Here is a 72089-nt window from a genome sequence, read left to right as displayed (position 1 = left end):
AAGATTGTATAGCAGATCTTTTTTATTTCCTCGATTTTTACAATAGAAAGAGGCGAAGAAATATATATATATATAAATTTCTTGTATTTGATATTAAAACCTGACAAATTACAAGACATTTTAGTTGCTTTTGCCCTGTGAGAGTGAACTTATCTTTTAGTTGCCATGGCTAATATAATTATTGATTGTCTCAATCTCTAATTTATTTTTAATTATTGTTTCCTATCTACCAACAACGCCACCGTGTTGATACATAGTTTTCTGTGTTATGTTTTTTTTCTCGGCAATTTCAAAAATTGTGTCAAAACAAAATACGAGCAACCTCAAAGATGTTTACGTGTCGATATTTTGGTTATTTGCATGGATATAATAAAAAAAAAAAAAAAAAAAAAAAAAAGAAAAAAATTGCTTCTATATATAATTATTTACTTTTTACAATTGCTAAAACCAATAATGCTGCAGACAACTTTTTTAGAAGACAAAATAAAGAAAATCCGTATCTTTAATAGTTAAAAATAACACCTCCATTGCCATGCATCCCTGGATTTAAATATCTATATTATATTTACTTGCAATTTCACTTTAGTTTATCAGAGACATTTTTTACCCTCCAAAAGTTGTAGAAAAATATTTGAAAAAAAAAAAAAAAAAAAAAAAAAGACTTTGTGTACAGTTAATGATCTTCAATCCCTTCCCTTAAATAAATCTTGAGCTTGACTGCGAGCACAAGTGAAACAGATCATCTACGCGATTTATAAATAATACATAATTATTATACACGTGACTGATTCTGCTGAAGGTGCGATGTATCCATAGTAAAACTTAGTTCAACAAATTTAAATCAAATATTTGAGCGGCTAAAACATTGTAACTTGTAAAATATACCCTTTAAAACTGTCTTAATATTACTAAAAACATCAATTTTTTTTTGTTTTTTATTTTTTTAAAAAGACAGAGAGTAGGTAATAAAAGATATACCAACAATGAAAAGTATTATTACATTAAGTAACTTACCTCTAGACCCACCCCTTGGATGTTCCGTTACTGATGATGTCAGAACTGTTGCTCAAAGATTTAAGAAACTAAAAGTTCATTGTTTGTTGGTTTATTCTCAAAATAAAGTTCTAGTTGGTGTTATTACCACCAAAGATTTAGCATTTCGTTCTAATTTAAATAGCAACGTTAAAATTAAAGATATCTACACAAGAAACCCATTGATTATAGATGATCACACGGAACTCATAACGGCTTTAAGGATCATGTGTCAGAAGAAAATTAGACATTTGATTATCAAAAATAATAAAGCTAATAATCACGAAGATATTGTAGGTATATTTGATATTACTAAAAATTTAAAAAAAGTAATCCCCAGTTTAGATAGATTTGATTATAATTATTCACTAAAAATGGTCCTTCAAGATGGTCATTATTTCACTAAGCCAGTGATTATAGGTCTAGATTCCACCATATCTGAGGCATTGGCTTTAATGCGAAAATATAATACCACTGCTATTTTGGTGAAGGATGTTGTCAATAATACCAATGCTGAATATGCTCACCAACTTTTAGATTTTAATATTATTGGTATTTTAACCAGCAAAGATATTGTTTATAGAGTGCTAGTTGACCCAGATATTGAGCCTAGTATAAGTAAAATCACGAGGGTTATGACCATTAGACCAAATTTTGCTTACAGTTCAAATTTAGTATCGGAAGCATTGCAAATGATGTTTAAGGGTAATTTTCTAAACTTGCCCGTTATTGACGAAAACGAACAGGATAAATTGATAGGAATGGTATCTGTTTTACAACTAACACATGCAGAAATAATTGCTAGAGAAAAGGAAGAAAATGATCTTTATTGGGAAACTTTCAAAAACGCCCTACAATATCCTGTTTTTTTAGTTTTCAAGATTTTTAATTGCGACGAAACAAGCGAACACAAAAGGAGTTTGAAGATAGAAAACAGAATTAAAACTATTCGAATTATGTATGATGAGAAAGAAAATATATTTGCCCAGCTAAATACTCAGTTGAAAAGTTGCAACATCACAACGGATAACATGTATTTTTATATTTCCGAAACAAAAAGTGTTAAAATATCGAGCGATAGGGATTTGAAACAATGTCTACTGGAAAAACAAACGTCGTTTGCTTTATATAGGCATAATCTAATAATAGAGTTATTGATTGTGGGAAATGGAAATAAAGTAAAAGATCAACCTAATAATCAACCACCCCCATTTACCACCAAGGATCACAAAGAATCAGCAAAAGACAGTAAACAAGAGACAAAAAATAAACCTGTAGCATTGAAAATGGTGACTAATTTTTTTAAAAAAATTAAAAGTAATCATAATCACAATGGTAGTAATTATTTATTTATAAACTACACCATGTTTTTCTTTCTTGGCTTTTTCGTTGGTAGAAAATTAAAAATATAAATATTTATATTGGTGTATTATGAGTGTTTTGGTCGTATACACATCTAATTTATAGCCTTTCTAATGCTACTTTTTCTGTAGAATTCAAAGTATAATCTATGTCTGGCCATTTGAATACACCCTCATCCTTTAACACTTCCATCAACTTCTTAAATACGGTAATTTTTTCATACATCCATGGATTAGGGTAGGACGCCCAAACTTTGTATCTATTACCATAGAAATTATCTAAGAAATTTAACAAAAACTTGAAATTTGCAACATATTTTTTTTTTTCCACTTCATGGCCAATGGTATATTTATAAATTCTCAAAAAGGCAAGAATAAAGTGAGACTCCATTTCCTGAAACAAAGTCCAAGTTTTAAATTTCTTCATTAAACATAGGATTTCCAATTTTTTTATGTCATATTCCATTATATAACTGGTCCCTGGTATATGAGAAGATAAATAGGATAATGTGTCGTAATAAGCTGAATGAATTAAATAAATGAAAAATGCGTTATCACCTAGATTGGCACATTTTGTTAAATCTCTCATACAGTTAGGTAAGCCGTCTAAAAAGGCTTCCACCATTTCTCGCACTTCCTGCATATGTTGTACAGACGGATATGTACAGAAATTTTGATTAGAAAACCATGAAGAAGAAAGTTTGTCGAAATAATATTGTGATAAGGGGCCAGCACCATCTGTGTCCAAAATATATTTGACCAAATCATCCTTGATGTCACAAAAGTTAGTGTTTTGTGACGATAATGGAGATGAATTTTTTTCTGCTGAGTTTACCAACTCAAGCAGTGCTAGCTTACCTTCCGGTTCAAATTTAACAGTGGTGGTATAGTCTAAAATCATACAAGGTCTACAAAATTTGCGGGCAATAAGTTTGTCTGCAAAGCAGCAAAACCACCATATTCTTTTTTTTTTCGCCTTCATTCTTGTATTTTTGGTAGCATTTAAAAATAATTCAGAATGTAAACCAAAATCTTGTGCAATTCTAATTGCTGTTGACAACATTAGTGTTCTAGATAGTTCGACGCCTATTAATGGTAATGATATAATCAAGCATAGTATGCCTTGGACAGAATACAATCCGTCAGGGAACATGCTAATACTTTGATAATACAATAAAGAATTATTGAAGAAAATATCTTCATATTTCCTCAACCAAACTAAATCTTTCAAGGAAGCGTGGTATACTTTTAATCTATGTTGTTCATCTTTAGTAGAGACCTGTGTCTCGTGTTGTAACAATCTACATGTTATGGCGGATAAAATATTTAGAATCAACAAATGTGAATTATTTAAAGATGCGAAGCCATCTTTTTTCCATTTCTGTAAAATACCAATAACATCATAATCTTCTAAGGGGAATATTAATTGCAATTTATAATAAGACACCAAAACGCTAGCTATTTCTTCCATTAAAGCAAAATATGGTAATTCTTGGAGACTTGGGGTTTCAATCATTTCGCATACAATTTTTTGTTGAGTACGATTTTCGTACATACATGAAATATCAATGGAATCAAAAACAGGTAGTAAATCACTGTGTATATGTTGTCTAATCGTTTCTTTAAGCTCAGCTGTCTGTAAGGAAGAACAGATCTCCACTCGTGAATTATTAGCAGCCTCAGTACCACTTTCATGGTCAAGATCTGCATTACTAACAACGTCTGCTAAAATCCCTAAAGAACCGTCAACATTTTTTTTCCGTTCTTTTGTATTTTGATGTTGTTTTTTGTCATTTTCCAAGTTTGAAACTTGTTTGACAAGCACGTCTTGGCCTTGTTTATGAGACAAATTCTTTTGCTTTTTGTTTACTAAAGAAGACGCCATAATTTGTTTGTCGCCTGGTCTTTTCAAACTTTTTGTATCGGCTACATGATTGTTATTTTCATCGTCATTATGCTTTTTATTTGCTGTATCAGTAAAAAAAGGAACAAAAGATTTAACATTTGGATTTAAATTTTCTTTTTCAGTTTTCGTATTGATTAAATAATCAACTTTTTTCTCCAAGACAGATATATAATCCAATATATCTTCAAATTCATGCTTCTTTAAGTCTTTACTGCGTTTTTTTGTTTGATAATTTTTGGCGTGATTTTGTTTATTGTTAAGCCTTGTATCTTTTTTTGTACTATTATTATTGCCATCGTTTGTATCGATATTATTATTTTGATCTTCTTCCTCCTCTTCTTCCTCTTCTTCTCCCTCTTCTTGTTTATCCTGGCTCACTTTTATCTCTTCTTCTACAATCATAATTAATATAATAATTTTGCTATTAATATGTTTAATGTCATCATCGTCCACTACTAAGCTGTAAAATACGTGGCTGAAATGGGGGAGGATTTCCTTTTATTATGCTAAGGTTACTTTCTAAAGACGTTTTTTTTTTTTTTTCTTATTTATAGAAATAAAAAATAAACATTTGTTATTAGTCCGAGTGTCCGATAAAGACAAATATTTTTGTATCTTGTATCAGAGTTGTATTCCACGTCTTTTTTTTTTTTTTTTTTTTTGAACGTTTTCTTATTACAAAAATGTTCCATACAAATCAGTAATAAATGAAAGTTGATATGACAATCAACTGTGAACATTCTTTCGTTCAACTTTAATAAAATCTTTAATTTTATACGATGGAACAACTTGTTCAATAATTTCATTCATTATTTATAAACAAAAATAAAGTCTATTACACTAATTATTAAATAAAACACTTGTTCGTACCAAACGATACTAAATGACAGCTTTTTTCTATAACATTTTATTACTGAAAAGTTACCACGTGATTAATGCATCTGCAGCAATGATAAGTCAGGGTAAGCTGGCAACAAAATAAATAAATTAATATTTTTCATTGTTTTATTTAAAAGATGAAAAATTAGCAAATTGATAATATATATCGTACTTTTTTTTTTTTTTCCTTCTTCTTCTTCTTCTTTTTCTCTCTTGTTTTTTTTCTTTTTTTTTTTTCTTTTTACCTTTTCAGTGTATGAAAACTTTTACAAGAAACAACATCAAAAATCCAACAGCTAGTATTTCAAACTAAAACTGATACTATTATCCCAAAATACTCAAGCTATTACTATAGACCTCCCCTCCAATTCTTCTTTTGAAGTTCTGTTGTATCTGTTTTTAAATTAATAAATAGGAATTATTTCTTATTTATTTCTCTATTTTCCTTTTCAATTTTTTTTTTCTCCCTCTTTCTTCTTTCGGCTCATTATTTTTAGTGACATTATTCACAATCACACTATGTCAGCCTTACCAGAAGATATCAATACCACACTAATTAGCATTTTACAAGGCTTTGCTTCTCCAGATAATACCATCCGTGCACAGGCAGAACTTGCTTTGCAAAATACATGGATCACACCAGAAAATATTGAGGTTTTATTAATTTTTTTATCAGAACAAGCATCTTTTTCATCAGATGCTACCACCAGTGCATTATCTGCTGTTTTATTTAGAAAATTAGCCCTAAGAGCACCTCCTTCTTCTAAAACAGTTATTATTGCCAAAAACATCACGAGTATTAGTAATGCTGCTTTGCAACAAATAAGGGCTACTTTATTGAAAGGTTTTTTCACTCAACAAAATGTATCCATTAGGCATAAATTATCAGATGCCATTGCAGTTTGTGCTTTGGATGATATGGATAAATGGACACAATTATTGGAATGTGTATTCCAAGCTATGAAATCAGATGATCCAACTTACAGAGAATCGAGTTTTAGAATTCTAACAACCGTCCCGTACTTAATAAACAATGTGGATAGTAACCTAGTTCTATCTGTATTTGAAGCAGGGTTTACTGATGCTAATGATGATGTAAAAGTGTCTGCTGTTTCTGCATTTGTGGGTTATTTTAGACAGTTGCCCAAATCGAATTGGGCAAAATTGGGTGTTCTATTGCCTAGTTTACTGAATAGCTTGCCTAAATTTTTAGAAGATGCAAAAGATTACGCATTGTCTGCTGCTTTTGAACCATTAATCGAATTGATAGAATTGGCTCCCAAATTGTTTAAAGACATGTTTAATCAAATTATTCAATTCGTTGATATAGTGATTAAAACAAAAGATTTGGATGCTTCCACAAGAACCAGCGCACTAGAACTTTTAACTGTTTTCAGTGAAAATGCCCCCCAAATGTGTAAAAGTAATCCCAACTATGGTAATACCGTTGTTATGGACACGTTGATGATGATGACAGAAGTCTCTGAAGATGACGACAATGCTATTGAATGGCAAAATTCAGATGATACCGATGACAACGAAGAAGAAGTAACTTATGATCACGCTCGTCAAGCTTTGGATAGAGTCGCCTTAAAATTAAACGGCAAGTATTTGGCGCCATTTTTATTTCAATATTTAGAACCAATGATGCAATCAAGTGAATGGAGGGAAAGATTTGCTGCATTGATGGCTTTATCGTCTGCAGCCGAAGGTTGTCGTGATGTTTTAATTAGCAAGATTGGTAAAATATTAGATATGGTTATCCCTCTTGTTAACGATCCTCACCCTAGGGTTCAGTATGGAGCATGTAATGCATTGGGTCAAATTTCTACTGATTTTGCACCATTGATTCAAAGGGTTTCCCATGAGCGTATTGTTCCAGCTTTAATTAGTAGATTGAGCAACGACTGTTGTTCTCGTGTTCAAACACATGGGGCAGCAGCTTTGGTTAATTTTTCGGAGGAAGCTTCACAGAGCATTTTAGAACCTTATTTGGACAGTTTATTGTCTAATTTGTTAACCCTGTTGCAAAGTGACAAAACCTATGTACAGGAGCAAGCTTTGACTACTATAGCATTTATTGCAGAGGCAGCCGAGAAAAAGTTTATTAAATATTATGATACGCTAATGCCACAGCTAATACATGTTTTAAAAACTGACACTGGCGACGAAAATAGGGTATTAAAGGGGAAGTGTATGGAATGTTCGACATTAATCGCTTTGGCGGTAGGAAGAGAAAAATTCGGTGCCTATTCACAGGAATTGTTGGAATGTTTTGTTCACTACCAAAAGCAGGATATTAAGGATGACGATCCAATAAAATCTTATTTAGAATATGGTTGGAGTAGAATTTGCAGAATTATGCGTGAAGAGTTTGTTCCATTTTTACCACTTGTTTTACCACCATTATTACTGACGGCCAAGGCAACACAAGATGTTAGTCTAATTGAGGAAGAGGAAGCGGAAAGTTTTCAACAGTATAACGAATGGGACGTTGTTCAAATTCAAGGTAAACATATAGCTATACACACATCTATTTTAGACGACAAAGTAACTGCTATGGATTTGATTAATGTTTATGCAAGCATTTTGAAATCTTCGTTTGTGTATTATGCTAATGAAATTTTATTGGAAATCGCTATTCCTTCCATTGATTTCTACTTGCATGATGGTGTTAGGGCTACTGGTGCTAAGTTGATCTCCGTTTTATTAGGCTGTTTAATATCTGCAAATGGCGTTGACGACAAAGTCTTTGCGCTATGGAAACTTGCTTGTGACAAGTTATTGGTGGGTATGAACTCCGAGCCAATGCCTGAAATACTTCAAATATATCACAAAGTGTTTGTGGATTGTTTAGATATCACGGAAGTTGATTGTTTATCTGAGGAACAAGTGGGAGAATATACAAAGGCTACATTTGTTAATTTAACCGATGTTTATACAAGAGTCAAAACACGCCATGGCGAAGATGATGAGTACAATGAAGATGTTGATGATGAAGCAGATGATTACACAGACGAGGATTTATTGGATGAAATCAACAAATCTTTAGCATCGATTTTTAAGTTGAAGACTACTGCATTCTTGCCACACTTTGAAAGTCTATGGAATTTAATAACCACTTCCTATTTGCAACAAGACTCTGAAATTATATTGTCTTTGTTTGCGTTGGTTGCAATTGCTGATATGGTTCAATATTGCGGTGAAAGCACTGCGCCATTGAAGGTCAGCTTTGGTTCCAAAGTTCAGGAATATTTAACTTCTCCGGAGCCATCTATTCGCCAAGCTGCAGCTTATGTGGTGGGGAGCTGTGCCATTTATGCTCCTCAGTCATATTCTGATTTGTGTAACAGTAGTTTGCCAATATTAGTTAAAGTTATTGTTATCCCCGATGCTAGATCAGATGAAAATATCACCTCCACTGAGAATGCTAATGCAGCCATAGCTAAGATCTTGCATACATTTGGGCCAAGTATACCCCAGTTTAACGATTACGTATCTTTGTGGTTAAAATCTTTTCCTGTTATTCAAGATGAGGAGGCCGCTAATTACAGTTATAAATTTTTAGGTGAACTAATAAATAGTAATAATCCAGCAGTTCAAGGTTTAGACAATATTTCAAACATTGTAAAATATGTTGTGGAGGCTTTATATCAAAAGTCGTTATCTTCAAGTGCTTCAGAATCTATAATTGCATCGACTAAGTCATTATTGGACACAGTGCCTCAAGATCAAGTGATGTCTTTGTTTGGTAATTACCCTGAACCTGTAATGAACGAAATTAAAAAATGGTTCTCATAGCTTGAAATGTAACTATTGGGTGTTATATATCTATGTGTATGTATGTTTGTATAAAAACCTAAAGAAAGTGAATAAATAGCACATTAATTTTTTTTTTTTTATTGTAGGATTGAGCTTTTTTTTTTTAGTTTGTTGGTTTCGGTATGATATAATTTGTATATTGTTATTGTAATGTGGACACATTCGTGGTGCTGTGATATTATGAAAACTGTTATCCGAATCCACGCATCGATTGCTCGGATTTATTGAATGGAAATTATTATAGCATAAAAGGAAAAAAAAAAAAAAAAAAAAAAAAAAAAGAAAAGAAAAAAAAAATAACATTTCTTTTTTTTTTTTTTTCATATATTTTTCTTTTCTTTTTTTTTTTCGGTGAAGATGAAGTCGAAATTAAACATTTCTTGTAATAGGTTTTCGTAAAATATTAACGCACGTCTCAAATTTTTAACTAAAATATAGACATGCTTTGATAAGCTGTAAATGTTAGCTATTTAAGGTCAATAAAAGAGTTTTGAAAACACATCACTAATAGTATTAAGAAAAAAAAATCATAAGAGGAAAATGGGTCTATCAGAAAATAAATCAAAACAAAAATTTGGTTGGGATCCAAGAAATAATACGTGGTCTAATGATACTTCAAGATTTGGTCACAAACATTTAGAAAAACTAGGTTGGAAGCCCGGTGATGGGTTGGGTATGGATTCAAATTCATTGACTACGCATATTAAAGTTACTGTTAAAGGTGATAATATGGGACTGGGTGCCAAACTAGTTAAAAGAAATAAAAAAGATGAATTTGATAGTGGAGAATGCATGGGGTTAGATGCATTTCAAAGAATCTTGGGCAGATTAAATGGTAAAGAGGATAAAATATCTACAGAACTGGAAAAACAAAGAAAGGAAAGGATTATAAATGGCAAATGGGGGATTGACTTTGTTAAGGGTGATGTATTAGCTAGCACATGGGATGCTAAAACAAAGAAATTAATGAGTTATAGCAGTTATGAAAATAATTCAAAAAAAAGATCATTGGATGAAAACATTGCAACCAGCCAAGAAAAGAAAAAGTTAAAACTAGACAGAAAAATTAAGAAGAGGGAAAAGAAGGAGAAAAAGGAAAAGAAGGAGAAAAAGGAAAAGAAGGAGAAAAAGGAAAAGAAAGAAAAGAAGAAGGAAAAGAAGGAAAAGAAGGAAAAGAAGGAGAAAAAGGAAAAGAAAGAAAAGAAGAAGGAAAAGAAGGAAAAGAAAAATAACAATACTAAACAACCAAAAGAAAAAGTTACCACTTCTCCTCATAACAGTGATGCTGTGACAAAAGAATCAATGCTGAAACCCACAACATCAGCTAAGGACTTAGAGAATGCTGGTATATCGGCAAGATTGGCTGTCAGGTCTAAATGGATTAGGCAGAAAAAGGCCGCCGTAATGGACTCTAAAGCGTTAAATGAAATATTTATGGTTGCCAATTGAGAATCATACTACCACACAGCATATATATATATCATTGTGAATACTAGTTAAGAATTTGCAGTATAACGAAACAAAAAAAAGTAAATTAAAACGTACAATCAAATAAAAACCTTAATAAAAAAATAAATTATAAACTTACATTTTACATATAAACCATGTAATAATTTCTTTTTTCTAAAAAAAAATAAACTTTTAAAATCACTCCTTAAGCCAAAACAAATCCAACACCGGCAACAGCAGCCAAGGTAACAATAGAACTCAAAATAACCTGGAACAAGTTAACCTTGACAGATGCAGAAGCAGCACTCTTACTCTTAGAAGTTGATGTAGAAGAGCTGGATGAACCAGATGAACTAGATGAGTCAGATGAACCAGATTTGGCGCTGGATTTGGAGCTAGCTTTAGAGCTAGATTGAGAACCAGAACTGGAATCGGAGGCTGAAGCAGAAGCTGAAGCTGACCCAGAAGCTGAACCAGAAGCTGAATCTAATGAGACAGCCTTCAACATAGAGGAACAAGTACTAGCAGTAGTAGCGCTTTGCAAAGTAGCAGAACCACTAAAGTCACAGTCGGAAGAGGAACCATACTTCTTGTAATACACGTTCATAACATAGGACAATTTTTCAGCTGGGGAACAGAAAGAGTAAGAACCATACTTACCAGTGGTACCGTTGGCAATGATATCTGCACAATCAATTTCAGCACAAATATAACTAAATAGTTCATCATATGCATCACCTGTATCGTCAGAAGTGTCATTAACATAAACACATGATAATGAAGCTTCCATACAAGAACACAAATCACTGTTTGGAGTTGGTGGCAACTTGGTGTTAGCTTCCCAGTAGACTCCGGTAGCTGGGCAAGACAAACTAGTGGAGGAAGCAGTGTAAGAAGCATTATTGACAGAAGAAGGAGAGATACTGTGCAATTCACTGGACAAATAGTTAAAGTCTGACAAAGTGGAAACAGAACTGCTAACAATAGACACCAAACCATAATCATTTTCTTCTTGGAAGTACATGTAAACAATACCACCAGACCAAACACTTGTCATGTTGGAACCGTACAAAGCTTGAACTTCAGTGAACTTTCTTGGTTGGACTGAATTACAACCATATTCAGAAAAGAATAGTGGAATACTCAAGTTGGCAAATTCAGCAGTTCTGTCTTTGTAACCAGACGTAGCATAAGTACTGGGACCACACCATTCATACATATTAATACCATAGAAATCAGCTTTGTCATCATCATCACCACAGGCAAAATAGTCGGCCATGGCAACTCTGGTATCAGCATCATCGTTGGAGGAGTAACCAACTGGAATACTTCTGTAACCTTGCTTCTTGATATAAGCCTTGGAATCTCTGACAGCAGCCTTAACAAAAGTTGAGGCATCTGTATTGGTACTGTTGTTAGTAACTTCGTTACCAGCAAAAAACCCTAAAACGTTTGTGTAGTTAGCAAATTCGTCAATAACGGATGTGTAACGATCGTATAGGTCAACGGTCCAAGCAGGACTTTCTCTGTTAATGGCATATGTTGGATCAGACAAATCAGCAATAACATAAATACCAGCATCATTTAGGGCACTCATACATTTGGAGTGGTCCAATGATGTGTTGACAGCATAAACACGAATAACATTTGTGGTTAACTTTTCTAAGTATGGGATATCTCTTGAACAAGAATCATAATCAGCCAAAGGATCAACAATGGTTTCACCAGCGGTTGCGTTAGCACTATTGGCTTGGTAAGCAACACCCTTTATATAAAATTGGGAACCGTTGTTACTGTAAAAAAACTTGTTACCTTCTATTTCAATGGATGGAAGATCGTTACCAGCAGTGACGTAACCAGCAAACAAGGATGCTAAACCAAATGCAATTTTTGTATTGAAAAACATAGTGAACGTAATACAAAAAAGAAATATGTCTTTACTTTTTTTGTAATTTTTTTTTGTCCTTTTTTGAAGTTTTAAATCTAATGACAATATCAAAAAAGAAAAGAGCAAACGGTGAAAGGGATATAAGTAAAACAGATAAATAAAGAGGAAAAAAAAAAAAAAAAAGAAATCGGTGAACTTTTAAAGTGTGAGTGTATATATATAGATTATGCCAAACAGAGATAGAAAAAGAAAAAAAAAAAATAAAATAAAATAAAAGGTTTTATCGATTAAACTAAATTTTGAAATATACCAAGAAAATAAGTTGGAGTTAAACAAAAAAAAGCTTTGATCGAAAGAAAGAGAAAAAAAAATAAAAATGTAAAACGAAGCCACGAAAAATCTCAGATTTTTAATTTACTTATATATGATGAATCGGGTGATTAATTAAAACCTTTTTTTTCTTTTTTGTTCCTTTTATTATGAAATTTCTCCTCCTTTTTTTTTTTATATTTTGTCAGAAACATTCCAAATCTGTCGAGAAATGTAAACAAATTCTTGTTTGTACGTACATTTCTCAGCAATAAGATCTAGCCACAATTACGGGAAAAAAAAAAGTATTTCTAAATTTATTTTTTTCGCAGAATATCTTTAACGTTTTTCCTTGTGTGTGATTTCTTAGCCAAAAAAAAAATAATTTTTTTGAATTGGATAGTGCAATACTTAAAAGCCATCCTCATCAACGATAAAGTACACACCTAAATTAATGTTTTTTTTTTTTTTTAATAAGTCCTGCTTATAGTTTTTGAGGAACAAGGCTTTATTTAATTTTATTTTCCAAGAAAAAAAAAAAAGAAAAAAAAGTATATGTATATATCACATATATCTTTGAAATCAAACATATGGCTAATATGGGGAAATCTCCAATATCTTAGCACTAATATTAACTTGAACTGGTTAAGTAGTTTTACCCGCATTGTAAAATGAAATGTTCAACTTGACAAAAAAAAAAAATATTTTTTCTTTTTTTTTTAACAGTGGTCTAGAAACCCAAATGTTTAAAAATAGATTAATTTTATATTATCATTAGCATTAGTATCATGTTTTTACTGAATAATAATAAATCGAGGGGAGAAGGGGTCAACTACAAGTAGTTTTAAAAAGGAAGCAAAAATTATATTTAAAACAAAAAAAAATTATTTAGTTTTCTAAATTCTTCCCAATAAAATAAATCTCTTGTTTTATTATGCATCACCCTAACTAACCGTATTATGTACCTCCACTCTAATAATACTTCCTAATTAGGAAGTATGGACAAGAATAGTGGCAAAAAAATAATCAGTGAATGTAACGATGCAAATAAAAAAAAAAATATGAATTAAAAGTTTAAAAAAAAAAAAAAAAAGAAAAAAAAAACTATCTCACTGTTTTGATAATAGGGCCTGGTTCTGGTGCTTTTAATAAGAACGTTTTGGGTGCGTTCTCACCAGTATCATTATTGTGTTGCATTTTAGGCTGTATTAATCCTTCAAAAGTTGTTTTGCTTAACGTTCCGCTTATATCAGGAATGTATTTTGCCGTAAAAATCGGTAAAACCAAAAATGTCAACAAAGATGTTAAAATAACAAAATAAATAAAGATATATCTTCTGACAATTTTTTTTCTTCTTATCAATTGTTTTTTTGTGTAGATAAACTTTTGAGTGTTTAAAATATTGGGTTTTAACCAAAATAAAATCATGGAATGGCAGCGATCAAAAAATGGAATAAATACAAACGGTACTTGAAGCGACAAAAGTAAATGGCTACACAAAAAATCAGCAGTGAAATAACTGCTTTCCATTATCTGTATAGTGTATTCTCTCATAGGCTGAGTTATAGTGGCCCATCCCATACCCGTTCTATACCAATTCCCGGACCACCAAGCAATACTGGACTTGTTATTTTTAAACTCCCTGGTCAACATAAATATAGTGATAAACTTAAAAATTACATCATGTAAATTTATGATAACAATCAACAGTAGCAAAGTTCTGGTAAAATCCCAACCTTCCAAAAACCAGATAACTTGGAAATCTAGCAAATAAATAAAAACAGACACTGTATGTGAAATTCCAGCCATTAGATCACCAGTTTTATTACAAAAACATGAAGTAGTTGGTCCAGTAAACAAAGCCACCGCGAATAAAAACGCCAACACAATTTGATTTACCAAGATTGGCATTAAACCAACAATTACCAATCTCAAAACTGAGTTAGTTGGTTGCACCATCCTCACACCCGTTTGCGCATTGATAAATGTGTAAGCAGTGAAAGAAAATATAAAAGTAAATACAGGTTTCAAAAACTCAGCCACAAATAAATTTTTAAAATATGGTTTTTTAATATCCGGCAAGTTTTTTTCTGATTCGTCACTTATCATTTTCTTTTTGAACCCTGTGTACCTTGCCCTTGACACTTTGGTGTAGCTGGTCCAGCTATTGGGTGAATATGCGCCGTATCCATGAGAAAACCAGCGCAACAACTCTCTGTAATCAACAAAAAAATCAACAAATGAAAATTGATGGGGATTAAATATAAAGGGGGCCAAGCACATGGAAATCAAGGTTATGCAAAACCACAAGAGGGCTGGTTGCCACATGGAGACCATGGAAAACAACAACATTAAAAATAATTTGCATCCTGAATAGATGGAAGTTGTGCTAAATCTGGTGTATAATTGGTAAAATTCAATTCTTGTGACAGCAAAACCACGCCCCGTTGAAATGTATCTGGCACCACCAAACGTTACATCGGACATCAAAGAATTTGAATAAATTTGGCAAACAAAAACCTCAAAAAATGGGGCCATGGATAAAATGTGATGGAAAAACCTGGATATTGATTTCCAAATTCCTCTTTCTAATAGTTCCTGGATCAACAACGGTGCAAAAGAAATGAAGAAAACGATAAATATAGATAAAACAAAGATTGTTACCCAATGTAAAACAGGTTCTAGATTGTAGCAACCAATAGGTTTTTCCACATCAGTAATCGGAATATCTTTGTTGTACACACATTTTATCAACTCATGATTCATAGACCCTATGTTTAATAACAATAAGAAAAATAGTTGTACCGACATGGTAATGAATAAATTATTTAAATGGAACCCAGGATGCGCGTAAAAAAAAGATAAAAACCTATCAATTGGCATTTGAGTCCCAATATAATAATATTCTCTGGAAAGCAATTGCTCACCCATGCCAGCACCAATTTTAGTGGTGAAATTTAAAATCTGACAGAATCCTAAGTCTCTGCCTTTGCCACATTGATAATAATCACTGTGTTTAATTCTTCCTCCCCTACAAATGGCCGTCATCCCAGCGTATATGTCCTCATTCAAATGTAATCCTTTCTGTGATTTTGATAGTCCGCCTCTAGTAGTCATAAAGATCGCGTTAATAAAATCAGGGTGCCCGTAATGCAATTTGGCACCTATTTCAGCTAATGTTCTTGCAAACAATGTGCCAAAAGTTTGCTCTTTACCAGCAGCTATATCTCCCAACACGCCTATGTTTTCGGAAAATATATACTCTCTGGCTCCAACTATGGCCACTGGAGCCTTGTCATAATGATACTCGACACCAGGAATATATGGCAAAGTGTTATCCATCTCTAGTTCTTCAAACTCACTTAAAACAGACCTAATTTTTAAACATTCTTCTAAATAATTGTCTTGGTTTGCGTCAATAACCTGAATATACTCGCCACGATAAAAAATAATTGCGTGGTTTTGGTTGTCAGATTTTCCGTCGCCCAATATCGGGTTGCCAGATAACCTCACTCTATACATTGGAATCCTTTTACCTGTTTCTGCATCAATATCGCAGAAGCCATCAATCAAACATGAATATATATGTGAGTCCTGTTTATTTTCTTCCAAGTAAGCTATTCTCAAATGTGGATATGCTCTTAGAAGAAAATTAGTGGCCTCTAGTTCATTCGGCGTAAACTTTTCCAAACGTTGCATGGAAACAACCATTTTAAACTTTCTATTTGCCATGCCTTCCAATTCTAAATCTAGTCCTTCCTGATCTTCCCCATAAACTTGGACCATTGACGGGTTTTCTATCCTATATAACAACTTTATGGCTTTAGCATAATTCATAAAGCCAGAAATGGTCCTGTAAAGAGTTTGGGTCCTCAAAGAAGCCCATATACGCGTTCTCAATGTAAACTCAGCATTAGAAGAATTAAAGCCGACGCTGTAAAATGGCAAATCATTGATTCTATTTTGAATAAAGTCGTAGTCATTATCGTTGTTCGTTAGATTTGGACTGTTGTTCGCATGGCTATCGTCTTCTTTTTCTTCTTGATCAAGATTTCCCCTTTTGGCTTTGTCTGAAGATATGTAACCACTTTCAAAGGCCAATAGCTTAGTATCTCTTACAAAACACTCCCATTCATGCGGATATAACTGTTTCAAATATTCTAGCAAAGTGATTTTCGTGTTGGCATTTTCTTCCTTAATAATCTCTCTTAAACTAAGAACAATTTTTTCTGAATAGTGAGGGATTAATACAGTGAAACTCGGCATGCATTCAACAGGGATCGGCTCAGTGATCGGAGTTGATAGAGATTGAGCAAAGAAAGAGACTCTTCTTTGTGCTTCGGAATTCTCTTGGAAGTATTCGGTCGACTTAAACGTTGAATCATCTTCTGCCACAAAAAAAGTGGGTGATTTCAAAGTTTTTTTCCCCGGCATCACAGAATCCACCTGTTGGTAAAGTAATCTCCTGACATGATCAATACTCAACAAGTGTTCTCGATACATGGAAATTACAACAGCATTCCATACCTGTGATATTAATAGTTTCGGTTTATATTGAACATCCATTTCCGAAGTGGCCAATATCTTTGAGTATATCCTTTTGGGCAATCTGGAATATATGTTTTTCCAAGGGGTCAATATCGAAGTGCCTAGCGAAATCGATAGTATGATAGAAAAAACACAATTACAAACAATATACCATAAATAGGTGTCTAAAAAAAAAGCACCAAGTCAGCTATTAGCATGATGAAAAGCGTAATTTTAGGCTGCAGTTTACAAAGTAGCGTATTTAAATATTTATCCCCTTTGCACCTACTCATGTCTAATATTGATAAAACTCTTATTGGATCTCTCAACGACAACGTCAAAAAAAAGTAGGATTCGATAAACTTGCAAAAAAAAACAGAAACCCATAGTCCATGGGAAAACCATTTGCTTCTACCAGTTAATCTCGCAAATGAAGCTGTAAAAGTTTGAGATGATATGTATCTTCTTCTTGTTTTCCCTTTATTTAAATAAGAGGTAAACAATCCACCTAAAGGTCTTATAGAAAAAAATACAATGGTAATCATTGCGATCACAAGCTGTCCAATTGAAATAATATACGCAGATTGTGAATGGACGTCCAAATCAAACATTCCCAAAGTGTATATAGAGGGAACAAAATTAATTAAGAAGCAGAAAAGTAGTCCCAGCATTCTTTTCAATAAGTGTTGCGCACCCGGCCATTCCCTAGGAACAAAGGTCCATTCGGCCATGGTAGCAAAAATTTGCACCATGCAGGCAATGGTACCAGAAAACGCTACAACTGAGAACCTAGCCTGAGGTGTAGGAGGATTGTTTAATAACTGGATATAGTTTTTCGTATAGAGTGTAGGAGTATTGAACGAAGTGAAAAACCAAAAAGTGCTGAAATGAATAATCCAAATACGGTTGAAATTAGTGGCACAGTGCAACCAAGTTCTTTTTTCTCTATAGGTCTTGTAGAATACCTTGGACCAGTTAACATCCCTTAAATACAAATATCTTTCGTGTAGAGGTTTGTCAACCAATCTATCTCCGTTATGCAAAACGATTCTTTCAATTCCCTCCGGATACCAAAACAATTGATTTGCGTCATCATAACCAATAATATCTTTGTGGTCCCTTTCCCTTTTATTGTACTTATCACCAACCTTTTCGTAAACTTGGTCCCTCAAAAAATTGTAAATAGGCGTAATAACATTATCCAAATAGTCAAACTCTTCCATTGGGTTATCCATAAGTTTTTTGTTTTCATCTGGAGATAAATTATGAAAATCATAATCCAAGGCACATTTAAATATAAAGCACAAACATTCTGGAGTAAACCTCACTTGGTTTGCTTCACCCCAACATAAAAGATATAAGGCTAGTTGTCTAGCCATCTCTTCTGAAGTTAATTGCTTCATTCTCAATGTCCATTTATAATCCAAGTTTTGATATTTCAATTTCCCATATTTCCCCTTTTTTCTTTTTTTTTTATTTTTTTTACAATTTTCTTCATCGAGCTCAAAAACATCATTGGTAATTGTGTCAATACCGTTTCCGTTTTTATTATTTGCCAAAGAATTATTAGAAACGTTGTTAAATATCGAATTACCATTTGTTCTTGAAATATCGGGAATAAATATTTGTGTATGGTTATTATTCAAGAACTCTTGTTCTTTTTGTTCCAATATTTCCATTTGTTCTTTGATATTAACGCCCCTTTTTTTGGCTAAAGCTTTATTCCTTTGATTTGATTTTCCATGAAGTGTAATATTATTGAATCCAATTTCTTCATCCAAGTCCAACTGGCAGGCAAAAAACCATTTTTTATAATTTGCATTATTTCCTCCTATATATGAAGAATGTAAAGATACTAATGCCATATTTGCCGTGGTTCTGCTAGCTCTTGAATCTAATTGTGCTAATAAATGGTGGAACATATTGTCTCTATTACTTTTTTGAAAACCAAACTTATTGGTTAAATCATCAAAAATAGCAGACAACTTTTCAAGTGAAACCGGTATTTTATCATCTTTACACCATGCTGGAAACTCAGTACTCAACATAGATAAAGAAGAAGAAGCCGCTGACACAGAAGCAGAGCTTGGTTCATTCAAATCTGATCGCATCTTTATTCTGTTACTTTTTCCTTTTTTTTTTTCTTATTGATAATTCTGCATTAATGATATGTTTAAGAAGAACTTTAGTAAAAAGAAAAAAAAGAAAAAAAAAAAAAAAAATTCTGTAAAGTTTATGGAATACATATATAATAGCTGTTAATTTTAGCCGCCCATCTTAGTGTTACTATTAAAAGCCACCAAAAGGCATATGTCACAAAAATAAACTTTTATCGCACACCTATAACGTTAAGGGCGTCAATAACAATCTTTTCCTCCCACTTATTAATTTTTTTTTTTTTTTTTTTTTAATATTTTTTTTAATATTTTTTTATGATCAAGAAAATATGTGGTTTTCAGATACAGGGAACAAAGGATGCGGGGATTGGGGAAATAGGCGGTATTTTCCACGCGGACATTCTATATGTGATCGGGCCAGTTGTAAAACGGCAAATATAAAATCACGTGCACTTTAAATTACTACAGTACACCAATTTACCGTGTAGAATGTCCCTTTGAATTAGAAATAACACACACTTCATATCTCAAATTTTATGTACCTTGATTAAGGATATTTAGAAGTATTAGGAGACAAAGGTGAAACTCTATCAACAAAGTTAACGAGTGCATAATAAGTAAAATAAATATAGGCACAATTTATAGAGACAAACGTTTCATAGCAAAATACATGAACCTTATAAGGTTGTCGCCTTCAAAAACTACCAAAGGTTTGCATCTATTGTAATCACTGTTATTAATTGTTGTTTTTTTTTTTCCACCCCCTAATTTAAGTTCGAAATTGTTTGTAAATCTACTTTGGAAAGCGCAACTGAACTTAGATAATCCGCAAATGTTGTACTTCTAATTTATTTGCATCTAAAAGTTGGATAGTTTGAATAAAGTATGAATGAAAGTCACTGTGTATAACGGCTTCATTATAGGCGTTTTCTGTGCCCCCTCCCCAAAAAAAAATAAGATATTCTTCATTAAGTGCTCTCAAAGCACAAATCATAGTTGTTTTTATTTTTTTTCTAACATGTTTATTCACTGCTTTGTGAGTAATATGTCGCTTTTAATAAATAATAAAGTCGCTTGAATAATCGGTTGCATCAGTACTAATAATGTAGCTTTCTTTTATTGCAAAGAATGTTATCAATTATTGGGTAGTTAATAATAGTTACACCAACAAGAGAAAATGTAAACTTTTAATACAAATAAAAAAGTTTGAAGAAGTAAGTCAGCATTATCTTTGAAAAGGTTGTAGTAAAAAACAAATGTTCAATTTTTTTTATTTTTTTAGTTGGCTTCTCGGTAAAAAAGGTTATCTATACTGCACGTGCTTTTTATATTTGTTGTTATACAACTAGTCCGACCCTATATAGAATGTCCGTGTTGAAAATACCGCCTATTTTATTCTTTTTGGCTTCCTGTGTCTCTAACATTTCTATCTGTTTTTTTTTTAACCGTGATTGAATAGCACGTTAGTTTCTAAGTTCACTCAATCTTACTACCGCGCTTATTAGGGAAGTCAAATTTGCTATTTCACAAATTATTATTTTTCTTTAGGATGAATGAAAAAAAAAAAAAAAAAAAAAAATTAACTAGCTCAGTAATTGTATATTATTTTAATACGTATTAATTTTTATTATGTCTGTATTAAAAAGCACAAGTTATGTAAACATAAATAATGATGGTTGTACGATGTTTTCCCTGTTTGTTGTCGTGGATCACAAGCCGGATATTTATTAATGTGGGTAAAATGAATGGAAAATATGTATTCTATATGATATGTTCTACGCACAATAGCAGCAATTGGGAATAATAGTAATTATCTTTAATTAATCTATTTCCCTGAGCTCTTGATTATCATTAAAATATAATACAACTTATAGAGCATAAATAAAACTCGTATAAAGAAATTATTTCAATTTATATCTAATGAGAAATTCACTTCATTGCTCTTTGTTTGCATTTTAGTAGCTTTTTTAACTTTTCTTTTTTATATTCATTAATTAATTTAATCATTTGTTTGTTTGTTTATTTGTTTGTTTGTTGTTTGTTTGTTTGTTTGTTTGTTTGTTTGTTTGTTTATTTGTTTGTTTTTTTTTTCTTTTTTTTTTTTTATTAATCTTTTAAATCTCAAAGATTAATTATTTTTTTAATTTTTTATTTTTTTTTTTTTTAATAAAATTTGCTCCTATATACATATATATATATATATATAATCATTTGAGCGGACCTTGTCTATTCATATTCACATAATTATTAAAGTCATTTTCCCTTCCAATATCTCCATTTTTCATCTTCTTGAATCTTTTTTTATTGAAACCAGTTACTCTTGATTAAAAAAAAAAAAAAAAAAAACCAAGACCAAACTAACTTCCATTCGCTCTTTCTAATTTTTTTTTAATTTAAAATAATTTACTCTTAAATCCACTCGTTAAATACTCAATTTAGAAAAAAAAAATAAAAAATGAAATTCTCCGCTGTTTTATTAACTTCCGCTGTTTTAGCTTCCACTGCTTTAGCTGGTTCCAGTACTCCATTGGGTATCACTTACTCTCCATACAATGCTGATGGTACTTGTAAGAGCACTTCTGAAGTCGCATCTGATGTAGCTCAACTGACTGATTATCCAATGATCAGATTATATGGCGTTGATTGTAGCCAAGTCGAAAATGTTTTGCAAGCCAAGGCTTCTGGCCAAAAGTTGTTCTTAGGAATTTACTACGTTGATGATATCTCTGGCGGTGTTGAAACCATTAGTTCTGCTATTGAAACTTATGGTTCTTGGGATGATGTTTACACTGTCTCTATTGGTAACGAATTGGTTAACGGCAATGAAGCTACTGTTGAACAAGTTGGTGAATATATTTCCACTGGTAGATCTGCTTTGACTTCTGCTGGTTACACTGGTCCAGTTGTTTCTGTTGAAACTTTTACTGCTGTTCTAAACAATCCAGGTTTGTGTGAATATTCTGATTATATGGCTGTTAATGCTCACGCCTATTTCGACTATAACACTGCCGCTGAAGATGCTGGTCCATGGTTGATGAACCAAATTGAAAGAGTTTGGGGTGCTTGTAATGGTGCCAAGAAGGTTACCATTACTGAATCTGGTTGGCCATCAGAAGGTCAAACTTATGGTAAGGCTGTTCCATCCAAGTCTAACCAAGAAGCTGCCATTAGCTCCATTTTGGATACCTGTGGTGATGACACAATCCTTTTCACTGCTTTCAATGATTATTGGAAGGCTGATGGTGCTTGGGGTGTTGAAAAATACTTTGGTATTTTATCCAGTTAAAAAATATTAGCTAAAATTAGGGGAAAAAGGTTTTTTTTTTTTTATTTGCTTTTGATTTTTTTTTTTTTTTTTTTTTTTTAAAAAAAATTATTATTATTACATGCTGTTTTAGTTCAAAGCAATAATAAAAATAGAGGATTATTTTTATTACGTTATATTTTAATATCTATATGATACCTTTTATATATATATATATATAAATATATATATATTATTATTATTATTATTATTATTGTAATTGTTGTCAGATTTATCCTGAATAATAATATTTATTTATTTTTTTTTTTCTATTTTATTTTATTCCTATCACCATCCTTTTTATATGGCAAAGTGTCTGACACTTGAATATTTTTTTTTATTTTACAACCGTTGTCTAATGTAATTCTTGTCATTTACAAGAAATTAAATAATAGGATTGTTTTTTTCTTTTTTATTTAATTTAAATAAATAATAGAAATATAATCCTATTCTGTTGTATCAAGTACGGTTCTTCAAGGAATTTGGAAGAATGCCCATTATTTTAAATAAACCATAGAGTTAATTTTACCTTAAAAATTAAACTTTTAATTGTTAAAAAAAAACTGGTAAATTGAACATGAAACATCTACGTAATACGCCTCCAAATTCATTTCTATTTTTAAAAAAAAAAAAAAAAAAAAAAAAAAAAAAGTGTTTCAAATATTAATAATAAATTCTGAGCCGTCTTCCGGTAAAAAGTACAATAAATTTATATTTTTTTTTGTTATTACACAGTCTACATACTAAGATATGGCGTATTTTATATATATAACTAAATACAATTTGCAATTCCTTATATCACGTTAGGGATGGCCTGAATATCTTGACGAGTGTTTGTTTGCCGATATTCTCCTTTCTGGTGATAAAGATCTCCTTCTTCTTCCTCTTCTCCTTCTTTCTCTATTAGCTTCAACAAATTCATTTTTATGATCAAAACCACCCTCAATTTCTTTTTTGTTTTGTTCCAATTTTAATAATTTTTCTCTCATTGGTTCAGTAAGAATCCCTAATTTAATGGCAGTAAAATAATTAATAGAAAATCTAATTTTTTCAGGATCCGTATCGTCTTTAGGAAACATATTACTTATGTAAGGTTGAATGTAAGGTTCTTCCAACATTTCTTTTAACTCCTTAACGCCCAAGTCTGCCACTAGTTCTTGGAATATAAACTTGATATAAACTCTTCCAGCGGGGGTCGTTTCCTCCTGATTCATATGTATGCACTGGAAAACCTCAAAACCAACATAATCCGTGGCTAGCAAATGACCCCAAAATTTACCAATATTTCTTAGTTGATTAGGTTCATAATCGTTACAATTATTGTAATTCTCAATAAATATCTCTTTAAAAGCTTTCTGCCATGAACTATGAGTATTGCATAGCTTTTCCGCGAGTATGCCGTAAAACTTGGAATATGTCGTTTCCTGCGATGAAGATTTTATAATAACATCTACAGCTAAAGGTTTTTGAAAATCTGGAAGCCTTAATTTAAGTAGTTTGTGTGCAGCTTCGTCACCAGACAAGGATCCTTTTATTATTAAATATATTTTCTTTTTAAACTCAATGGTCTCAGTGTTACTCATATCAGTAACTTTGATTAAAGTAGTATTCTCATCATTCTTTTTTTCGTTAATGTCAGGATCTATTTGTTCAAAAAAGGGTATTATTTTCTCTCGATACAGTTTTTGGTAATCCAGTTCTAGTTGATCAAAATTTTCATCATATTGAAATTCTGTTAAAAACTTAAAAGAAGTTAAAGTGTCTAGAGTTATTACATGTTGGGTCATCGAATATTTCCATTCGTATTTTTGCAATCGTAAATGTTTGTAATCCACCTTTGCCTCGTCTAGCAAAGAAATGATTAGTTCATTCGTCTTTGTATCTATATTTTCATTTAAAATGGAATTCAATTTATTTATTAGAAGGTCGTGGATACTCTTATTTGAATCGAAAATATGATCCCCACATAATAGTAATACTTTTGAAACAAAGTAATAGTTATTTTCCGCTAAGAACTCTTGAATAATTTCTAATAAAATGACTTCGTCCATTATTTTTAATCTAACCAAAGCACATATATACCTTAAAAATATATCAGTTGAGGTACTTGTATCTTTATTTTTTAAATTATCATAAAATTCTTTTAAAATGCCGGTAGCTATTGATGCACCAAGTTCTTCGATTAAAGTATTGATGTAACAAATCAAGTCCAATAAGTTTTGATATCCAAATGAACTTTGTTGTTTCATATAAGTTATGAGGTAATTACAAACCAGATGTTTTCCTCGTACTATATTAACTTTAAATAACTTCAAATAAGGTAAGGGTGATTCTATTTTTGTATCTGAGGTAGCGAGTGATGAAATATTGTCTTTAATATAGTCAGACAATTCCTTCCAGTTTACTTTCTGTTCATCCCTTGATTTTAACGGCATTCCTCTGTTGTCACTTTTTTTTTTTTCCTTAAATATTGATTTTGTTATTTTGTTTGTTTCTATATATATATATATATGTGTGTATAGCGTTTAAGGAATTTATTTTAAAATGTATACCAAATCGATTTGTATTAATGCTGGTTAATAATTAGTAAAACCTTTTTTTTTTAATCCGATATTACTTAAAAATACCGAACTTTATTTTTTCCTAAAAATATCCTTTCGGACAATATAGGTTCACGGTTTATTGAATTTTGATCATCAATATTTTTATACATATTTATTACTCATAATTTTATTATTATTAATAATATTTACATATATTAATATTATCTTATTTTGAATTATACATATAATTATTCTCTGATATATTAATTAATAAATAATCTAAAATAAAAGCAATTAAACACACTTTCTAATGCCTAGGGTATTACTGTTTGTCAATACTGTTAACACAACAGATCTAAAATCATCCTTTTTTCCAAAACTTTATGAAAATTGTTTTCAATTTGCCAACGTTAATTATTTAACTATCGCCGTATTGCCTCGGATTACCGACGCAATGCATTTGGATGACATTTTAGGTCTTATATATAGTAAAGCTCGTGAAATATTACTTAGCTCTGGTAATTTTGAAATCAAAGTTGATGTTTTGTTCAATAAACCAAAAGATTTTTACACAACTCAAACTTGGGATTGTGTTTTTATTCCAAAGGATTTAGAGCATTCTTTTAAGGAAAAGTTTCTCAGGGTGGAATTTTATTCATTTTCTGGTACTGAACAAATAGAAACCTTCTCAAAAGATGAACCAAAATATACTGAAAATTTTTACAAAGTTAGTGCTTTGGGGGGCACATTTGACCATATACACGATGGCCATAAAATTCTACTTAGTGTTGCTGCATTTTTGACAAGCAAAAAGCTTATAATAGGTATAACACATGATAAATTATTGGTGAATAAAAAGTACAAAGAATTTCTTCAGCCAATCGAAGTTAGAGAATCCAATGTAAAGAATTTTTTGAACTTAATAAAACCAGGTCTAAAAATCGAACTTGTTCGTATAAAGGATGTCTGTGGTCCAACAGGTACAGCACCGGATATTGAAGCTTTAGTGGTAAGTAGAGAAACAGTCAAGGGGGGTGAAACAGTTAACAACACAAGGCAAGCGCATGGATTGTGTCCTTTAAAAATATTTGTCGTTAACGTATTGGGTGGCAGAGAAGAAGATGGTTGGAAAGAAAAAGTTAGCAGTACACACTTGCGCGAATTAGAACAACTAAAGCAAGATCACTGCAACAAAATATTACATCCCAAATAATAAATACAATTATTCAAAATATACATAGTAATAGATTTTTTTTTTTTTTTTTTTTTTTTTTTTTCTGATATATAAAAATTATAATAACAATATTTAACCATACAATATTAATTCTTAATCATAATTGGTCTATCAAATGTAGACTGCTGTCTCGAACGATCAGGATGATCCAAACAAATATAATCAAATGGTTCCATGATATCATAAGGCGTAATTTGATCTATCTCATCATCTGGTTTATCACTTAAATCAATTAGCTTGTTATCTCTATGCATGATTATACCTAATTTTATTCTCATAAATTCTTTTTGACCCAACCCAAAACAGGCATGCAACCTGTTTTTCATAGAAAATAAGCTTTCCTCTGGTAATATTCTAAACAAAAACGAAATACCATGTGTTTTACTTAAATCTTTGAAATATTGAACAACAATCACTAATTTCCCGTGTTTTTTATAATTTGAAACGCTTAAATCTTGTGATTCTTCCTCGACAGATTCCTCCAACAGCCTGATCAATTCAACTTCTTCTGGCAAAACCCTTGCCAATACAACCATTTCAGGCGAAATTTCCTCAACAAAATTATCATCAAAAAATACATTGGAAAAACAATGATCGATATTAGCCCATAAAAGTAAATGAGGTGCTAGCTTGTTGTCTAATGGAACTCTGCTAACTAACTTTTCTTTCAATTCTTTAATATTGCAAGAGGTTACAACACTAAACTCATATACATGGGTATGTATGTAATTATCTTTCATCCAATATATCTTGATTGACTTTAAGTTTTCCAACTCAGAAAGTGGTATAGACAACAGTTCATACTCAAAGGGTGGTATTTCATATTGAGAAAAATTCTTCAGTAGGGAACTCTCCAAAATTGAATTTGATTTCAATGGATAACGTACATTATTGTAACACGCATTAATTCTTATTTTTCGATAATCAGTATTTAATTCTTTAGCAACAAGTTTAGCTAGATCTTTATATGAAATCTTACTCGAAACCCATAGACTAAATTCTTTAGAATCTTTTGTTTTGTTTGGTATCACATATTCCTCATCGGTAGATTGTGAACTAGTAAACCTAATTTTAATTCTAAATCTTAAAAACGAGTAAAAATCTTTGGAGTTGGTGTATAATGGGTAAAATTCAGTATTAAGGTTTCTCAATTGGCGTTGAACTGTGATTATATCACCATTGTATAACTCATTTTCTATATAGGTACTGTTGCCGTCAATATTCTCAATCAAACCTGGTTGGACCTCTTCTACTATTTGATCAGATATATCCGGATATAAATCACTAACACATTGTAAAGCTGTTTTTAAAGAATCTTTTTGACTCGTCACTATATGGGCTAAACCATGCAATTTTTGAATATTCGGGTCAAAGATCTTTATAAAAATTAATATTCCGTATTGAAGCTCCCCGTTAAATAAATAATCTTGCGCATAATCCAAAGCTCCATTTTCAGCTTGCTTCTTGAATATCTCGAGATAATTAGAGGTGGGTGGGTATTTTGAAATACAACGAATATCAAAGTAAGATTCTTCAAGATATAAATCAACATTGAATGCAGGTACAGCGCCAATTTTTTCAAAGACATCTTCCAGCGTTGACTCATCCAACCCAGAAGGCAAAATTTTGTTTAAACGCAAAGTAAAACTTTTCCTGTACCCAACCGTCCAAATATTGACAAGTTTTTGGTCCACAATATTGAACTGTTCATATATTCCCTTTCTTACGTCACACAACTTCGATTTCTTCAAAACTTTCATCTGTAAAGGATATTCGTTAGCCTTGTGTAACTCAGTGTCATACAACCTACTCCTTATATTTGGCGAATAATCAAAGCCTTGATAGTTCATAAAATTCCTGTGGGAATGTATGTTTAATTTATAATATAAATATAACTCTTCTTGCTCCTTCTTTTTCCTTTCCTTTTCCTTGATTTCCTTGTCTAGCTCTTCTATAACATAAGAGGGCACATCCTCCAAAGTTACATTTTTTAAAATTTCAGTCTCTTGTGATCTTGCAATATACACTAACATATAAGCACTTGTCTGCCTTGACAATACATAAGATTGGTACTTAGCTCTAGTAAACTTTTTAACTTCCTCATCAGGTAACCTTTCACATCCAAAATTTTCGTCAAAAACCTCCCTTTTTGTAACCCTCAAAACCCTGTCGTCATCAAACCTAAACCATTTATCCTCCACACCAGGTTTAATAAGAGCATAGTAATGACCAGTATCAATTTCTCCTGAATGCACTAAAACACCATGCAAATCATAAATGCAACTTTTTTCAGAATTTTCCAAATATGGGGAAAGATCTATAGAATCAGGAAATTCATATTTGTCATTAATCTTGATTAATCTGTCATATTGGAAATCATATTCAAATCTTTTCAATTGTAAATGTAGGATGGGAGGGAAACTTTGAAAAACAACACCCTTTTTCGCATCTTGTAGTCCATATCCTTCAGCTGCATATTGATTTTCTCCATCAAGCATTTCCACTTCAATATAATTTTCAAAAGAGTTCTTCAAACCTTTTAATCCTTTCACATTCAATTGAATATCCCAAAAATCTTCCACTCTACTGGATTCATAATCTACATTAACACACTTGATATAACTTTTCATTTTACCCACAAAAAGCTCGTTTAATTTTCCCTCCACTGACGTGCCTTTCATTTTTTGTTCCAAACATTCCATTAAAATACGATTCAACTCTTGGACATCATGTTGTGTGAATGCATCGCCAGTATCCCATCCAAAACTTTTGGTTAACTCCAGAGTATCCAGCGGTTGGTTAGAAGTTTGTAGTAAATAAAATGCTCTTTGTAAAGCCAAAGGAACACTATTTGTAGCAACTTCGTTGGCTGTGGGAATCGCGTACACCAATTTACGAAATTCCTTTGTGAAAAAATATGATTGCAGTAAGGAATTCAAATAACATGTTGCACCCTGATTTTTAAGACCAACAAACCCGGTCTCCTTTTTGGAGTCATAATTGATAAAGTTATGCCACAATACGCCTGTTGGATCCTTAATTCCTCTCACCAAAACTGATACATTTAATGTTTTTCCATTTCCCAATAAACCTGTCTGTTGGTCACTGCTTTTCAGCGATAAATAGCGGGTTTTTAATTTTTCTAAATCAACAAAATCGGAAAACCCCCAGTCAGTTTCATTGGGACTAAATCTGTGATAAGCGGTTTTACTCAGACTTATGGTAGAATCCTCACCTGGCTTTGAAATTATGATACTAAACTGGGCACATATATGCCAATCTGGATCTTTTTCATCATCCACAGGATGTGGTTCTAAATAAATAGCTAAATTACGATTGTTGCTGTTACCATTGGGAAAAAAAAGAATTTTCCAATTATAACCACCAAGTTGGTATGAGGGGGAAATGTGTTTAGGAGAAGTTAGATTATTCCAATTATCAATTACCCATGTAAATCCACCCTCAAATTCTGTTTCTAAATCTTGGAATTGGTGAAAATATTGATCAATAGGTTTCTCAAGATCAACAAGATCACAGATCTTCTCATTTGATGTTTGGATATTGATGTTCTCTTCATCTTTAGAAGCCATTATTTATTGTTGCTACTTTTACCCTTTTTTCTAGTTTATTTTTTTTTTTTTTTTCCTCTTTATAAGGTGCTGAGAGATATTGATGTGTGTTCTTATAAATCAAGGGAAAGACAGAGAGGGAAGATTATATTGCAGATAAATAAAAAATTTATATTATACTTGGTTAATTAATGGTAATTTAAGGTTGCCGCTGTCCCTTTTTTTTTTTGTTTCTTTAGTATATACTTGTAAAAAGTTTCCCTTTTGGTTTAAAAGATTGAAGGAAAAAAAAAAAAAAAAAAAAAAAAAATACGTTATGAAAGTAAAATGGTATATTATTTGGATTGATCCGTACAACAAATAAACACTCCTTTTTTTTTTTTTTTTTTTTTTTTTTTCCTCTTCTTTCTTTTTGTGCGCTTCTTCTAACATGTACAGTGTAAAAGCATGTAACTTGGTGTTGTGTGGCTATTTCTTCGTGCCCTTCACTTTATGTGTTTATAATAAATTAACCTAAAAAAGAAAAGAAAAAAGTCGTAGAACAATAATTCTAAGGGGTATTTATTACTTTCCTTTCTTTTTTTAGCACCTTTCAATCCCTGGTAATTATTGCTCTTTTTCTCTCTCTCCAATCCGCCTTGAAAAATTAGCTAAATTTATATAAAACATTTACCAGATTTGTTTTACTCAAGCAAGAAAAAATATATCGGTCAAGTAATCAAAGGGAATAACTATTATTAAGTTTTTGGCAATTCTATTAAACAAAATAATTTAAAGTTCCAAGGAAAGGTGATGCAATACGATGTTAGCAATTAAAAATAACATTTCTTTGACCCGTATTATAGTTAAGAACAGGTCAGCACGATTGTTGTTATCTACACAAAAAAGATTCAACTCAGATAACGTTTCAACAACCCAAAACGATATTCAAAAAAAAGATGAGGAGGTTGGCGAGAGCAATAAAACCGAAAATACAGGTGTCATCCACAAATCTAAAAGAGAAACCTTGATTTATTTTGATAACATTTATCAAAGAGCTGGTTCTATTTTTAATTTATTACAATGGTACGATTTCATTTCATTAAGATCCACCACAAAGAGCACTAGCCAAAGGATAATGAAATATGCAAATAATCCAGCAAACCCTATACATGGATTAGAGCTAAATTCACTTGTTCCAATGAGGAAGGATGGGGGTTGTTTTGCTAAGTTTTATATTCCACCAAATTATACTCTATCTGAGGTTAATGCTAAGATCCAATCAAATACTGAATTAGCTAGCAAAGGTAACTTGCTCTCTTTTATAACTAAAGTTACTGCCTTCCCAGTGAAAGGTACTCCATGGATAGAAGATTTAAAAAGACTACCAAAAAAAATCATTCATGTTAAATTTGAGGGAGAACATATTTTCACCGAAGAAGAACTTTACGCCTTGTTTAGAAGATACGGTCAAATAGTAGAGATAATTGCTGGTGGGACGCAACAAGCTACCATTATCTTCAAGTCTTTAAAGGGCGCCACTTGTGCCAAAAATTGTATAAATGGTCTTTTTGTCAATGGCACCACATTGCATATTCAATTTGATAAAAAAGGTTCTTCTACGTATGTTAGAGACTTTTTTGTTAACCATACCAGAATTGCAGTTCCCTTGCTTTTTGCGTTTATTTCGATCCTAGCTGTGTTGATTTTTGATCCGATAAGAGAATTCATGATTGAACAAAAGATTACACATAAATATTCATTATCAAAGGATAACTACTGGATTAAGTATTTAGCAAGATGGACCAATAAAACTATGAGTTCTTTTAGGAATTTTTTGGGAAGTTACAATTCGAAGCAGCAATCGGACGTAACATCATTATGGGAAGAACGTGTTGAGCAGGCTAATGATTTGAAAATGTGGTTAGAAGAAAATAACAATACATTCGTGATCGTAAGAGGACCCAGAGGTTCGGGTAAACATGAATTAGTGATGCGTTATACTTTGAAAGATAGAAATAATGTTTTATATTTAGACTGTGAAAATTTGGTTAAAACAAGAATTGATTCTAAATTTTTAAAAAATGCTGCCTCCCAATTGGGCTATTATCCCATATTTCCATGGATTAATTCTATTGCAAGTATTGTAGACTTGGGGGTTCAAGGATTGACAGGTCAAAAATCTGGATTGTCTGAATCTAAGGAAAAACAATTTAATACTATGTTGGGGACAAGTTTGATGGCTATTAGGAGAATTGCCTTGCAAAAATATAAGCCAACGATAACACTAGAAGATGGTACCGTGGTAAGTATTAAAGAAGAGGATTATTTACAGCAACACCCTGAAGAAAAACCCGTCATTGTGATTGATAGGTTTTCTAATAAATCAGAAATCAATAATTTTGTTTACAAAGAGTTGGCAGACTGGGCTGCACTTTTAGTTCAGATGAATATGGCACATGTTGTGTTTTTAACGGAAACAGTTTCTCCAAATCAACTATTGAGTGAATCCTTACCAAATCAAGTTTTCAAAAACTTGGTTTTGTCAGATGCTTCCAAAGAAAATTCAGAGAAATATGTTTTAGAACGTTTGGATGAAAAGTATCAGAATGAAAAATTACGGAAAGGAGTTGAGACTTCACTAGCGCCCTTGGGTGGAAGGATGCTGGACTTGCAAGGATTTGTCAGAAGGGTTAAGTCTGGTGAAAGCCCTGAAGAGGCGTTGAACAAAATGATTATTCAATCTACTGAACAAATTACTCAGATGTTTTTGAACGACAAAGCAAATCCTTTAAGAGCGGCACAAGCTTGGGAATTGATTGAATTGTTGAGTGAAAACTATTATGTAGATTTTGATAAGATTGTTTTCAAACCATTGTTTAAAGCAGCTCCGGAGGAAGCCTTGTTGGATTTAGAAAAACAAGGATTAATAACTGTATCTAGAGATAGGGGTATTTTAGATAAGATTATGCCAGCCAAACCGTTATTTAAATCATCCTTTCAAAATCTAGTTAAAGACGCCAAGGTTTCGACTGTGTTAAAAACTGGATATTATTTAAGAGTCATTGCTTTTGAAACTGGTAGAATTAGAAAGTGGGAGGAAGAGTTGAGGTTGTTGGGTAAAGTAAGTGATCAAAAAATGTTTAAGAGTAGATTGGAATATTTGTCGAATAAAATTGATTTAAGTGACAAAGTTATTGATAACTCTGAGAATGAAATTAAAAAATTATCTCAATCGGTATAAATCCGCGTTTATATAGATGCCGAGTAATTTTAATTTTAATTTTTTTTTTTTTTTTTTTTTTCTCTCCCGATGTAAGTGTTTATAGTTATTATTTTCATATGCTGTTTATTTTATATTCATTGTGTAACATATTCATATAATTTTTTTTTTTTGTTTATTTATTGTCCGTAAAATTTAATAATATTCACCAAAGAACTCTTTATTCAAATTTATGAAATGTATTATTGAAATGTAAACAAAGTATTATTAATGGGGAAAAAAAAACGAATTTTTTACGACTAAACGGCTATACTAATATTAGAATAAATTTATAAAAATATAAAATAATTATTAACAGTATATTACTTCTATATAGAGAAAAAAAAAAAAAAAAAAAAAAAAAAAAAAAATTTTTTCTCTGCCCCTTCACTTGAATTGCTACGCATATTTTTACCTGGATAAATCACATTGAGACTACGATCTTCAAAATAATGAAAACCCATAAAAATAAACATATCAACCCCCTGTATATTTCACAGTTTTCATCGCAAGTGTACCAAAAAAGGGTGACTAGTAAATAAAACACAAAAAACAAACTATGGTCCAAACTAAAAGAAGTAGAATCCCAACAGTTTGCAGAGCTTGTAGAAAAAGAAAATCCAAATGTGATAGACTAAGACCTCAATGTTCCAGATGTGTGGAATCCAAGACTGATTGTATTTATGAACAAGATATTTCTTTTCTCGAACCAAATATTATTGATGATCCTTTAAGTGTGAGTAGTTCCGACTCAAACACATATAGTGTAAAAAATTTTGAAAAAAAGGGATTATCTTCTTCTTTTTCTTCATCATCTCCCTCTTCCAAGAATATCTTTGCAGATCCAACCGTTAATTTAAGAAATTTTCCTGAACCAACAATGATGATCTTGGAAAACACTAAATATTTGGATAATCCACTTTCAGTTGTGGCAATCTGTCAGAAAGATGCATATCTAAGAACTATCTCTGGGTCTATATTTTGCATATCCCATTTTCAATACGAGATAAGGAATGATGCTCAATTTTTGTCCGTAATGCAAAATATATTATTAAAAGATTCAAACAATCAAGTGATTGAGAAACCCTTTTTGGCATTTATTGAAAAAATTATCGAAAGAAACGCTAAATTTCACAACAAAAGTAAACCAGAGTTGTGGACGCCATATACACTTTTTTGGAATGACTATAAGTTACTGGATACCATAGAAGATAAACCGCCACTATTCTTACAAAATATTCTGCATGACATTGAACACATTTTACCCGACAGCAAAATAACCAAGCTATTACTGTATCATTTTTACCAAAACATATATCCAATTCATCCTTATTTGGATATTCCTTCCTTTGATTATAATTTTAATGTTCTTTTTAAAGACTCGGTGGATCCAACAAGACACCAAATTGTACTAGGGACGAAAAACATCAGGAAGAAGATTGTTACTGTTGCTTTGTTGTTATTAATTTTAAAAATAGCATCTACTTCCATAGTGGTTGGTGATGCTATAGAACATATTGAATTAAAAGATTATATAGAACGCTTCAAGGACTTATCTTTCTCACGGAAAACAGTCATTTATGCTCAAAAACTATATTCTTTGTTAAATGTTATGGAGTCTTCCGACGAAGACGGCCTAGCATTTTTACTATATTTAAATGTATATGAGACATATTACCCGGAGGATGAAAACCTATGTTTGTTACAAAAACAACAATTGGTTTATAGCGCCATACACGACGTTACAAAGTTTTTGGGATTACATAGAGACCCTAGTGTGTATCCACAATTGGATGATTTAGTGTATTCAGGGCCTAATTATAGAAATTACAGGAGAAAGTTGTGGTTAGGTTCTATATCTTGGAGACTTTCAAGGTTATTAACGGATGGATACAGTTCTGCCACAGATGTGGAAGAGTTGGACGTGTTTTTAAATGAGGAAAGTCAATTTTTACGGAATATAGAGGAGGATTCAGTCAAGGAGTTGGCTTATGAAACACCTTTGTATATTATCTTTATCAAAAAGTTTCATTTGTATTCTATGTTGTTAAAATTGAATCGTGTATGCAATAAGCCGGGAGAAGGAATTTTATTATCAGAAATTTGTAAGTTAATGGAAAGGTGTGAAAATGTTTTAGCCAATGATTTTCCATTATGCGCTATGTCAAAAGTCTCGGACCAACTTTACCCCTTATCTTTTGAATTTAACGACAACGGTTTTAATAGCAACAGTAATCAGTTCAACTTGGCAGAAATTCAAGCAACCGAGATATTTAACAACAATTTATTGGGTAGATTATGTTTATTGAACATTTCGTTTTTATTAATGGTTTATTTTGAAGAATTAACAATAAAAAAACCACATGAATATGGAAAACTACATGAAAAATTTATTTTAGAGACTTTTCGGTTGGAAATTGAATTATTAAGTTTGATAACCAAATATTTGGAAGACCAATATTCAGGATTTATACCCGAAAAACAAGCATATTTAATCAAAAAAAATTGTTTTAATGTTCTATTAAAATGCTGGATGATTTTAGTATCTTTTATATTAAGATTTTCGTATGCAGAACAAGCGTATACTAGAATTTTTAATTCGCAGAATTTTTTGTACAATAAACAGAAAAATGCACCAAAACAAGAGCAGACAATTTTATTAACTCAACAACTTCTTCAAAAATTATCCCTACTTTTGAAATACACGGTACATTTGAGTTCAGAAAAGCTAGCCAAAAAATATTTTTGCAGCTATGAGGCTACATGTGTGTTTAGCTATATCTCCCATCTTTTAGATATTGGAAAAATAAAGGAGAGTATGGAAAGATGTTTAAATTTAAAAGATTTTCTACCTGTTCATATCAAGAGAAACGCTAATTTGAAATGGAGATTTGATCTAAATGATGCCTCCAAAATTAAAGATAGATTAGTTGATATGAATTGTTTGGGCACGATTGATGCAAACTTGGTGGGTAAACTAATAGCTATATTTGAGAATGTTGGATTTTCATTCATATTGGCTAATGAAAAAAGAGATGAGTTTATTAACGATAAAGATAACAACACTTATACGATGTCTAAATTTTTAAATGAAGATTATAATGTCTCCCAACTATGGGAGGGTGATTTAGATGAATATTTTGATTTTTGGGATTACGAAGCGAAAGATACAGGTGAAGAAATTCATAACATTCATATACGGTAGAGGGAGGGAGTTAGTAGTAAAACATAAAAAGGGACAATAATAATATTAAAAAAAAAAAAAGAAAAAAAAAACAAGAGGAAAAAATGCAGCCATGCATCTCAAAAGATTTTGTTGCTGTTGTTGTTACAGATTAATTTATTGATCATTTTTTCAAGAACAAAGATAATAAAAATTATATATATATATGTATATATATATACGTAGGAGGGAAAAAGGAAAAGAAAAAAACACAGAACAACGTAATGCAAACACACTTTACATTAAATAGGAAAGAAAAATATAGATGAGAACAATAAGATAGAGTTATTTACAGGAATGCGGGTTTTGCTCTCTTTCATTTGATACAAACCTATTTTCAGATTTCTGTTGGCTGTAGTAAGACCCAAGTGTTATAAAAATATGTAATAAATAAATAAACATACAGATTTTCAATTTTATAAAGAATCAAAAATAAGAAATAAATATGTATAAATAACAAGGAATGTGTTATACTTTATATGTTTTGAGCTATATACCTAACAAGTTTTAAAAAAATGTTTTTTTCACCCGGAAGGTAACAAAATAAATAATAGAATTTAAACCGATCCTGTTATACATATAAGTTGAATTTTTTCTAAAGTTGTAATCCATATTTTTGACAATACCAATAACGTTTTTACACAGAACATTTTTGTTCTATAGTTGTATGCATATTATATGAACGTAATAACAATAGGCGAACAGCAATATAGTATTTAAATAAATATTTAAATGATTTTAACCTGTAGAAATTCATAACTAGCCAAACGGTAGTTTTTACTGAGAGTGAAATCCCGTTTATAAAAAGGTTAATAACTTACATTCTGATATAATAAGGATGAATTACTAACTGTTATTAGTTTTTATTTAGTTATTTTTTTTGTTTTATTTGGAAAAAAAAAATAGTAAATATGAAAGAGAATGTGTAATATTATTTATCACGGAAGGATATTTTAATACACGGCAATTTTATTTTGTATAGTAAAAAAAAAAAAAAAAAAAAAAAAATTCGAATGGTTCTAGATTATATTTTTATGTTCTAGATTTAGTTTCTATTTATAGATTTTCTGTTACTTTTTCGTACATAATTTTCACGTTAACGAAACTTAGATCAAAAAGTATACTTTTCGCTGAGCCTGTAATCACGGAACTTTCCGTACAACTTATCATATAAAAAGAAAAAAAAAAAAATTTTTTTTGCTTTGTACTTTACAACACACAAAATAAAAAACAACAAGAGTATCATATAACTTAACTAAAGATTATTATATTTATTTATTTATTCATCTCTAATGGAAATATTTTCTTTATTTAAACTCATCATGATACTAAAAAGAATTCAAAATTCATAAAAAAAAAATATATATATATATTTAACAATACGGAAGAAATTAATTGTAATATAAAGTCGCTTTTAAGGAAAGAGGAGGGATTAACTTACGCTAATGCATGGAAGTTACTATTTCAATAAATCTTTTGTTGCTTGAATTTCCTTCTATTGTCGAATATGTTTAAAGATTAAATTTTAAAAATTTACATCAATATCAATTTGCATTACTATGTTTACCTTTTCTAATAATTTAAATTAGTAATATTAATTATTATGGCTGAAACATCCTTTTGTTTTATCACTCATTTTTATCATTGAAATGAATACTCTTACAACATTGAGACTTCTAAGCATCATGTGGTTTTAAACATATATTTAAGCTTTAAACTAAGGAATATATATTCCAAATTATGCTACGTATTATTATTAAAAGGTAACTCTAAGCTGACTATAGAAAAAATTAAGATTTAAACACTAATAGTGTAAAAAAAAAAGTTTTTTTTTTTTTATTACATCAGTTAATTTACATCTGCTTTACACCTTTTTATTTTCGTAAAAAAATAAAAAAAGATATTTTCATGATATGGCTCTATGAAATATACTCGTACTATTCAAGTTTTAGGTTATTTACAACAATAATCAATAGAGTATTCGTAACGCTAAATGGATGGTAAACAAACCAACTTTTTATTTTTAATTTTTTTTTTTTTTTTTTTTAAAGCTTACCATTTAACGAGGGAATAAGAATTTCCGAAGGTTTTCGAGTCGGAATGAAAATATAATAGCTAGAATAAAAAACATTATGAAAAATTATATTGTGTTATATTGTTATAGCTATTTTATTTCAATATTTTCTCTTATCATTTCCAATTTAGTTAACAAGAACTTTTGTTTGACCTTTGATTCCCTAAAGATCATTTTAAATAATAATGAAAACAATACCAGCATGGAAGGAAAAAGAAAAAATGGAAGAAGTAATTGCTCAGGATTTATAAAAACCTTATTTTTTCAAGAATTCTGATGTATATAAAAAAGAAAGCTTTAATTTTTTATATGTTTTTTTTTTTTTACTAACTATTTGATACTGATTTTTAACTCGTTAAAAAGTTTCTTCCAATTAAGAATATAGTTACAAAAACAACCACATAGAAACCACACTCTATTTTCATATACCAATATACATACATATATATATATATATATATATTCTGCCATATCTAAATAGTTTCAAATGGTTTTGAGCAGTATATTTCGCCAACGGGGCAGCAAAAACCTAAATTTGTTGTCACTAGTTTTGGTTTATCTCCACTTTTATATCTCGTATTTTTCACCTAGTTCCTATGTTTCTGCAATTGGTATTGCAACTGATGGTACAGTTAATGGTTGTAATCCTGATTCAAGTGCTATTTCCAGCCGTACGTCAGGGTTTCAAGTTAAGTTTTATAATTATAATTGGCTATCCTACAGTATTTCTGCAATTACCGGGACTCCTGATAGAACAACTTATTTAGAAGATTCCTATATTGAAGGCGGTTACGTTGATCAGGGGATGTTTGCACAAGTTAATGATGCCACCAATCTTACATATCTTTTTGAGTTGCCAGCTGGTTATGTTAATATCGCTGTTGAAGGTACTTTGCCATCAGGCTTTGGTTATACAGAAGAATTCTTCTTAACTAATTGGGCTATGGTTGCTACTGGTTATTTTGTCCCACCAGTTTCTGGTTCCTATCTCATTCAATTACAGTATGTTGATGATTTAGGTATCGTTTCTTTGGGTGCCGGTATTGCTTTTGATTGTTGTATGGAAAGTGGCACTTCTATTTCCATAGAAACATATCAAGTTTACTCTTTATGGACAGCAAATGGGCCAAGTGGTACCAACCAAATTCAAGTTGATTTAATTGCAGGTGTTTATTATCCTATTAGATTGTTTTACGTTAATACCAACAACGATGGTGGTTTAGAATTGGGTTATACAGGCCCAGATGGTGTTTACCATAACGAATGGGATGACATTGTTTTTAATATGGCAGACTCTTCTGAGGTCTGTGATGCTCCAGTAGTTACAACGACTGTTGGCTGGTCTCAAAACATTACAAGCACTTATACTACCACTACAGTTGTCACTTCAAAATCATCCACCATTACAGAAAATATTGTTATAATAGAAACACCAGATGCTGATGTTAGTTCAACCACCACTCAGCAATGGACCGGAACGTACACTACTACTTATGCAACTAGTATTACTACATACGTCGGGGCTGATGGGTTCACTACCTTGTCTACTTTATACTATGTCGAGACGCCAGCTGAAATCAGTACTACTACCAATGAATGGACTGGTACTTACACATCTACCTACTCCACTGGTGTTACCACTATTGTTGGGTCTGATGGATTGCCCACCACTTCTACTTTGATCTACATTGAAACCCCAGCTGAAATCAGTACTACTACCATGGAATGGACTGGTACTTACACATCTACTTACTCCACTGGTGTTACCACTATTGTCGGATCTGATGGATTTTCTACCACTTCTACTTTAATCTATATCGAAACACCAGAAGCTAAAGATACTACTACCACCTACACACCATGGACTGGTACATACACTTCCACTATTGGTACCAGTGTTACCACCAGTGTTGGTTCAGATGGTATTCCAACAACCTCTACTATCTACACAGTTGAGACTCCAGAAGTTGAAGGTACTACTACTACTTACACACCATGGACTGGTACATATACTTCTACCATTGGTACTAGTGTTACTACCAGTATTGGATCAGATGGTATTCCAACTACCTCCACTATCTACACAGTTGAAACTCCAGAAGCTGAAGGTGTTACAACCACTTACACACCATGGACTGGTACATTTACTTCTACCATTGGTACTAGTGTTACTACCAGTATTGGATCAGATGGTATTCCAACTACCTCCACTATCTACACAGTTGAAACTCCAGAAGCTGAAGGTGTTACTACCACTTACACACCATGGACTGGTACATTTACTTCTACCATTGGTACTAGTGTTACTACCAGCATTGGATCAGACGGTATTCCAACTACCTCCACTATCTACACAGTTGAAACTCCAGAAGCTGAAGGTGTTACTACCACTTACACACCATGGACTGGTACATTTACTTCTACCATTGGTACTAGTGTTACTACCAGTATTGGATCAGATGGTATTCCAACTACCTCCACTATCTACACAGTTGAAACTCCAGAAGCTGATGCTGTTACTACCACCTACACTCCATGGACTGGTACATATACTTCTACCATTGGTACTAGTGTTACTACCAGTATTGGATCAGATGGTATTCCAACTACCTCCACTATCTACACAGGTGAAACTCCAGAAGCTGAAGGTGTTACTACCACTTACACACCATGGACTGGTACATTTACTTCTACCATTGGTACTAGTGTTACTACCAGTATTGGATCAGATGGTATTCCAACTACCTCCACTATCTACACAGTTGAAACTCCAGAAGCTGAAGGTGTTACTACCACTTACACACCATGGACTGGTACATTTACTTCTACCATTGGTACTAGTGTTACTACCAGCATTGGATCAGACGGTATTCCAACTACCTCCACTATCTACACAGTTGAAACTCCAGAAGCTGATGCTGTTACTACCACCTACACTCCATGGACTGGTACATTTACTTCTACCATTGGTACCAGTGTTACCACCAGTGTTGGATCAGATGGTATTCCAACTACCTCTACTATCTACACAGTTGAAACTCCAGAAGCTGAAGGTGTTACTACCACTTACACACCATGGACTGGTACATTTACTTCTACCATTGGTACTAGTGTTACTACCAGTATTGGATCAGATGGTAAACCAACTACATCTACCATCTACACAGTTGAAACACCAACCAACAACGGTGTTACCACCACGTACACACCATGGACTGGATCTGTTACATCTACTATTGGTACTAGTGTTATCACTACTACTGGTACTGATGGTATTCCAACTACGTCTACCATCTACACAGTTGAAACTCCAACCGATCATGTTAGCACTACTTACACCACATGGACTGGTACATACGCTACCACCGTTGGTACAAATGTGATTACTACTACAGGTTCTGATGGTATTCCAACTACCTCTACCATCTACACAGTTGAAACTCCAACCGATCATGTTAGCACTACTTACACCACATGGACTGGTACATACGCTACCACCGTTGGTACAAATGTGATTACTACTACAGGTTCTGATGGTATTCCAACTACCTCTACCATCTACACAGTTGAAACTCCAACCGATCATGTTAGCACTACTTACACCACATGGACTGGTACATACGCTACCACTGTTGGTACTGGTATTACTACCACTACAGGTTCTGATGGTATTCCAACTACCTCTACCATCTACACAGTTGAAACTCCTACCGATCATGTTAGCACTACTTACACCACATGGACTGGTACATACGCTACCACCGTTGGTACTGGTATTACTACCACTACAGGTTCTGATGGTATTCCAACTACTTCTACCATCTACACAGTTGAAACTCCAACCGATCATGTTAGCACTACTTACACCACATGGACTGGTACATACGCTACCACCGTTGGTACAAATGTGATTACCACTACAGGTTCTGATGGTATTCCAACTACTTCTACCATCTACACAGTTGAAACTCCAACCGATCATGTTAGCACTACTTACACCACATGGACTGGTACATACGCTACCACCGTTGGTACAAATGTGATTACTACTACAGGTTCTGATGGTATTCCAACTACCTCTACCATCTACACAGTTGAAACTCCTACCGATCATGTTAGCACTACTTACACCACATGGACTGGTACATACGCTACCACTGTTGGTACTGGTATTACTACCACTACAGGTTCTGATGGTATTCCAACTACCTCTACCATCTACACAGTTGAAACTCCTACCGATCATGTTAGCACTACTTACACCACATGGACTGGTACATACGCTACCACCGTTGGTACAAATGTGATTACTACTACAGGTTCTGATGGTATTCCAACTACTTCTACCATCTACACAGTTGAAACTCCAACCGATCATGTTAGCACTACTTACACCACATGGACTGGTACCTACGCTACCACCGTTGATACAAATGTGATTACTACTACAGGTTCTGACGGTATTCCAACTACCTCTACCATCTACACAGTTGAAACTCCAACCGATCATGTTAGCACTACTTACACCACATGGACTGGTACATACGCTACCACCGTTGGTACTGGTATTACTACCACTACAGGTTCTGATGGTATTCCAACTACCTCTACCATCTACACAGTTGAAACTCCTACCGATCATGTTAGCACTACTTACACCACATGGACTGGTACATACGCTACCACCGTTGGTACTGGTATTACTACCACTACAGGTTCTGATGGTATTCCAACTACTTCTACCATCTACACAGTTGAAACTCCTACCGATCATGTTAGCACTACTTACACCACATGGACTGGTACATACGCTACCACCGTTGGTACAAATGTGATTACTACTACAGGTTCTGATGGTATTCCAACTACTTCTACCATCTACACAGTTGAAACTCCTACCGATCATGTTAGCACTACTTACACCACATGGACTGGTACATACGCTACCACTGTTGGTACTGGTATTACTACCACTACAGGTTCTGATGGTATTCCAACTACCTCTACCATCTACACAGTTGAAACTCCTACCGATCATGTTAGCACTACTTACACCACATGGACTGGTACATACGCTACCACCGTTGGTACTGGTATTACTACCACTACAGGTTCTGATGGTATTCCAACTACTTCTACCATCTACACAGTTGAAACTCCAACCGATCATGTTAGCACTACTTACACCACATGGACTGGTACATACGCTACCACCGTTGGTACTGGTATTACTACCACTACAGGTTCTGATGGTATTCCAACTACTTCTACCATCTACACAGTTGAAACTCCTACCGATCATGTTAGCACTACTTACGCCACATGGACTGGTACATACGCTACCACCGTTGGTACAAATGTGATTACTACTACAGGTTCTGATGGTATTCCAACTACTTCTACCATCTACACAGTTGAAACTCCAACCGATCATGTTAGCACTACTTACACCACATGGACTGGTACATACGCTACCACTGTTGGTACTGGTATTACTACCACTACAGGTTCTGATGGTATTCCAACTACCTCTACCATCTACACAGTTGAAACTCCTACCGATCATGTTAGCACTACTTACACCACATGGACTGGTACATACGCTACCACCGTTGGTACTGGTATTACTACCACTACAGGTTCTGATGGTATTCCAACTACTTCTACCATCTACACAGTTGAAACTCCAACCGATCATGTTAGCACTACTTACACCACATGGACTGGTACATACGCTACCACCGTTGGTACAAATGTGATTACTACTACAGGTTCTGATGGTATTCCAACTACTTCTACCATCTACACAGTTGAAACTCCAACCGATCATGTTAGCACTACTTACACCACATGGACTGGTACATACGCTACCACCGTTGGTACAAATGTGATTACTACTACAGGTTCTGATGGTATTCCAACTACTTCTACCATCTACACAGTTGAAACTCCAACCGATCATGTTAGCACTACTTACACCACATGGACTGGTACCTACGCTACCACCGTTGATACAAATGTGATTACTACTACAGGTTCTGACGGTATTCCAACTACCTCTACCATCTACACAGTTGAAACTCCAACCGATCATGTTAGCACTACTTACACCACATGGACTGGTACATACGCTACCACCGTTGGTACTGGTATTACTACCACTACAGGTTCTGATGGTATTCCAACTACTTCTACCATCTACACAGTTGAAACTCCTACCGATCATGTTAGCACTACTTACACCACATGGACTGGTACATACGCTACCACCGTTGGTACTGGTATTACTACCACTACAGGTTCTGATGGTATTCCAACTACTTCTACCATCTACACAGTTGAAACTCCAACCGATCATGTTAGCACTACTTACACCACATGGACTGGTACATACGCTACCACCGTTGGTACTGGTATTACTACCACTACAGGTTCTGATGGTATTCCAACTACCTCTACCATCTACACAGTTGAAACTCCAACCGATCATGTTAGCACTACTTACACCACATGGACTGGTACATACGCTACCACCATTGGTACTAGTGTTACTACCAGCATTGGATCAGATGGTATTCCAACTACCTCCACTATCTACACTGTGGAAACTCCAGAAGCTGAAGGTGTTACAACCACCTACACACCATGGACTGGTAAATTTACTTCTACCATTGGTACTAGTGTTACTACCAGCATTGGATCAGACGGTATTCCAACTACCTCCACTATCTACACAGTTGAAACTCCAGAAGCTGAAGGTGTTACTACCACTTACACATCATGGACCGGTACGTACACATCCACCATTGGTACTACTGTAGTTACTACAACTGGTACAGATGGTATTCCAACTACATCTACCACTTACACAGTTGAAATTCCAATGATTCCAGCTGGTAGTACTACATATGAAGCTTGGACTGGTATATATACTACTACCATTGGTACTACTGTATTTACTACCACTGGTACTGATGGCAAACCAACTACCTCTACAGTCTACACAGTTGAAACTCCAGAAAACTACGGTGCTTCTACCACTAATGTTCCATGGACCGGTACATACACATCTACCATTGGTACTACTATATTTACTACCACTGGTACTGATGGAAAACCAACTACCTCTACAGTCTACACAGTTGAAACTCCAGAAAACCACGGTGCTTCTACTACTAATGTTCCATGGACTGGATCCGTTACTACTACTGTTGGTACTTCGATTTTCACTACTACTGGTACTGATGGTAAACCAACCACATCTACCATCTACACAGTTGAAACCCCAACCAACAACGGTGTTACCACCACGTACACACCATGGACTGGATCTGTTACATCTACTATTGGTACTAGCGTTATAACTACTACCGGTACTGATGGTAAACCAACTACATCTACCATTTACACAGTTGAAACACCAGCTAACAACGGTGTTACCACCACATACACACCATGGACTGGATCTGTTACATCTACTATTGGTACTAGCGTTATAACTACTACTGGTACTGATGGTATTCCAACTACGTCTACCATCTACACTGTTGAAACACCAGCTAACCATGGTGCTTCAACTACTAATGTTCCATGGACTGGATCCGTTACTACCACCGTTGGTACAAATGTGATTACTACTACAGGTTCTGATGGTATTCCAACTACTTCTACCATCTACACAGTTGAAACTCCAACCGATCATGTTAGCACTACTTACACCACATGGACTGGTACATACGCTACCACCGTTGGTACTGGTATTACTACCACTACAGGTTCTGATGGTATTCCAACTACTTCTACCATCTACACAGTTGAAACTCCAACCGATCATGTTAGCACTACTTACACCACATGGACTGGTACATACGCTACCACCGTTGGTACAAATGTGATTACCACTACAGGTTCTGATGGTATTCCAACTACTTCTACCATCTACACAGTTGAAACTCCAACCGATCATGTTAGCACTACTTACACCACATGGACTGGTACATACGCTACCACTGTTGGTACTGGTATTACTACCACTACAGGTTCTGATGGTATTCCAACTACCTCTACCATCTACACAGTTGAAACTCCAACCGATCATGTTAGTACTACTTACACCACATGGACTGGTACATACGCTACCACCGTTGGTACTGGTATTACTACCACTACAGGTTCTGATGGTATTCCAACTACTTCTACCATCTACACAGTTGAAACTCCAACCGATCATGTTAGCACTACTTACACCACATGGACTGGTACATACGCTACCACCGTTGGTACAAATGTGATTACCACTACAGGTTCTGATGGTATTCCAACTACTTCTACCATCTACACAGTTGAAACTCCAACCGATCATGTTAGCACTACTTACACCACATGGACTGGTACATACGCTACCACTGTTGGTATTGGTATTACTACCACTACAGGTTCTGATGGTATTCCAACTACCTCTACCATCTACACAGTTGAAACTCCAACCGATCATGTTAGTACTACTTACACCACATGGACTGGTACATACGCTACCACCGTTGGTACTGGTATTACTACTACTACAGGTTCTGATGGTATTCCAACTACTTCTACCATCTACACAGTTGAAACTCCAACCGATCATGTTAGCACTACTTACACCACATGGACTGGTACATACGCTACCACCATTGGTACTAGTGTTACTACCAGCATTGGATCAGATGGTATTCCAACTACCTCCACTATCTACACTGTGGAAACTCCAGAAGCTGAAGGTGTTACAACCACCTACACACCATGGACTGGTACATTTACTTCTACCATTGGTACTAGTGTTACTACCAGCATTGGATCAGACGGTATTCCAACTACCTCCACTATCTACACAGTTGAAACTCCAGAAGCTGAAGGTGTTACTACCACTTACACATCATGGACCGGTACGTACACATCCACCATTGGTACTACTGTAGTTACTACAACTGGTACAGATGGTATTCCAACTACATCTACCACTTACACAGTTGAAATTCCAATGATTCCAGCTGGTAGTACTACATATGAAGCTTGGACTGGTATATATACTACTACCATTGGTACTACTGTATTTACTACCACTGGTACTGATGGCAAACCAACTACCTCTACAGTCTACACAGTTGAAACTCCAGAAAACTACGGTGCTTCTACCACTAATGTTCCATGGACCGGTACATACACATCTACCATTGGTACTACTATATTTACTACCACTGGTACTGATGGCAAACCAACTACCTCTACAGTCTACACAGTTGAAACTCCAGAAAACCACGGTGCTTCTACTACTAATGTTCCATGGACTGGATCCGTTACTACTACTGTTGGTACTTCGATTTTCACTACTACTGGTACTGATGGTAAACCAACCACATCTACCATCTACACAGTTGAAACCCCAACCAACAACGGTGTTACCACCACGTACACACCATGGACTGGATCTGTTACATCTACTATTGGTACTAGCGTTATAACTACTACCGGTACTGATGGTAAACCAACTACATCTACCATTTACACAGTTGAAACACCAGCTAACAACGGTGTTACCACCACATACACACCATGGACTGGATCTGTTACATCTACTATTGGTACTAGCGTTATAACTACTACTGGTACTGATGGTATTCCAACTACATCTACCATCTACACTGTTGAAACACCAGCTAACAACGGTGTTACCACCACATACACACCATGGACTGGATCTGTTACATCTACTATTGGTACTAGCGTTATAACTACTACTGGTACTGATGGTATTCCAACTACGTCTACCATCTACACTGTTGAAACACCAACCGATCATGTTAGCACTACTTACACCACATGGACTGGTACATACGCTACCACCGTTGGTACAAATGTGATTACTACTACAGGTTCTGATGGTATTCCAACTACTTCTACCATCTACACAGTTGAAACTCCAACCGATCATGTTAGCACTACTTACACCACATGGACTGGTACCTACGCTACCACCGTTGGTACAAATGTGATTACTACTACAGGTTCTGATGGTATTCCAACTACCTCTACCATCTACACAGTTGAAACTCCAACCGATCATGTTAGCACTACTTACACCACATGGACTGGTACATACGCTACCACCGTTGGTACTGGTATTACTACCACTACAGGTTCTGATGGTATTCCAACTACCTCTACCATCTACACAGTTGAAACTCCAACCGATCATGTTAGCACTACTTACACCACATGGACTGGTACATACGCTACCACTGTTGGTACTGGTATTACTACCACTACAGGTTCTGATGGTATTCCAACTACCTCTACCATCTACACAGTTGAAACTCCTACCGATCATGTTAGCACTACTTACACCACATGGACTGGTACATACGCTACCACCGTTGGTACTGGTATTACTACCACTACAGGTTCTGATGGTATTCCAACTACTTCTACCATCTACACAGTTGAAACTCCTACCGATCATGTTAGCACTACTTACACCACATGGACTGGTACATACGCTACCACCGTTGGTACAAATGTGATTACTACTACAGGTTCTGATGGTATTCCAACTACCTCTACCATCTACACAGTTGAAACTCCAACCGATCATGTTAGCACTACTTACACCACATGGACTGGTACCTACGCTACCACCGTTGGTACAAATGTGATTACTACTACAGGTTCTGATGGTATTCCAACTACCTCTACCATCTACACAGTTGAAACTCCAACCGATCATGTTAGCACTACTTACACCACATGGACTGGTACATACGCTACCACCGTTGGTACAAATGTGATTACCACTACAGGTTCTGATGGTATTCCAACTACTTCTACCATCTACACAGTTGAAACTCCTACCGATCATGTTAGCACTACTTACACCACATGGACTGGTACATACGCTACCACTGTTGGTACTGGTATTACTACCACTACAGGTTCTGATGGTATTCCAACTACCTCTACCATCTACACAGTTGAAACTCCAACCGATCATGTTAGTACTACTTACACCACATGGACTGGTACATACGCTACCACTGTTGGTATTGGTATTACTACCACTACAGGTTCTGATGGTATTCCAACTACCTCTACCATCTACACAGTTGAAACTCCAACCGATCATGTTAGTACTACTTACACCACATGGACTGGTACATACGCTACCACCGTTGGTACTGGTATTACTACTACTACAGGTTCTGATGGTATTCCAACTACTTCTACCATCTACACAGTTGAAACTCCAACCGATCATGTTAGCACTACTTACACCACATGGACTGGTACATACGCTACCACCGTTGGTACAAATGTGATTACTACTACAGGTTCTGATGGTATTCCAACTACCTCTACCATCTACACAGTTGAAACTCCAACCGATCATGTTAGTACTACTTACACCACATGGACTGGTACATACGCTACCACCGTTGGTACTGGTATTACTACTACTACAGGTTCTGATGGTATTCCAACTACTTCTACCATCTACACAGTTGAAACTCCAACCGATCATGTTAGCACTACTTACACCACATGGACTGGTACATACGCTACCACCATTGGTACTAGTGTTACTACCAGCATTGGATCAGATGGTATTCCAACTACCTCCACTATCTACACTGTGGAAACTCCAGAAGCTGAAGGTGTTACAACCACCTACACACCATGGACTGGTACATTTACTTCTACCATTGGTACTAGTGTTACTACCAGCATTGGATCAGACGGTATTCCAACTACCTCCACTATCTACACAGTTGAAACTCCAGAAGCTGAAGGTGTTACTACCACTTACACATCATGGACCGGTACGTACACATCCACCATTGGTACTACTGTAGTTACTACAACTGGTACAGATGGTATTCCAACTACATCTACCACTTACACAGTTGAAATTCCAATGATTCCAGCTGGTAGTACTACATATGAAGCTTGGACTGGTATATATACTACTACCATTGGTACTACTGTATTTACTACCACTGGTACTGATGGCAAACCAACTACCTCTACAGTCTACACAGTTGAAACTCCAGAAAACTACGGTGCTTCTACCACTAATGTTCCATGGACCGGTACATACACATCTACCATTGGTACTACTATATTTACTACCACTGGTACTGATGGCAAACCAACTACCTCTACAGTCTACACAGTTGAAACTCCAGAAAACCACGGTGCTTCTACTACTAATGTTCCATGGACTGGATCCGTTACTACTACTGTTGGTACTTCGATTTTCACTACTACTGGTACTGATGGTAAACCAACCACATCTACCATCTACACAGTTGAAACCCCAACCAACAACGGTGTTACCACCACGTACACACCATGGACTGGATCTGTTACATCTACTATTGGTACTAGCGTTATAACTACTACCGGTACTGATGGTAAACCAACTACATCTACCATTTACACAGTTGAAACACCAGCTAACAACGGTGTTACCACCACATACACACCATGGACTGGATCTGTTACATCTACTATTGGTACTAGCGTTATAACTACTACTGGTACTGATGGTATTCCAACTACATCTACCATCTACACTGTTGAAACACCAGCTAACAACGGTGTTACCACCACATACACACCATGGACTGGATCTGTTACATCTACTATTGGTACTAGCGTTATAACTACTACTGGTACTGATGGTATTCCAACTACGTCTACCATCTACACTGTTGAAACACCAACCGATCATGTTAGCACTACTTACACCACATGGACTGGTACATACGCTACCACCGTTGGTACAAATGTGATTACTACTACAGGTTCTGATGGTATTCCAACTACTTCTACCATCTACACAGTTGAAACTCCAACCGATCATGTTAGCACTACTTACACCACATGGACTGGTACCTACGCTACCACCGTTGGTACAAATGTGATTACTACTACAGGTTCTGATGGTATTCCAACTACCTCTACCATCTACACAGTTGAAACTCCAACCGATCATGTTAGCACTACTTACACCACATGGACTGGTACATACGCTACCACCGTTGGTACTGGTATTACTACCACTACAGGTTCTGATGGTATTCCAACTACCTCTACCATCTACACAGTTGAAACTCCAACCGATCATGTTAGCACTACTTACACCACATGGACTGGTACATACGCTACCACTGTTGGTACTGGTATTACTACCACTACAGGTTCTGATGGTATTCCAACTACCTCTACCATCTACACAGTTGAAACTCCTACCGATCATGTTAGCACTACTTACACCACATGGACTGGTACATACGCTACCACCGTTGGTACTGGTATTACTACCACTACAGGTTCTGATGGTATTCCAACTACTTCTACCATCTACACAGTTGAAACTCCTACCGATCATGTTAGCACTACTTACACCACATGGACTGGTACATACGCTACCACCGTTGGTACAAATGTGATTACTACTACAGGTTCTGATGGTATTCCAACTACCTCTACCATCTACACAGTTGAAACTCCAACCGATCATGTTAGCACTACTTACACCACATGGACTGGTACCTACGCTACCACCGTTGGTACAAATGTGATTACTACTACAGGTTCTGATGGTATTCCAACTACCTCTACCATCTACACAGTTGAAACTCCAACCGATCATGTTAGCACTACTTACACCACATGGACTGGTACATACGCTACCACCGTTGGTACAAATGTGATTACCACTACAGGTTCTGATGGTATTCCAACTACTTCTACCATCTACACAGTTGAAACTCCTACCGATCATGTTAGCACTACTTACACCACATGGACTGGTACATACGCTACCACTGTTGGTACTGGTATTACTACCACTACAGGTTCTGATGGTATTCCAACTACCTCTACCATCTACACAGTTGAAACTCCAACCGATCATGTTAGTACTACTTACACCACATGGACTGGTACATACGCTACCACTGTTGGTATTGGTATTACTACCACTACAGGTTCTGATGGTATTCCAACTACCTCTACCATCTACACAGTTGAAACTCCAACCGATCATGTTAGTACTACTTACACCACATGGACTGGTACATACGCTACCACCGTTGGTACTGGTATTACTACTACTACAGGTTCTGATGGTATTCCAACTACTTCTACCATCTACACAGTTGAAACTCCAACCGATCATGTTAGCACTACTTACACCACATGGACTGGTACATACGCTACCACCGTTGGTACAAATGTGATTACTACTACAGGTTCTGATGGTATTCCAACTACTTCTACCATCTACACAGTTGAAACTCCAACCGATCATGTTAGTACTACTTACACCACATGGACTGGTACATACGCTACCACTGTTGGTACTGGTATTACTACCACTACAGGTTCTGATGGTATTCCAACTACTTCTACCATCTACACAGTTGAAACTCCAACCGATCATGTTAGCACTACTTACACCACATGGACTGGTACATACGCTACCACCATTGGTACTAGTGTTACTACCAGCATTGGATCAGATGGTATTCCAACTACCTCCACTATCTACACTGTGGAAACTCCAGAAGCTGAAGGTGTTACAACCACCTACACACCATGGACTGGTAAATTTACTTCTACCATTGGTACTAGTGTTACTACCAGCATTGGATCAGACGGTATTCCAACTACCTCCACTATCTACACAGTTGAAACTCCAGAAGCTGAAGGTGTTACTACCACTTACACATCATGGACCGGTACGTACACATCCACCATTGGTACTACTGTAGTTACTACAACTGGTACAGATGGTATTCCAACTACATCTACCACTTACACAGTTGAAATTCCAATGATTCCAGCTGGTAGTACTACATATGAAGCTTGGACTGGTATATATACTACTACCATTGGTACTACTGTATTTACTACCACTGGTACTGATGGCAAACCAACTACCTCTACAGTCTACACAGTTGAAACTCCAGAAAACTACGGTGCTTCTACCACTAATGTTCCATGGACCGGTACATACACATCTACCATTGGTACTACTATATTTACTACCACTGGTACTGATGGAAAACCAACTACCTCTACAGTCTACACAGTTGAAACTCCAGAAAACCACGGTGCTTCTACTACTAATGTTCCATGGACTGGATCCGTTACTACTACTGTTGGTACTTCGATTTTCACTACTACTGGTACTGATGGTAAACCAACCACATCTACCATCTACACAGTTGAAACCCCAACCAACAACGGTGTTACCACCACGTACACACCATGGACTGGATCTGTTACATCTACTATTGGTACTAGCGTTATAACTACTACCGGTACTGATGGTAAACCAACTACATCTACCATTTACACAGTTGAAACACCAGCTAACAACGGTGTTACCACCACATACACACCATGGACTGGATCTGTTACATCTACTATTGGTACTAGCGTTATAACTACTACTGGTACTGATGGTATTCCAACTACGTCTACCATCTACACTGTTGAAACACCAGCTAACCATGGTGCTTCAACTACTAATGTTCCATGGACTGGATCCGTTACTACCACCGTTGGTACAAATGTGATTACTACTACAGGTTCTGATGGTATTCCAACTACTTCTACCATCTACACAGTTGAAACTCCAACCGATCATGTTAGCACTACTTACACCACATGGACTGGTACATACGCTACCACCGTTGGTACTGGTATTACTACCACTACAGGTTCTGATGGTATTCCAACTACTTCTACCATCTACACAGTTGAAACTCCAACCGATCATGTTAGCACTACTTACACCACATGGACTGGTACATACGCTACCACCGTTGGTACAAATGTGATTACCACTACAGGTTCTGATGGTATTCCAACTACTTCTACCATCTACACAGTTGAAACTCCAACCGATCATGTTAGCACTACTTACACCACATGGACTGGTACATACGCTACCACTGTTGGTACTGGTATTACTACCACTACAGGTTCTGATGGTATTCCAACTACCTCTACCATCTACACAGTTGAAACTCCAACCGATCATGTTAGTACTACTTACACCACATGGACTGGTACATACGCTACCACCGTTGGTACTGGTATTACTACCACTACAGGTTCTGATGGTATTCCAACTACTTCTACCATCTACACAGTTGAAACTCCAACCGATCATGTTAGCACTACTTACACCACATGGACTGGTACATACGCTACCACCGTTGGTACAAATGTGATTACCACTACAGGTTCTGATGGTATTCCAACTACTTCTACCATCTACACAGTTGAAACTCCAACCGATCATGTTAGCACTACTTACACCACATGGACTGGTACATACGCTACCACCGTTGGTACTGGTATTACTACCACTACAGGTTCTGATGGTATTCCAACTACCTCTACCATCTACACAGTTGAAACTCCTACCGATCATGTTAGCACTACTTACACCACATGGACTGGTACATACGCTACCACCGTTGGTACTGGTATTACTACCACTACAGGTTCTGATGGTATTCCAACTACTTCTACCATCTACACAGTTGAAACTCCAACCGATCATGTTAGCACTACTTACACCACATGGACTGGTACATACGCTACCACCGTTGGTACAAATGTGATTACCACTACAGGTTCTGATGGTATTCCAACTACTTCTACCATCTACACAGTTGAAACTCCAACCGATCATGTTAGCACTACTTACACCACATGGACTGGTACATACGCTACCACTGTTGGTATTGGTATTACTACCACTACAGGTTCTGATGGTATTCCAACTACCTCTACCATCTACACAGTTGAAACTCCAACCGATCATGTTAGTACTACTTACACCACATGGACTGGTACATACGCTACCACCGTTGGTACTGGTATTACTACTACTACAGGTTCTGATGGTATTCCAACTACTTCTACCATCTACACAGTTGAAACTCCAACCGATCATGTTAGCACTACTTACACCACATGGACTGGTACATACGCTACCACCATTGGTACTAGTGTTACTACCAGCATTGGATCAGATGGTATTCCAACTACCTCCACTATCTACACTGTGGAAACTCCAGAAGCTGAAGGTGTTACAACCACCTACACACCATGGACTGGTACATTTACTTCTACCATTGGTACTAGTGTTACTACCAGCATTGGATCAGACGGTATTCCAACTACATCTACCACTTACACAGTTGAAATTCCAATGATTCCAGCTGGTAGTACTACATATGAAGCTTGGACTGGTATATATACTACTACCATTGGTACTACTGTATTTACTACCACTGGTACTGATGGCAAACCAACTACCTCTACAGTCTACACAGTTGAAACTCCAGAAAACTACGGTGCTTCTACCACTAATGTTCCATGGACCGGTACATACACATCTACCATTGGTACTACTATATTTACTACCACTGGTACTGATGGAAAACCAACTACCTCTACAGTCTACACAGTTGAAACTCCAGAAAATCAAGGTGTTACTACCACTTACACCCCATGGACTGGATCTGTTACTTCTACCATTGGTACTACTGTATTTACTACCACTGGTACTGATGGCAAACCAACTACCTCTACAGCCTACACAGTTGAAACTCCAGAAAACCACGGTGTTACTACCACTTACACCCCATGGACTGGATCTGTTACTTCTACCATTGGTACTACTGTATTTACTACCACTGGTACTGATGGCAAACCAACTACCTCTACAGTCTACACAGTTGAAACCCCAGAAAACCACGGTGTTACTACCACTTACACCCCATGGACTGGATCTGTTACTTCTACCATTGGTACTACTGTATTTACTACCACTGGTACTGATGGCAAACCAACTACCTCTACAGTCTACACAGTTGAAACTCCAGAAAACCACGGTGCTTCTACTACTAATGTTCCATGGACTGGATCCGTTACTACTACTGTTGGTACTTCGATTTTCACTACTACTGGTACTGATGGTAAACCAACCACATCTACCATCTACACAGTTGAAACCCCAACCAACAACGGTGTTACCACCACGTACACACCATGGACTGGATCTGTTACATCTACTATTGGTACTAGCGTTATAACTACTACTGGTACTGATGGTATTCCAACTACATCTACCATTTACACCGTTGAAACACCAGCTAACCATGGTGCTTCAACTACTAATGTTCCATGGACTGGATCCGTTACTACTACTGTTGGTACTTCGATTTTCACTACTACCGGTACTGATGGTAAACCAACCACATCTACCATCTACACAGTTGAAACACCAACCAACAACGGTGTTACCACCACGTACACACCATGGACTGGATCTGTTACATCTACTGTTGGTACTAGTGTTATCACTACTACTGGTACTGATGGTAAACCAACCACTTCCACCATCTACACAGTGGAAACACCAACCAACAACGATGTTACCACCACGTACACACCATGGACTGGATCTGTTACATCTACTATTGGTACTAGTGTTATCACTACTACTGGTACTGATGGTAAACCATCCACTTCCACCATATACACAGTTGAAACACCAGCCAATTATGACATTAGTACTACATTCACATCTTGGGGTGGTGCTTACACTTCGACGTATTCCACTAACATTTTCACTGTTACTGGCTCTAATGGATTGTTTACCACTTCCACTATTATTTACGTTGAAACACCAGGATTTGGTTATTTCAACACTACCAGTTCTAAATCTTTACCATTGACTTCTATTCCAGGTACCACTAACACTGAGCCATTTACAAACCCAAGCAAAGGTAGCTCCACTTCAGAAACCTTTACTAATTCAGCTCCAGGTACTACCTCCACTTCTGAAACTGTTTCTCCAGTTAATCCAACTACTGAGACATCTGGATTGCCTTCTAGTGTTACAAGAACTACTGTGATTGTTACATCTGGCAGAACCATAACCTCGACTATAGTCACATGCGATGCTACTACCACCACTATTCCAAACAACAACAACAACAATAATGGTGGTTCTAACAATTCCGGTTCCGAGGTTTATTCTGTTAGTTCTGAGACTTCCAATACACCAGTTACTGTTACTAAGACTAGTGTATTCACTACATCTGGTAGTACCATTACTGCTACTATCACCTCCACTATTGTTCCAAATAACAACAACAACAACGGTGGATCTGGTAGTTCTGAAACTGGTAATACACCAGTCACTGTTACCAAGACTAGTGTATTCACTACATCTGGTAGTACCATTACTGCTACTATCACCTCTACTATTGTTCCAAATAACAACAACAACAACGGTGGATCTGGTAATTCCGAAACTGCTAATACACCAGTTACTGTTACTAAGACTAGTGTATTCACTACTTCGGGTAGTACTATCACATCTGTTATTACATCTACTATTGTTCCAAACAACAACAACAACGGTGGATCTGGTAATTCCGAAACTGCTAATACACCAGTTACTGTTACTAAGACTAGTGTGTTTACCACATCTGGTAGCACCATTACTGCCACTATCACATCCACTATTGTTCCAAATAACAACAACAACAACGGTGGATCTGGTAGTTCCGAAACTGCTAATACACCAGTTACTGTTACTAAGACTAGTGTGTTTACCACATCTGGTAGTATCATTACTGCTACTATCACATCCACTATTGTTCCAAATAACAACAACAACAATGGTGGATCTGGTAGTTCCGAAACTGCTAATACACCAGTTACTGTTACTAAGACTAGTGTGTACACTACATCAGGTAGTACTATCACTTCTGTTATTACATCTACTATTGTTCCAAACAATAATAATGAAAATGGATCAGGTTCTTCAGGCAATGCTAGTGAATATGTTGAGACTATTTCTTCTGGTTCTGTTTATACCACTGTTACCAAGAGTGCCAATGGTAACTCTGGTAATTCCGACAATGTTATTACCAAGACCACATCTGGTGGCAAAGTTAGCACCACCACTATTCAATCAGAAACTGTTTCTAGCACAGCTGCTATTGAGGTTCAAAGTATTCAATCTCAACCAGCATCTAGTGGATTAATTTCTATTTACCAAGCTGGTGCTGTTTCAAACAGAATATCTACCTTCAAGATGTTCTTTACTTTATTTGTTTTGTTTTTCAATTTATTTTAAGATTACTCTTGTGAAAATTTATTTTTCGAATAGTATCTGATATATTTAGTTTATTTTTTTTTTTTAAGTTCGTCAGTTTTTTTTGTATTTATTTTGTTCAGATTTCGTATTTTGTGTTTTTTGTGTTATTTTTTAGTTCGTTATTTTAATACCATTAAATCAATTTAGTTTTTCATACTGTAAGTTGTTTTTATTTCTAATAAATTTTTTTTTTCTGATTTTTTTTGGTATCATTGGAATACTATTTTCTTTCTTGTTTCTCATACTAATTTTTTATTTTAATTCTTCTATTGCTGAGTTCAAAAGTTTAATAATAACAGTAAAAAGAAGTGTCTTAAACTATGAAGAATAAGATAGATCTATTCTTTTGGAAATAAATACTCGATCAATGAGATAAGTTATGTTGCGTATTTTAAACCAATAATTCCAAACTTATAAGTCTGCTTAGATTCTATAAAATCGATGTTTATTTGTAACATGATTGGTGATCAACTTTCCCTTCATATATATATTATTCTTTAGTTAACAAGCTCTATTTTTTTATTATTCCATAAGTCAAGTGTTTGTTAATAATTAGTTCATATAAGTGCTTGCTTTATTACAATGTATAATCATAAGCTTATATCGAAAGACGAGTGTGAATATGCAGCAATATGCATTCCTTGTCAACGGAGTACTTGTCATATTTCATCAACTTTAGCGTATATTAAAAGAAAAAACATACAAGTAGAGATCTTGTAATATAGATAGAAATTTGGAAACAATATTGAATGGTATTTGATTCATTGTGTATGTTCAATTGAGATGTTGTGATTCATTCATTTTAAGTTTGCTGCTATTTGGTGTTAATTAACAAAAATAAACTTTATTCTTTACATATAATGAATTGTAACACAATCCATAAAACAAAACAAACTTGTTATTGAAAACTAGTCTTAAGTTTATTCATTGGGTTTTATCAGATCTACTGTTCTTGTTGCAATATGTAATATTAAACCACTTAGTTTTTAATTCTTGTTGCTTCATATGTTATCTGAATGCTTGAAATTATTTATGGTCTTGATAGTTACAATGGCATAGTTTCTCTGGTGAATTTATAAAATATATTGGGTGAAAACTTGGTGCATTTCTAACTCTCCATAACTCTTGAAATAACTGGTGTTCAAATGCAATTTCACTTTCTATATTTCATATTAGACAACATTTATTAAAGTTTTATTGATAAAATAACATTGTGAATTTAGAGGATATTTTTGAGCGAACGAAAAAAAAAATTGTTTCTTTGGCTGCAAAAAAAAAAAAAAAGATTTTTTTCGTAAAAAATGCTAAATATTTTTAAGCTGTGAATTACCAACAAAGTTAAAAAAAAACAGTTTGTTGATTATCAGAAATAACAAAACAAAACAAAACAAGTATTTTACACAATGTACAACAACTTACAAGAAATTAGAAAAGTTTTTGATCAAAAAACAGATATTCAGGTAGTATTTATAAAACATATCAAAATACGAAATCAGATTTACACTTTTAAAGAATGTTTCAACTGGATATATACTGATTGGAGTGAAGAAAAACAACACTATAAAGGGGCTGTTTATTATTATTTTGTTATTCTAGTGGATAACCATTGCGTGTTTGTTGGAATCATAATGACTGTACTGGAGTGAAGGACCATATTGCTACTAATAAGCACACATCAATATTCACATGTCATCCAAAATATAAGTGGTGTATAACTGATTAAGCATGATAAAAGTTTAAAAAGAAAAGATACATTGAAAACACAAAAAGTGCCTATTTATTAAAGTATCAATTCACAAATCAATCAAATAACAAATAAGGTTATACTCTGCGATCTGATACCCGAGTACTTTTGTTATATTTAGTTTTTCATTCTAATACTGTGGACATGTAAACCATTGGTATTACCACTTATAACTTCGTTTCTAATTATTATTTTAAAAAAGTGGGTTAGTAATAAGGCTTTTCTTTTTATTCTAATATCCTACTAGATCTAGAACTGACAACACACATGCTCGGTTTATATCTACTAAGTGTAGACCAAACATTACTATATTTAAGATTATTCAAAGATTCAATGATATTTATGAAGACCAGCTATTGCATACATAAAATCTGAATGTGCATGTCAATTTAGATATTATATTCATCAAAAAAAGGTTTATTACAAAATGACATTATATGATTAGTATGGAATTTGAAATTCTGATTTAGTTTGAAATGAGCTTCTTTTTTTTTTCCCCCCCTAATTACAGGAGTAACACAAGTATTACTATGGAATATTGTATCAATATATTGGGAGATATGTTTAAATGGACAACTGAGTAAGTAACTAGTTTATTTGTGATTTATTGTGTGACTAACATGAGTTGGTAAGAAATGGCTTGCTATTAGAAAGAGAAGGATATTTATTTTGATTAAAAGCAAGGACATTGCAAATAATATAATGAAACATATATTTTGTTACATTTTTAGGCACTTCACAGTACTGAATCTTAATTAATAATTACAGTCTATTTTGTTTTATATGTTACCAATTCAATCATTTGAAATTAATAAGATCATCCAATTGTGGAAACGCAGTAGTGATCTTGTTACATAGCAGTTGTTGAAAAACTTATACAAAACTGGGATGTGTATTTGTGATACCAATTTCCTTCATTTTCTTTTTTCACCACGTACATTATTTTGTGAATAATATTTACAGGAAAATAAAAGAAGATTGTATTTGGAGCACGATTATTATTGCTATTGATCAATATTCTAAATGTATTTTTGTGGAATAGCAGCAATCAATCCAAATCAGCAAAACACTTGACTACCATGTAATTCTAGTTTTTAATGACATTTTGAACTGAGATCAAGGTAGATGATTTTTGTAAACAGATCAAGTGTAGTAACATTTTATATTTGTTGGTAAAACAGGAACGTGGATGTATCTTTTTAGTATTTCCTGTAATTTTTACACACACATGCTTTATAAGCTAGACAGGATTATTGTCAAAAATTTTAAATTGTTAGTGGAGATAACAATACTGATTTAGAGATTGTTTTTGAGAACTTATCACATGAAAAGAGGCAGAGAGTTTTGTTTCATATCTCTTTACGAAACACATCGTCATTACTACAAGTATAAATCAGAAATAATAGATCATTCAACTATCATAGCTTTTGGCGAATTACAACATTCACATTTCTGTGTTTCAAACTTTAAAATATTTTATCACTTATCATAACATCAAAACATCTGAAATAAGGAAACAACAAAAGAAAGATGTGCTATATAGAATAGTTTGTGAACAGCTGCTTTGATACGAGGAGGCATAAGTTACCACTTATTTGTTGATGCTATAAGAATAATCTCTTTTGTGATGGTTTGAACAGACAAGTAAAAAAATAAAACTTTAGGTGTTAAATAAGATCTAACAAAGCGTAGACCAATAATATGTAGTGTACAATCTATTTTACGCTCTTGGATTACAAATTCTTGGGTGAAATGTAAATCTTGCTTGGTAACATTTTTACCAACTTGAAAAGTATCCGAACCTGTAGAGTAAATAATTGAGATTGGGGCATATTAGTGATCCAAAAACAATATAGTAATATGGCAATATTTATATGATTGTTCAGTGGACTAATAAAAGACTTTGAGACAATGTATAAAAAAAAAAAGCTCCATATTCCGTAAAAAAAAACAACATATTTTGTGATAATATACACAACACTTAAGTGCATAGCCCAGTTTATTTGATATTTCGGTAGAACACTTTTCAGACTGTTCAAATGCAGCTAATTTTATTATTTTGAGTACAATTACTGTTATGCCAAAGCCATGAACAAATAACTTTTTTCCCCCTAAAGAGACTTGGATATATAACACAAACCTAGATACAAGTATAGTATTACTCCTGAAGCATGAGGAATATAATTTTCTTTGTATTAATCTAAACACAAGCTAGAAACGTAAATTCCATTAAAAAACTTGTGAAAATTTCCATTGGTTAAATGCTTGTATTATCAATTTATATTTCTACATTCTGATGCTGGGAGTAAATTTGGTGTGTGATATTGAGGATTGGAATGGATTTAATATGCATACGCTCACAAAATACAGAACACTCAGATCAACTATATGTTCAAAAAATTGGCAGACCGCCATAAATCTCCATCAAAGAATTTGGAATTTGTTACACAGGCACTTTGTATATTTTTTTTTTTGTATAGGTTATTCGATATAAAAAGTATGTGTGTATGAATTAAAGTAATTGTGTAAAGGGTTGTTTTTTTTTTTTTTTTTTTTTTCTGTTCAAATGATTGATACTGTTTCTTTTTTTTGCAGTAGTAGTGGTGGTAGCAACTCGAAATGGAAGATGCGTTTATGCAACCAAAAAAAAAAAAATAAAAAAAAAGTAGTTACGTTGTCAATCACGTGCTATTGATAAAAATAAAAAAAAAGGAGTAAATTGTTTATCGATAAGGTTGTATAGACATAGCAAAGTGTATATAGATTTGTGTTATTCTGATTTAATATTAAATTGGAACTGTAATTTAGATAGTCAGGACATACAGAATATAGGATTGCACAAAAGTTAAAAGTTGTTTGGCAGAGTTATTGTAGTTTATCTTGGTTGTTGTTGTTGTTGTTGTTGTTGTTGAAAGTGGGGATGGAAAAGATTGAATGAAAGATTAGATTTTTTTTTTTTTAATTTTTTTTTGAGATAAGATAAGGATGAAACTCGGGTTAAGCTTCGAATGGCAGTGATGGCATATCGGGATATATGTTATTTTCGGACTGCATGATTTCACTTTTTCTGATGTTTTTTTTAGGGCTTTATTTTTTGGATTATATGTTTTGGATTATATGTTTTGGATTATATGTTTTGGATTTTATTTTTTGGATTTTAATTTTTTAGGGCTTTAAATGTTTGACCCTAACATCTGGACACTATTTTTTTGATCCCATTTCTTAACCTCCAATTGTTTGACTCTGTTTTTCTATGACTTTTACGTTTTAGGGCTTCACTTTTTTAATAACAAATCGTATAAAATGAGTAAATTTATTTATTTATTTTCAGTTATAAGATTTTAACATTGTGCTTGTAAAAATCAAACCTGCACACAACTAATAACAACCATATTTACATAAACATATTACGATTTAAAATTTATAAAAAGTCAATCTTTCATTTTTTTTTTTACTATTATATAGGTACTTAATAGTGTTTTTAGACAAGTCTTGCTTTCTATACTCGTACAATCCAATCATCTCTTGAAGTCAAAAATAACAAATATTTGTATTCAGATGAAACCGGATCTGAAGTGTTATTATTATTATTATTGGAATTATAGGGATGGGACAATCTTTGTATATCAACTATAAATCTGTGTGTTTAGTAAATTTATATACTTGATTATAGTATTTTTACTGAGTAATCTCTTCTCTTATTTATAGCTACATAATTATATAAGAACTATTCTTTTTTCATTTTCTTCTTAACCTTAATTCACATATCACAAATTAGATGTTCCAATTTAGCGTTCGCTCTCTTTTTATTGCCATCTTAAATCCTGAAATGCTCCACCAAACTTGACTGTGCCTCCTAAACATGCGCCTCAAAACATGAAGCGTGCCTGAAAAACTTAGTTGCTTAATTAAATTCCCTATTGAAATATGGTTCCAACAGGAGTATGTTTTATTTTTTTTTTGTATTATTTTTAATTTTTATATTTTTTTTCTTTTATATTTTTTTTTCTTTTCTTTATTGAAACTACAACCATAACAAGCAATTGCTGGTTTATATTTAAAAAACCACAATAGATGGTTACTCTTGAAACGCATTTTGTTTTGCAAGAAACGCACCTAATGTCGAATCTTTAGCTAATTTGTCGAACTCGATCATAATAGCATCTGCTTTATTTTTACACCACCATGCCTGAGCCCATGCATCAAACCTTTCTTTTCTCGCATCTCTAGGTTGCTTGAGCCATTCGTCTTTCGCTTTAGCTTGAACGACGCTAGATTGTTTGAGGTAAGATCCATTCAATTGTAGAATAGTATGAAAAGGAGCAAGATCCGAAACCAATTGTTCATGTTCTGTAACAGCAGCTGAAATAGTTTCTTCCATTAACTTACGAGCGGCCTCTTCTTTCTGTTGACGTTGTTTACTAACAGACTTAACTGTAGCACGCAAAAGAGCAATCAGTTGATCATAGCCGATTTGAACATAACCATCCTTATTTTTATGGCTTCTTAATAAATCTAATTTCCATTCAGAAAGATAGTGACGTAATTTGGATTCTTCAAAAGAAACAGCAACAGTTTTCTTGTCTTTATGTTCATAAATAAATCTTGATACCTGATGGATATTGTCAAGAGTTTTTGAAAAAGTCTCAACAAATTCATTTTTGACTCTAGAGGAGGTAGAAACTGTGACAAACTTCAAAACATCAACAGCAAAATTTTTAAAATTTTCATTTTTCAAAACTTGTTGTTTTAACGTAGTCGAATCGGTTAATGAGTTCATTTGGATTTCTTCATCACTGATTGTTCGTTTATTGACGAGCATGTACTTGGTACCCCCATATTCAAACTTAAATTCTTTGTACTGTTTAATACCCGGTACCAATTTTGCCTTGATTGGTTTCCATTCTTTTTCTTCATATAAATTTATGATAACTTCATAGATTTTTTCGAAGTCAACATTTAACTTACCACTGTTTTGGTACAAAATAATGTTTTTAAAATCGGGATAATGCTCATTAACAGATGCGATAATTCTCCTTTTCATCTCGTATTCACTCATTTCACAATGGTAATTCTTAGTTTTAGCTATCAAATTTTTCACCTTAGTTATGTAGTTTGCTGCACTAACGTTACCATCATAATACAAGTTGGACCATTCCTGCAAAATTTCTCTCACAATTGATGTTTTTGTTTTATCATAAATACCAGCATTGATATCAATCAGAATTTGCAAACCATTGCTTGAATCAAATCCATCTGGAAAATATTTTTTAAAATACAAAAAAAATTCACCTGCCATTTTTAACGTCTCCGGACCAAGGACGGATACAGCATCATTTTCAAGCAAACAACCTAAACCATCACGTTTCATTCTAAATATAAACATTTTCATACCAGGAACGAAGTTACTCTTGTCCATACCCTTATTATCAAAAGAGAGTATCAAATTATTGAACTTGTCGAGTACATCGTCCTTAGAAAGCATAACTGAATTCCCCCCAGTGTGAGTGCCATGTTCAGATGAAACCTGATCTGAAGTATTATTATTGTTGGAATTGTAGGGATGGGACATTCTTTGTAGATTAATTGTGAAACTGTTATGTTGTAGTAAATGTATATACTTGATTATAGTATTATTACTGAGTGTTCTCTTCTATTATTTATAATTATATAAAATATATAAGATGTATTTTATTTGTTCTATTTTCAATCTTCATTTTTTGTGTCCTTTATATATCATAAATTATATTTTCCGATTCGTTGTTCGCTCTATCTTCATTGTCACCTTAAATCCTGAATCGCGCCACCAAAATTTGACTGCGCCTCCTAAAATATGAAACATGTTTCAAAATTCATTGCTTAATTTACTTTCCATTGGAATATGGTTCCAACAGATTTAGTTCCAACAAAAAATAAACCAAGATGCCAATAAATATCAGCTTAGAACAAGCTAATAATAATAATTCCAAACAAAAAAAATAACAAAAAAAAAAAAACAAAAAAAATAACAAAAAAAACAAACATTCAGATCTTATTTCTTAAAATTCACCTTCCCTTTTCAAAACAGCAGTCAACTCATCGACTGATTTAACAACTCTCTCAACAATTTCCTCGACATCGTTCTCAGTAATGATAAATGATGGCGCCAACAGTGCAACATCACCTTCCCCTGTAGTATAATCATAGGTGCCAGTCATACCCATGACATTTATGCCATTTTCAAAACACACAGCTTGAAATCTGTGGCCAACATCTAATTTGGGAGCAAAGCTAATCTTTCCCTTTCTGTCCCTAACAAATTCCAACGACTAAAACCCACCAATACCTCTGACATCACCAACAATGTTATCGTTAGCTAGTAACTTCTTCTTCAAAGTTTCACCCATCAAGTTGCCCATTTTGAAGATGTTCTTAGTCAAACCTTTTTCAATGATTTTTTTTTGGATACCTAACGCAACACTACAGTTAAATGCATGGGAGGCATAGGTGTGTGAACCAACGACGCTGTTACTGCCATTAACATATGCATCTTTAACCTTTGGACTGATAAAAACACCAGCAATAGTGACATAGCCAGATCCCAAAGCCTTACCAACTGATTGCAAATCTGGACCTTGGTTCAATGGCATGAAGTTTTCCCAGCAATTCAATCCACCGTTTGGATTCGATCTACCAGTGCTACACATGACTTCATCCAAGTGCATCAAGATATCGTATTTGTTGCACAAGGCACGAATACCTGGTAGGTATCCGTTTGGTGGCGGAACAGTGCCTATGGATGAGCCTGGCAATGTTTCGAGAGTAACAGAAATAATAGTTTCGGGATCATTATCAACAATCAACTTTTCCAAGTTACCTAGTAATTCTTGGACATATTCAGCTTCGGTTTGGCCCTTCTTTTGGAATCTGTATGGGTAGCAAACCGGCATCTTTAGACATTGAGTTTCTGGCAATAAGATATCCCTAAGGGCAACCATACGAGCATTGTCAGCAATAGATAGAGAACCAATAGTAAATCCATGATAAGAGCTCTTTCTAGAAATAAATTTTGTTTTTTTTGTCTTGCCACGTTCTAACCAGTACTGGTACATGATTTTCATACAACTTTCATTAGCTTCCGAACCAGAGCAACACCATAAAGCAGAAGCAAATGCATCCTTTGGGGAATTGTCGATGTAAAATTTAGCCAGTTCTTCGGATTGTTTGTTACCAATCAAAGATGGGAAAGAATAGGTAGAGGTCTTGGCTGCTTCAGTGATAATATCGACGATGTCTTCATCACCCCATCCCAAAGCACCAACAGCAGCACCAGTAACGGCATCAATAATATCACTATATATTTTACCATCCTTTTCAATGGTGATACGAGTGCCTTTACCGGCTATAGCTTGGGCAGGTTTTTTGTTAATTTTGCATTGGAAAACGTAGGACTTTTTATCAGTAGGAGTCATTATTATAAAACATGCTTTAAATTAATTACAAGAAAAAACATGTACTAGTGTTACTTACATCCCAATTGATGGTTTAGGCATTATTGGGAATAACTCTGTGTCTTATAGTGTTTATTTGCTATTTTATACATAATAATTAAGTAAAAAAATAATAAAAAAAAAAAAAAAAAAAAAAAAAATAAAAAAAATAAAAAAAATGAAAAAAATGAAAAAAATGAAAAAAGTAAAAAACAATTATGTAAATGGTTTATTCCTAAAGATAAGATTTGTACTTAATTGTGATATATATTTTTTTTATTTTATTTTTTTGCGCGTATAGAATTTAGGATAAAAAAAAGGAAAATAGAAATAAACGAGATGACGAATATATCAGAATGTAACGCGTCGAGTCGCACATGATAAGAAATCGAGGCGTGTTTTGTCTCGGGCGAAGATTTAAAAAAAGAAAAATATAACTAGAAATGAAAGCGAATCGTCTTTTTTAACCACGTGATATATTTGATGTCAAAAAAAAAAAAAAAAAAAAAAAGCGAGCGCTTCATATTAGTGTAACTGATATTTTAGTTGTACAAGGAGGCTGGATTGTAAATTGGATAAATAAAATTATATTACGATAGTTGTTACACATATATGCACTAAATACAATCTATTTGGTAAAAAAATAAAAATAAATTATTTAATTAAAATTTATGTGAGTGAGTTATTGTTGGACACAGTGTATGATTATTTTTATTTAATTTAATTTTTATTCAAGAAGGTAACTTTTTTTTTTGGGCGAGTAGGATTTATTAAATTATTAATGGGGGTTATTTGTGTGTTAGAGCTGTAGCAGTGTTCCTTCTTCTTAGTTAGTTGTGTTTACCGCGCTGATCGGATTTGTTAAAAAAAAAATAATATTTTTGTTTTTATTTCTCGTTTAGTAATTTATAGATTGGGAAAATAGGATCACGTGGATTATACTAAAAAAGAAATTTTGTTTCATTAAAAATTAATATTTACTTTTTGAAATTATTTATTGGGAGATACACGCGATGGGATTAGATTGCTACTGCTGCATAATGAACATATAACAAGCAAACAAATACAATCAAGAAGAAAATATACGACACAGTAATAAACGCGAAAAAAAATATTAATTGATCTCACAGAAAGCGACGCATTGAGAAGGCGTACAACTACCAAATAAAAAAAAAAGCGAGTTATTTATACGAGATTGGATTGGGCACCAAATATTTTCACGATGTAAAAGAAGCGGGTGGCAAATAAAGAAAAAGTTGTATTTCAATTAGCACATTACACAACTTGATTACATTGATTACATTCATTATACAAAGTGTATATGTAATAAGAAACAAGTAAAATACACAGAATAACAAGTAAATTAACATGAACCAAGAAGATTATTAGAGTTTACAACAATTTAAAATAAAAAAGACAGGGTTGATAGGTGGATTACATTATGGAGAGTGTTTGAAAGAAGAAGGAAAGATCACATTTTTTTAATTTTTTTTTTTTTAAATTTAGTCAGGATTTATTCGAATAAGTGAGTAAGTGAGTGATTGTAGTAGATATTTTGTTTTAGATTTTATTTTATTTGTTGTAATTATTAGGATATTTGAGTTTTGAGTTGGGTTGTATTTGGTTGATTATGTTTAATGGTTTTCTGTGCGGGTGTGATTTCTTAAAAAAAATTTTTTTCTTTTTTTCTTTTTTCTTTTTTTCTTTTTTCTTTTTTTCTTTTTTTTTTTTTCTCTCTGTTCGTCGATAATTTATGAAAATAATCATGTGACTGTTGTAGCTTAGTTCGTGTGTGTTATTCTTTGATCACGTTGTGCTTTTTGCGCGGATCAGATTTGTTAAAAAAAATTTTTTTTTTTTTGTCGGATAACAAGTTATGTTTTTTTGCACGTGTAAGATTTGTTAAAAAAAATAATTTTTTTTTCTTTGGTTGATAAGTTAGTAGAGTTGTTAAGAAATGATGAGTTGAGTTGTATGGATTATGCTTGCAATATAAATTTACAGGTTTATATTAGAGCTAGTGATTATCATTGATATGGCTGATTCTTTAATTAAAAGTCATATGATATGAGGAATGAATTGGATAATATACAAGATACAAGAACACATTGGGTAAAAAAAACAAACAAAGAGACAAGGATATGATAATATTATTAGTGATAGTTATATTGAGAGGATAAGTGGAGTGTTTGACAAACAGGTTGGAGTTATAGTGGTGGATAATTGAGTTGAGTTGTGGAGAAAGTAGGATTTATTATTATTATTCTTTTTATTTTGTTAGGTGATGAGATATTTTGAAAGAGTTATTTTGATAGATGATATATTTAATAGATGCAATTATTATGAATGCTGGGATTAGAAATAGTATCAAAAGTATGATGGGATTAGAGTTAGGATTATAATTATGATGGGAGTATTAGTATATTTATAGATATGAAGACGAGATTAGTATAATAGGATCAGAATTGAGATGGAATTACTAGAGTATTGGGATTATTTATTTATTGAATTATAGATAGGGTGAGATTATTAGTTATATTATGATTACTACTGTACTTAGATTACAAGTGAGTTGTGAAGATTTATACATTTGAATTAGAAATGTATTTAGATGATAAGTGAGTTGGGATTGTGTATTGGGAGATGTGGGTATGTTAGGATTATGAATGAAATAAAAATTATATATTGGAGATATTTGGATTGAATATGATGAGGGATTCTAGATGGAGTATGATTAGAAGTATGTTTGAGTTATTGATATATTATTAGTATAATTGGAATTGGATTATAGATAGTGTGGAGTTATTGGATATTGAGATTATAAAAACATATTGACCATGATACAAGGATTATTGATAAATTTGGATAATTATTATACGGATAGTATAAGTATATTAGAATAGTTATTCTAATGAGATAATTATTAGATTGGGATTATGAATATATTTGAATAATTAGTATATTAAGGTGACAAGTAGATTGGTATAACTATTGATATAGATGGAATAGAAGTGGAGTTAGACAATAAAGATATTTGGAGGATAAGTATTGGATATGATTATAAATGTAGAATGAGACGACTAGGATATAGAGTATAAGAGTGGTGAGGCATGAGTATAAATGTTATTGAAATTATGAATATGAATATGAATATGAATGATTATTATAAATACAAATTGGGGATATGATTAGTAGAATGATTATTGGAGTGATACAATAAATATATATGGAGGATAACTATACTGAGACATTCAGAGTATTATAGTTATGAGGATTTATTTTGGTTATAAGGATGGATGGATCGTTATTATGATATGATTATAAATGCTATTGGGAGTATGATATTGTTATTATAAATATAGTAGAATAATTATTGGAGTGAGACAATAAATATATATGGAGGATAATTATATTGAGATATCTAGAGTATTATAGTTATGAGAATTTATTTTGATTATAAAGATGAATGGATAGTTATTATGATATGATTGTAGATGTTATTGAGAGTATGATTATGAATATTAATGGATGAGTATTATAAATATAAATTGGGGATATGATTAGTAGAATGATTATTGGAGTGATACAATAAATATATATGGAGGATAATTATATTGAGACATTCAGAGTATTATAGTTATGAGAATTTATTTTGATTGTGAAGATGGATGGATAATTATTATGATATGATTGTAGATGTTATTGAGTGTATGAATATGAATGTGTGATTATTATAAATATAAATTGGGGATTATTTGATTGAGATTACCAATATATATATATATATATGGTATGAGGATATGAATATAACAAACATATTATTATTATAAGATTAGTGGGATTATTATTTATTTAGATTATTAGTATGAATGGATGGATGTTGATAAGTTATTAGTTGATTTGAATCACTGATATATAAGGACTATGAGTGAATTGGGATAGTTATTTGATTGATAATATAAGTATGTGACTATAATTGATATATTTAGATTATAAATATATGTGGAATATGAATATATTAGGAATAATTATTATATGATGAGTGGTATAAGTATATATGAATTATAAATATAGTAGGAATAATTATTATATTATGAGTATAAGTATATTATAATTATGTATTTATATTATAAATAACCAAGTAATGTAAGTACATATGAAT

At 33.7% G+C, this 72089-nt stretch overlaps 14 protein-coding genes across 14 annotated transcripts; 8 read left to right on the top strand and 6 right to left on the bottom strand.

Moving 5' to 3' along the window:
* Positions 1-983: 983 nt before the first annotated feature.
* On the top strand, positions 984-2444 carry SCDLUD_004424 (uncharacterized protein; the record flags this gene model as incomplete). The annotated part of the gene is made up of 1 exon (XM_046076779.1): positions 984-2444. One exon carries the CDS (start codon positions 984-986, stop codon positions 2442-2444), a length of 1461 nt encoding a protein of 486 aa, XP_045932936.1.
* A 49-nt stretch (positions 2445-2493) lies between these two features.
* Positions 2494-4701, bottom strand: SCDLUD_004423 (fungal specific transcription factor domain-containing protein; the record flags this gene model as incomplete). The annotated part of the gene is made up of 1 exon (XM_046079469.1): positions 2494-4701. One exon carries the CDS (start codon positions 4699-4701, stop codon positions 2494-2496), a length of 2208 nt encoding a protein of 735 aa, XP_045932935.1.
* Positions 4702-5697: 996 nt separating this feature from the next.
* PSE1 (importin PSE1) lies at positions 5698-8979 on the top strand (the record flags this gene model as incomplete). The annotated part of the gene is made up of 1 exon (XM_046079468.1): positions 5698-8979. One exon carries the CDS (start codon positions 5698-5700, stop codon positions 8977-8979), a length of 3282 nt encoding a protein of 1093 aa, XP_045932934.1.
* A 561-nt stretch (positions 8980-9540) lies between these two features.
* PXR1 (telomerase inhibitor) lies at positions 9541-10449 on the top strand (the record flags this gene model as incomplete). The annotated part of the gene is made up of 1 exon (XM_046079467.1): positions 9541-10449. One exon carries the CDS (start codon positions 9541-9543, stop codon positions 10447-10449), a length of 909 nt encoding a protein of 302 aa, XP_045932933.1.
* A 205-nt stretch (positions 10450-10654) lies between these two features.
* Positions 10655-12355, bottom strand: GAS1 (1,3-beta-glucanosyltransferase GAS1; the record flags this gene model as incomplete). Its single annotated transcript, XM_046079466.1, has 1 exon — positions 10655-12355. One exon carries the CDS (start codon positions 12353-12355, stop codon positions 10655-10657), a length of 1701 nt encoding a protein of 566 aa, XP_045932932.1.
* A 1395-nt stretch (positions 12356-13750) lies between these two features.
* On the bottom strand, positions 13751-17212 carry FKS3 (putative 1,3-beta-D-glucan synthase; the record flags this gene model as incomplete). Its single annotated transcript, XM_046079465.1, has 1 exon — positions 13751-17212. One exon carries the CDS (start codon positions 17210-17212, stop codon positions 13751-13753), a length of 3462 nt encoding a protein of 1153 aa, XP_045932931.1.
* A 4533-nt stretch (positions 17213-21745) lies between these two features.
* On the top strand, positions 21746-22576 carry SCDLUD_004418 (uncharacterized protein; the record flags this gene model as incomplete). Its single annotated transcript, XM_046079464.1, has 1 exon — positions 21746-22576. One exon carries the CDS (start codon positions 21746-21748, stop codon positions 22574-22576), a length of 831 nt encoding a protein of 276 aa, XP_045932930.1.
* Positions 22577-23397: 821 nt separating this feature from the next.
* Positions 23398-24843, bottom strand: CWC22 (U2-type spliceosomal complex subunit CWC22; the record flags this gene model as incomplete). Its single annotated transcript, XM_046079463.1, has 1 exon — positions 23398-24843. One exon carries the CDS (start codon positions 24841-24843, stop codon positions 23398-23400), a length of 1446 nt encoding a protein of 481 aa, XP_045932929.1.
* A 604-nt stretch (positions 24844-25447) lies between these two features.
* On the top strand, positions 25448-26350 carry CAB4 (putative pantetheine-phosphate adenylyltransferase; the record flags this gene model as incomplete). Its single annotated transcript, XM_046079462.1, has 1 exon — positions 25448-26350. One exon carries the CDS (start codon positions 25448-25450, stop codon positions 26348-26350), a length of 903 nt encoding a protein of 300 aa, XP_045932928.1.
* A 107-nt stretch (positions 26351-26457) lies between these two features.
* UBP15 (ubiquitin-specific protease UBP15) lies at positions 26458-29961 on the bottom strand (the record flags this gene model as incomplete). The annotated part of the gene is made up of 1 exon (XM_046079461.1): positions 26458-29961. The coding sequence occupies one exon, from the start codon at positions 29959-29961 to the stop codon at positions 26458-26460; it is 3504 nt and encodes a 1167-aa protein (XP_045932927.1).
* Positions 29962-30742: 781 nt separating this feature from the next.
* YME2 (Yme2p) lies at positions 30743-33163 on the top strand (the record flags this gene model as incomplete). The annotated part of the gene is made up of 1 exon (XM_046079460.1): positions 30743-33163. The coding sequence occupies one exon, from the start codon at positions 30743-30745 to the stop codon at positions 33161-33163; it is 2421 nt and encodes an 806-aa protein (XP_045932926.1).
* A 577-nt stretch (positions 33164-33740) lies between these two features.
* On the top strand, positions 33741-36386 carry SCDLUD_004413 (uncharacterized protein; the record flags this gene model as incomplete). Its single annotated transcript, XM_046079459.1, has 1 exon — positions 33741-36386. One exon carries the CDS (start codon positions 33741-33743, stop codon positions 36384-36386), a length of 2646 nt encoding a protein of 881 aa, XP_045932925.1.
* A 2579-nt stretch (positions 36387-38965) lies between these two features.
* On the top strand, positions 38966-58693 carry SCDLUD_004412 (uncharacterized protein; the record flags this gene model as incomplete). The annotated part of the gene is made up of 1 exon (XM_046081373.1): positions 38966-58693. The coding sequence occupies one exon, from the start codon at positions 38966-38968 to the stop codon at positions 58691-58693; it is 19728 nt and encodes a 6575-aa protein (XP_045932924.1).
* Positions 58694-64536: 5843 nt separating this feature from the next.
* Positions 64537-66030, bottom strand: SCDLUD_004411 (conserved putative CP/RdRp fusion protein; the record flags this gene model as incomplete). Its single annotated transcript, XM_046076921.1, has 1 exon — positions 64537-66030. The coding sequence occupies one exon, from the start codon at positions 66028-66030 to the stop codon at positions 64537-64539; it is 1494 nt and encodes a 497-aa protein (XP_045932923.1).
* Positions 66031-72089: the final 6059 nt, after the last annotated feature.

This window comes from Saccharomycodes ludwigii, chromosome VI (assembly GCF_020623625.1).
Source record: "Saccharomycodes ludwigii strain NBRC 1722 chromosome VI, whole genome shotgun sequence".
NCBI lineage: Eukaryota > Fungi > Ascomycota > Saccharomycetes > Saccharomycodales > Saccharomycodaceae > Saccharomycodes > Saccharomycodes ludwigii.
Note: the sequence above shows the minus strand (reverse complement) of the source record. Positions and strands in the feature narration are given on the sequence as shown.